Here is a 64,682-nt window from a genome sequence, read left to right as displayed (position 1 = left end):
GATATCTCCAGATAGCAGGAGAATAACGTGCAATTAGGGGGCAGGGCTGGAATGCCAGATGCATGGAGTGCTCAGGAGGAGGGGTTGCCTCAGTGTTTGGTCCAGCAGACCCACCTCCTTGACTACAGCTTAAAGGACACCTGTCATCAGGTCTGTGTCACTAGTCCTGTCACCTCTACCTGTTGGAGCAGCTCACAAGGATCCCATCCCAGCCTTTATCTAGTTATTTCATACATTATTCATTGTAAAATCATCTATTTTTTATCATGTAAATGAGGCTGGTCACATGGTCAGAGGCAGTGATGTCACCCCTATTACCCCTCCCCTCTCCTCCCAATGCTCATGTCTGTGTGTAATGTATAGTAAAGCATTGCTAGTGTGTGTGCTGCATCTGCTGACATGCTGCATCCTCCTAATACACAGAGACACAGACATCAGCTACACATGAATCTGACATGTTCTGCTATAACATGGCTGCAGCCTGGAGCTGTTGTATCTCTTCCATACACACACACAGGCAGCAGGGGGCGTGGCCACCAGCACCAGAAAGCACATCATTATACAGCCTCACATCATTACACAGGCTGTCAGTCATGTTTTGGGGGTGTGGATGTGCCTCCCACTCATGAATAGAGTGGACAGCTTGAATATGCTATTGCTTCATTGGACATTTCACAGGTCATTTGCATACAGCTTTAGGACCTCATTGCTTAGGTTTACAGGCATGTAGAGGGACAATGAAGGGATAGAGGCAATGCTCTCTAATGGCAGTTTATGAAAATATATTTCGTTTAGGGGGGTTATTTTGCATGACAGGTTCTCTTTAATCATAAAGATGATTTTTCATTGATGCTGCAACCTAGAAATATGCTAAAAAGATCTTCAGGAGACATACAAATTACAGAAGAAGGAACTGTTTGTAGGCTTGGAGGGGTTAGTGTGGTGACAAGTTCCCTTTAGTGTAATCATTACATAATTCATACATACACTGAATGAAAATAAAATCATGAAGCTGGCATGGATAGTAAGAGCACTTTGTAAGGTATTAGCCCGCAAAAATGTATTGCCCAATTTCTTGACTCTTATGCATTTAGTTCAACTGCAAAAGCACCACCAAGTATCACAGGTATGAAAACCACTGTGTAGTACTTCATTATCAATTCATTATCACTACACCATACATACATATACTGTATGACCCCAAATTGTCTTATGACATGAACCTACAAGGTATCTAAGCAACTTTCTGCATGCTAAAGCTAATTCAACTACATCACAAAAATATTTTTTCTAAATGCTATTTATGCCTATCGCTCTGGCTAATATCACCTGGCTATACTCGTCATCGACAGCCTCCTCCAAAGTTGTTGCCATTGTCTTTAGCTCCATTGACATCCCCAGTGTATCAAGCTGTACGTATTATGTGAATGTGCAGTGCAGAGATAAAGCAAGGCACAGTAACACATTTCTGGACAGTGGGGAGATTCATCACAAAACTCATTTAGCCAGTGGTCCATTGCCCCTATACATAAAGAGGCTTTGGCCTCTTAGTTAATATATGGGTGCAAACTCCGCCAGTTCAGATCTTTAGACCAGGTCAGAACTGGCGGAGTTTGTTGCTATAGTCGTTTTTCCGGCGGAGACTATAGCCCCACCCTGCTCCCTGTCCATTCTCCACCCCTAAACGCCCATAGCGGCGGACATGAAGGAGAAACTTTGAAATCGCAGGGGAGAGGGAGATTCATATGGTTTCTCCGCCAGTTCTCTGCCATAATGTACCTCCCCCTGTGTGTTTAAACTGAGATGACCTAGTTTCTTTTTACAATGGCTAAGGATTAAATGGAAGCAGATTGGTTGCTGGGGACTATCAGTCTATATTCCCACATAGGGTATACTTTATCCATGCAAGGTTGTAACCCATGGGTGCCTAGAAGACTGATATTTTTTCCGCTTGGTGATCAGGGATGTATTCCTCTGTGCTTCGACTCCCCTTTTGGTCTGAGGGTGCGGTAACATGTCGCACTAGTGTTGCGTTTCCCATCACAAAACTAGCAAACGTGGAAGGCCTTTGGCTGATCGCATATGCATTTCCAACGCATGTGATGGGTAACCAGCACCTGCTGTTTTGTATTTTTTTAAATGCAACACATCGGGTGCTGGTTACTGAACGCATGTGTTTCACTGAAAATGGATGTGTGATTGAGCCAAGCCATGGTTACTGAACGCATGTGTTTCACTGAAAACGCATGTGTGATTGGGCCAAGTCCACGCCAAGGCCATGCTAGCACCATATGTGAACACATCATTAGAGGCTACAGGTAAACATGCTTTTGGTGTTATATTAAATGAAATATACCATTGGGAATCTCCTTCCTGAAGTAGTTCCCGTGATAGATTCCCCCTCCCTGCACAATTAGTTAGATCTTTTATTCTGCCTTTTTACATAAAAACTTTATTTTATCTTTATGCAAATAAATTGCAGGGGCTACTTGGAGCGTAGAACAGCCTCCGTGAGCTCCAGAGACGAAGGCTACTCCATGCCCCCTGAGACCCGCCTGCTGTGCTAACGCCAGGTACCAGTAATTACTCCTGGGTTTGGGTCACAGCACACCAGATCAACCCGAGAAATAAACTTTTCGTTTACAGACATTTGGGAAAACACATCAGTGTCTGGGTGCTGAGGTACCCCATTTAATTCGACCACATTTTCCAAGGCCCAGAGTGGGGTCCTATAGTTTTGCCTTGCTGAAGTTGTCACAAGATAATTCTAAATTCGGCCCAGTCACTATTTCCTAAGCTTCTCTTGCCATGATGTTGAGGGGAAATGGCAAACTACCATCTTCATCTATGGTGGTCACCCCTACGGCAGAAACCTGACAGTCTGGGTAATTGAGCTCAGGTTCAAGGAACCAGCCAGGTGACACAAGAATTACTTATGGAGAATGGATGCCCAACCCTTGCTTTCCTCCCAATAGAGTCCAAAACATAGGGGAATGCCAACCCATCATAATGTCATGGGGAAAGTTCATGACAACCCTTCTGCAAAAGGTCTGGAGGTTAATAATCGTGGTAAGGTAGTCCTTTATGGCCACATAGATGCCCAGGACTCCAATTGTGCACCCAGTCAATTAGACCCATTAAAGGGGTTATCCGGGTTTAAAAAATTTCTTATGGCCGGGCTGGGGAGGGCTATTTAAACACAATAAACTTGTACTTACCTCCTCCGGTGCTGCCGATGTCCCGTGCCGCGGCCCGTCTTCTCCGTGCGCCGGTTTCAGTACAAGGGCGCACAGGGAGCTTCCGGCCAGCCGGAATTTTCACACTGGCCCTTTAGAGCCAAGATAACAGCATGAGTGTGCATGTCTAAGGACCAAGAGGCACAGATGCAGCAGAGGGTGCCACACACCTAGAAGAGACAGCAGGATGTCAGCAACCGTTCCACCTGAGTAATTGCACTGGGGCCAGGCACAGACCACAACTGCAAGAGCTACAAGCTAAAGTTTAGATAACAGTGTTATTCCTCACGTACCCACTGAACTACATTCCGGCATAGTATGTTGAAAGGTGCTTTAAAGGGGTTGTCTGGGATCAACTTTTCTTTTTTTCTTTTAACTATGGTCCCCAGGGGGTATAACAAAAGTTGTATACCCTTACTGTGCTCCAATGCAGTGCAGCGTCACCAATCTCTGCCTGTCCCTGTTTGTATATAAAGACTCGCTGTACACACTTTTTGTTATGTTCATACCGTCTGGGACCCATAGTAAAAAAAAACCTAAACAACCCCTTTAAATACCTATCATTGCATCTTAGGAACCCAGTAAAACCTGCCATTTTGGTGATATTCTCACCCAGCCTTCTTGCCATTACAGTTGAGTCCTTATCAAATTTGCTCAGAAAGGTAAGAAGAACAATTTTTTTCTTGCCGCAGTTGCTTCACCTACTGAGTCTTTGATATACCAAAGCAAGGATGCTCTGTATGTTATGTTTATGTGTCCCATACATTGCACAAAGGGTAAGGGATGGAAAAACCTAAACCCCTGTAAGTACAGGTGGTCCCCTACTTAAGAACACCCGACTTAAAGATGGACCCCTTTGCCCACTGTGACCTCTAGTGAAGCTCTCTGGATGTTACTATAGTCCCCGGCTGTAATGATCAGCTGTAAGGTGTCTGTAATTAAGCTTTATTGATAATCCTTGGTCCAATTACAGATAAAATTTTAATTTGTCATTGGGGCAAAAAAAAAATAATTTGTCTGGATCTACAACTATGCAATACATAGCTTCGACTTTTATATATAAATTCAACTTAAGAACAAACCTATGAAACCTATCTTATAAGTAACTCGGGGACTGCCTGTACTTTCCTCAAATGACACTCAAATGCACTGACACTGAGGGAAACATTTAATAAACAAATAAAGGAATATCTAATATATAAAGCTGAGTGTATGGGTGTGTATATATGTCTGCTATATGAATCTGTACTGTTGCGTTTACAATCACAAAATTTTGCATAGCCACTCTCTGTGAATCAGGGAACGTCATCGAATAGGTTTTGAGCCGCAAATTTAACCCTACACTTTTCAAAATACACTTATTAACCACCATATTGAGGAGCCATTGTCTTCAGCTGCTGCTGTGGCAGTTGGAAGCTGAGCCGTGATTGGTTGCTATTCTGCCACAGGTCATTGATATGAGCTCTGAGCTTTGATTGGTTACTATAGGCAATGAGTAAAAGAAAACTTATGTGTGACGTAAGATAATAGAGGCAAGGAGAGAAAGAGAGACAGTCAGTGACAGAGACTGACAGCCAGTGACAGAGGCTGACAGTCAGCAAGTGAAAAGACTGACAGCCAGTGACAGAGACTGACAAGACAGTCAGTGAAAGAGACTGACAGAGAAAGTCGTTGACACATAAGAGCAGTTATTTACTATCCCGGGCAACGCCGGGAGCTACAGCTAGTTCTAAATAAAATAAAAAAATATAAAGCATGGAGAACCCCTTTTATCCTGCAATACTTGCGGGTGGTATGCAGACCTCAGGCTGTTTTAGCTTCCCATGTGATTTCAAATGCAAAATACACGGTTTGCAACTGGAAAAGAAAGAAGCCAAACAACATAAAGGCTAGTAAAGATCCTCAGAGCTTACCTTTATAGAGCTCTCAGGTCCCTGAAAATTGCTAAGTGACTAGATATATGCTCTGCTGTTCCACACAAAAGCCAGCAGAAAATCAAATGAAGAGGATCAGAGTCAATCAAATAGGTGGAAGGAAAAAGAAAACATTTATTATGTAAATTGTAACACACTTGCTCAACAGAAACACCTAAATATCCAGAATGGGATAAGTGTCTTCTCCTCCCTCACATTGTTTTTGCTACCTATTATAATCTCACAATATCCGCTCTCCTCCCTTCTTTTAGCCTTTCCACCTATTATATAACACAAGTTCCATTTGGAAATCGCTTATGTACATAGGAGTTCCCACTTGACGTAATCAAAGAGGTCTAACATTATGACTGGTAATAAACATCAACCTTAAACCTCTCCCGGACAGTAATGTAGAAACACCAATAACACAATTCAAAGACTACAAAACAAGTCATTACAGGCCACAACTGGGCACCTCCTGCTTATTATACAGCTCACAATCGATTTCCTGTGCTATGGAAGGTTCTATGGATATATCCACTTTATAAATCAGATGCTGTATAACTTATATGTAATGTATTCTCCCTTATCTGAGGAAACAATGTATTCATTCATTAAATGTTGTGCTGTTTCTTTCCGCCCCCTTTATTGCTCTCCTAAAAAGCGGGGGAGAACAATGTGCGGCCCGTGCTCTGAGTTATTCATGTTAGTAGCTTTTTCTAATATGCAAAAGCAGAATAAAAGGCCCAGCGAGCACCTTCTGGAGGATCAGACTTCATGCAGAGTGAGGAGGTTGTACAGATTTGCACAATGTTGTCTGCTTTAGATAGAAGCAGTAATCATAAGCAGTCTGATCTTGGTATGGAACCTGTGATTAATCTGCAGAACCAGGAATCTGGCCATGTAAGACCTTGTTCACAAGGAAGGTTTGCAATAGCAGCTTGCAATTTGTCTATGTTGCCATAGTAACCTACACTGAAGCCCTAGTCTAAATGTTGCATAAAAATAACAATAGGACAATGTTAGAATTACATTGCATCAAAATAATCTTAAAGGGCAAATTGCACTACCAAAATTGATCCCTATGAGATAGGAAAAGCTAGCCGAGTAAAGAGTTCCCTCAGTCTGATTAAGCTGTGGTCATTCATGCTCACTATGGGGTGAAGTTGCCAAGCGTCCGATTATCGTGCACCAGCACTTGATTTCCCCCTTCCCCCTCATGACCACTGGTCCAACTGGATATGTTCAGGTTGTATAACCAATGCAAGACCTGATCAATTTTACTCCTGGTACTGCCTGGCTTAGAATTGCACTATTACATGTCCTTTTGCAGGCTATAGCACAGAATGGGGTGCCCGGCCTTGCCTACTCTCCGCCCACTTGGTGTGGAGGTCATGTTAAGGGGAGAAAAGTCACAATTCCTGACGCAAGACTTCTTCAAATCTTGGACACCAGTAAAAGCCTTGATAAATACCTGCTATGATCCCTATGATCATGGAGGGTCTAAGCAGTAAACTCTCCAGCAAGTTAGTAACTATCTAGTAGATAGGGGATACATTGGAAAACCCCTTTGGTAACACTGAAGTGTAACTAAACTTTCCAAAAAAATACATAAATCTGCAAAACAGATAATAGTAAACATTGTAATATAGTTAATTTAAAATCTGTTTTTCTTTTTCCTCTGCTTTTCTTCCTTATTACAGAATTTGTATAAATCAGCTTTCTGTCTGGTAATCTACTAACAGCTGAAAGATATGTAATGGCTCGCAGGACAGAGCATTACAAACCAAACTTGCTCCAGTTGACTCCCTGTGCAGCTCTGTACGCTAATTCGGGTAATTTTATGTATTTACACTCATTCCTTATCCTATACTGCCATCTAAGATAGAAAGGAAGAAATCCAGTACTTTGCAAGATAGCAGATAATCTTCATATTATATGTTATCTTGCAAAGTGCTCAATTTCTTCCTTTCTATCTTGATTTCTCATTACCTCTGAACTGTCCAAGCACCACAAGTAGTAGGAACAATTGGAATGGTGAGCATTCATATTTTAATTTTGGACTACATACTACATAGTGTAGTGGCATAAAGTGGTATTACATCTGCCGTATGCTGTGCCTGAGTTGAGGTTAATGTTCTGACTATTTACATTAAAATGTTTCATTTGTAATTCTTCCTGCAGAATCCTTAGGCTCTCATTGGTTGGTAAACCCAGATTACCTTGCAGTGAGCTTCAGCTAAAGTTTATAAGTGAAAGCTCCTTGCAAGGCTCCAGGTTTGGTTAGTGCTTTCCACTTCAGTTTGTATCAGAGGGTCTGCAGAAAGAGTCAGTCTGCAACTGCTGTCTCCCATCAAAGGGAAACCCCTCTGCCAGGCCAGAGGCCCTGTGTGCCTGATCTGGTGCTTGCACCAGATTGCTGCCTAACCAGCACTACTAGCTACTATCCAGCTGAGACAAGCCTGCTTCCCGACTAGGCGCATCTGCTGAGGCCGCGCGCTCCCGCTCCTAGGGCGCATGTGCGCTCTCTCTCCCATCCTTAAAAGGCCAGTGTCCTCCTGATTGGCGCTGACTAATCTGGCTCAGCCTTTATAATCCGGCACCTCCCTTCCTTCCTGGACGGATCTTCAGCATTCTATGGAACTTCCAAGGTTTCCACACCTCGCTTCCCACAGCGGTTCCTGTTGAAGTGATTGCCCATCAGTGTTTCCAGACACTCCTGTCTTCCAGCGTTTCCAGGTGCCTCCTTGTTCCTCCAGCGTTTCCAGACGCCTCCGTGTCTCCTGCCTCCAGCGTTCCCATACGCTCCCTGCATTCCAGCGGCCTCATACCATCTCCCGGGTTGGTCCAGAGGGTTCACTGGTCCACAGACTCCTCCCTCTGGACTCTTCCCATAGAGACTTTTAGTTCTGTTGTCTGTGTGACCCATTACACTTGTTATTCACTGCTGTGTTGGATTGTCTGATGACACAAGCCACTACCTGGGACCGGAGTCTAAGTGGTACCTGGTCTTCACCAGAGCCCGCCGCAAGGCGGGTTAGACAAGCTGCGACGTGGTACCAGCAGGTCGTTCCTCAGGCGTGACTTGTCTGCAGTGGCGGCCAAGGTAGAAATACAGAGATGGCAGACAATCTCGTGGTCGAAGTCCAGGCACAAGGTCAGGGCAGGCGGCAGGGGTGCAACGTCGGAGTCCGGTCCAGATTCAGCAACAGGAGGTCCAAGCAGAAGGGTACGGGAACACAGCACACAGGACAACAACACGGAGGAACACTGGTACACGGGAACACGAAGGAGCTCAGGTAACAAAGGAACACGGAGGAGGTCAGGTAACACCGGAACACAGAGGAGGTCAGGTACGCAAGAAACACAGGAACGCAGGAGACACAGGAACGCAGGAAAATCGCAGAATAGCTTTCTCTCAGGCTGTGAGGCACAAAGATCTGGCAAGGGCTTGCAGAAAGAGGCAGGCTTATATAGAATTGGTGAAATGGCCAGCGGCAATTAATGGCGCACTGGCCCTTTAAATCCTAGCGAGCCAGCGTGCGCGCGTCACCGCCTCCTAGGGCGCGTGCGCCTAGCCGCAAGAGCTGCGGAGGAAGCTGCTGGAGCCGGGGAAGGTAAGTGGAGCCGGACCCAGGAGAGGCACGGGTGCACCCGCGATCCGAGACAGGGATCGCGGGAGCACCCGTGACATTAGGTAATTTTATGTATTTCCATTTGACACCCTCCTCATTCCTTATACTGCCATCTAAGACAGAAAAAAAGAAATCCAGCACTTCACAAAATAGCAGATAATCTTTGTATGCTTTATTCCATAAAATCACAGTACAAATCCATATACAAAGTTGAAAAACACCTTTATAGTAACCCCCTCAGTGCCACCCCCATTTCCCCCTCACATTGTGGCTCACATTTTCAGGCCCCTTTTATACTATAGCTCCCCCAGCAGCTCCCCATTATAGTGTTCCTCCCTCCAGCAACTCCCCATCATAATGTGACCCCCAGAACCTCCCCTTCATAGTGTGACCCTCCAGCAGCTGCCCATCATAGTGTGCCCCCCTCCAACAGCTCCCCATCATAGTGTGCCTCCACAGTAGCTCCCCATCATAGTGTTCCCCATCCCGAGCAGCTCTCCATCATAATGTGTCCCCCTCCAGCAGGTCTTCATCATAGTGTCCCCCCAACAGCTCCCGATGAATGGGTGCCCTCCAGCAGCTTCCCATCATAGTGGGACCCCCCAGGAACCTCCCTATCATATTGTGACCAACCAGTAGTGCCCCATCATAGTGTTTCCCCTTCTAGCATCTCCCCATCATAGTAAGCCTCCCAGAAGCTCCCCATCATAGTATTTCCCCCTTTAGCAGTTCCCCATCATACTGTGCCCCCAGCAGCTACCCTTCATAGTATGTCCCCAGCAGCTCCCAATGATAGTGTTCCCCCTCCCAAGCAGCTCCCTACCATAATGTGCCCCCCTCCATCTGTTCCCCATTATAGTGTCCCCCCCAACTGCTCCCTATCATAATGTGCCCCCCAGCAGGTTCCCATCAGTGTTCCCCCTTCCCAGCAGCTCCCCATCATAATGTACCCCCCTCCAGCAGCTCTTCATCATAGTGCCTCCCCCCAACAGCTCACCATGATAGTGTGCCCCTAGAAGCTTCCCATCATATAGTGACCCTCCCAGCACCTCCCTATCATAGCGTGACCCTCCCAGCAGCTCCCAATCATAGTGTTCCCCCTTCCAGCATCTCTCCATCATAGCAAGCCCCCCATAAGCTCTCCATCATAGTATTTCCCCCTCCAGCAGTTCCCCATCATACTGTGCCCCCAGCAGCTCTCTTTCATAGTATGCCCCCGGCAGCTCCCAATGCTAGTGTGCCCCCTCCCAAGCAGCTCCCTACCATAATGTGCCCCCCTCCATCAGTTCCCCATTATAGTGTTCCCCCCAATCGCTCCCCATCATAATGTGCCCCCCAGCAGGTTCCCATCATAGTGTTCCCCCTTCCCAGAAGCTCCCCATCATAATGTACCCCCTCCAGCAGCTCTTCATCATAGTGCCTCCCCCCAACAGCTCACCATTATAGTGTGCCCCTAGAAGCTTCCCATCATAGAGTGACCCTCCCAGCACCTCCCCATCATAGTGTGCCCCCCAGAAGCTCCCCATCATAGTGTCCCCCAATAGCTCCCCATCATAATGTGCCAACCAGCAGTTTTCCATCATAGTGTGACACCCCAGCAGCTCCCCATCATAGTGTCCCTCCTCCCCAGCAGCTCCCCATCATAGTAAGCCCCCCAGAAGCTCTCCATTATAGTGTGCCCCAGCAGCTCCCAATCATAGTTTCCCCCCTCCCCAGCAGCTCCCCATTATAGTGTGCCCCAGCAGCTCCCAATCATAGTGTTCCTCTTCCCAAGCAGCTAGTGTGCCCCCCAGCAGCTCTCCATCATAGTGTCCCCCAAATAAATCCCCTTAATGTGCCCCCCAGCAGCTCCCCATCATAGTGTCCCCCCTTCCAGCATCTCCCCATCATAGTAAGCCCTCCAGATGCTCTGCAGTCCCTTATCATAGTGTGCCCCCCAGCAGCTTCCAAGTATAGTGTTCCCCCTCCAATTCAGCTCCCAATCATAATGTGCCCTCCTCCAGCAGCTCTCCATCATAGTGTCCCCGCCAATAGCTCCCCATAATAATGTGTCCCCCAGCAGCTTCCCATAAGTGTGACCTCCAGCATCTCCCCATCATAGTGTTCCTCCTCCAGCAGCTCCCCATCATAGTTACCCCCCCAGAAGCTTTCCCTTATAGTCTGCCTCCCTCTCCCAGTAGCTCCTCTTCTTACTGTGTCCCGTCCAGCAGCCGGAGTGTGTCTCGGGAGGATGAGGGGTGGGTGTACATGTGAAGCGGAGCAGGAGGAGCACAAGGAGGCAGGTAACAGGTGTCTCCCACATGTCTCTCCTGTGTTCCACCTCCAGGTCTCAACAAATGATTATTTTTGGGACCAGGAGACGGGACACAGCAGGGCGAACCGGTAAAAACTCTCAACCACCTGGGACAGCCCCGAAAAAAACGGACTGTCCCATCGAATCCAGTACTGGTGGGAGCTGTACAGGACTGTACAGTGTCAATCCACCAGAGGATGCATCTTCTTTTGAAAAGTGTTGGACATGGCGTAGTTTTGTCCTCATCAGAGGTATAAATACGCTGGGTAGTATACAGCCAGCCCAGCCTGCCCCTAGTAGTATACAGCCAGCCCAGCCCGCCCCCAGTAGTATACAGCCAGCCCAGCCTGCCCCAGTAGTATACAGCCAGCCCAACCTGCCCCCTGTAGTATACAGCCAGCCCAGCCTGACCCCTGTAGTATACAGCCAGCCCAGCCTGCCCCAGTAGTATACAGCCAGCCCAGCCTGCCCCCTGTAGTATACAGCTAGCCCAGCCTGTAGTATACAGCCAGCCCAGCCTGCCCCCTGTAGTATACAGCCAGCCCAGCCTGCCCCCAGTAGTATACAGCCAGCCCAGCCTGCCCCCTGTAGTATACAGCTAGCCCAGCCTGTAGTATACAGCCAACCCAGTCTGCCCCCTGTAGTATACAGCCAGCCCAGCCTGCCCCCTGTAGTATACAGCTAGCCCAGCCTGCCCCCAGTAGTATACAGCCCAGCCCAACCCCCAGTAGTATACAGCCTAGCCAGCACTTAAAAAAATAATTAACTTATATACTCACCCTCCGGCAGCCCCGATGCACAGAGCGGCTCCTCGATGTCAGTGCGGCTCCTCTTCGCTCTTCTGTAAAAACCTGCATGGCACGGTCATGTTATCTGCCAGCAGGTGTAACTATGACGTGGCCACTGCTCACGTCATAGTATGCGCCGGGAGATAACATGGGCGCGCCCTGCAGGCTGTTACAGAAGACGGAAGAAAGAAGAGGAGCCGCGGAGAAGCCAGAAGAGGATCCGCGCCGACATCGGGTAGCAGCGCTGCGCATCGGGGCCGACGGAGGGTGAGTACATAAGTTTATTATTTATATTGACTCCTGCATAAGCTGGAGCACATTTTTTGTGCTGAAAAACTCGGCTTATACACGGGTATATACGGTACATGAAAATATAAGCCCCTAAAATGTCACTTTCCCATAAAAACACTTACCGTAATAAAGTATAAAAAACACAAATACAACCCCCCCCCACACACACACACACACATATTTGTTATTGCCGCGTCCGTAACAATTTGTATAATAAAACAGAATCGTTACTGGACCAGCACGGTAAACACCGAAAAAAAAAAACGAAAAAAATGTTCAAAAAAATTGATGATTTTCATTTCCTCCACCAACAAAGTTAATAAAATCTCACCAATTAGCGATAGATGCCCCAAAATTAGAAAACTGCATCTCATGTGGCAAAAAAATAAGCCCCTATAGGGGGCTTATCCTTCGAGAAGGCTTAAAAAAAAATGATAGCAATGTGACACTGCAAATCTGTTCTGGATGGCGCCTCCTTTCGTTCTATGCCGGGCCGTATGCCAATACAGCAGGTTACCACCACATATATAGGGTATCAGTGTACTCGGAAGAAATTGGGTATCAAACTTTGTGGAGTCTTTTTTCATTTAATACATTTAAAATGTTTAATTTTCCATCCAAAATGAATGTATTGTCAAAAAATATTACAATTTGTAGACCACACCTCCTTTTTGTTTTAACCCCTAAAAAAACCTAAAGGGTTGACAAACTTCTTGAAAGTGTTTTTTATCCGTTGAGGGGTGTAGTTTCCATAATGAGGTAATTTACGAGTCTAGCTATTATTTAGGCCTCTCACAGTCAATTAAAAGTTTAGCAGGTCCATCTAAATTCGGGTTTTGCTGATTTTCCAAAAAATGTGAAAAATGGCCCCCAAATTCTGAGCCTCATAACATTCTAGTAAAATATGTGGAATCTTAAAAAACCATGGCAACATAAAGCAGACATTTGGGAAATGTAAGTTATGAATTTATTTGGGAGCTTTGACTATCTGCATCAAAAGTAGAGAATTTAGAACTTTGAAACTAAAGAATTTTTCAAATTTAGATTTTTTTCATAACTAAACACAAAAGATTTCATGCAAATTTTTTAACTAATTTGAAGTACAATGTGTCATGAGAAAACAATCTCAAAATCCCCTGGATAACTTATAGCGTTCCAAAGCTATAAGCACCGTAGGGGTTAAAAAAACATGTACTTACCTCCCGGCACCCTCCGGGTGTCACGCACTACTGTCGCTCTGGAGTTTGCCCCATGTAAACAAACATGTCCGTGGACACAGTGCTGCATTCAGCTCCTGGCCGGACCCGACACCCATCCGTCCCGCATATACAATGCTGTGAATAGAGATCGGTGGGCGCGGCCGACCACCACAGCCGGCCGGAGGCTGAATGATGCTCAGCTTCTGCGGCCATGTTCCTTTACATGGGGCACGGACCAGAGCGACGGGGGACACCCGTCGGGTGCCGGGAGGTACGTACATGTCTATTTTTTAAGCAGCTTCCACAAGGCCACCCTTGTTTTTTTGGAAAGTCTTGGACAATCCCTTTAACATTATTGTTTACTGAACATTCCTGAGAAGCTTTACATCAGTAAGTCTAATTCACAAATTGTCAATAAAAGGTAGATCTCCAGTATGACTATTACAAAGGTGCGTGTAGGAGTCTGAGGTGTGGCAGGTTTGAATGTTTAGGGTGTTGCTTCATATTCAAGCATTGTTACATATTACTATCATCTCTAGCAGACATATAGGGGCACATTTACTTACATGGTCACCAGAGTTCACTAAAAGTGCTATTTTCGTGTATAATGCTGCGTGTAGCGATTCACTAAGATTGTGCATCAGAAATCATTAATCTGTCGATTCCCTGCACTGGTCCGACAGAGTTCACCAACTTTTCATGGTGCACCTTTAACGTTTGGTGCACGCGACACAATTTGCAAGTTAAATACGGAGCTAGGTCCGAATCAGTTGGACCTTCTGATGGCTTGCCCCCTAATCTGTGTCGCATTGAGGCCAGCGCGGCTGTGCCAAGAAAGGGTCGTGTGCGACACAATCGCAGCACACACTCTTCTTAAATACCTGTGCAAGCCATTTTAGCTTGCACTAAAAAGTGTGGCGCAAAGCCCTCATGCGTGAATGTAGCCTTAATAATCAGCTTCTTATTCCCTGGAAAAGGGATAACTTGCTTAGTTGGTACAACTCCTTAAGGAGGTACTTATGGACCGGTGGTTTAGTGTCCCAAATCGTCCTGCGCCCCATGCCTGCACAGTAATTCAATTAAAGAGGACCTGTCACCCCATTTATCGGCGCTGTGGGTATGGCACTTGCGCAATGAAGGTGGGGTGTACTGCTCTGACTTAAAGAGGACCTGTCACCCCATTTATCGGCACTAGGAGCTGCTTACTAAAGTAAGCAGCTCCTAGTGCTTGAATAAACGCTGCAGTGTTAGAGTGATAGCGTTACCTGAAACCTCCGGTAACGCTATCTAACACTGCGGCAGGGTGTAGTGTAATTGTCGGACAGCTCGCAAAGCTGTCCGACGTATTCATGAGGGGGCGGGGTTGGGGCGTGACTGGGGGCGGTGACTGCCGATGATTACACTATACCCCGCCGCAGTGTTTGATAGTGTTAACGGAGGTTTCCGGTAACGCTATCACTCTAACACTGCGGCGTTTGATCAAGCACTAGGAGCTGCTTACTTTAGTAAGCAGCTCCTTGTGCCGATAAATGGGGTGACAGGTCCTCTTTAAGTCAGAGCAGTACACCCCACCTTTATTGCGCAAGTGCCATACCCACAGCGCATGCACAGTTAATCGAGGGGTGTAGTACGCCGGTTTCATTGTATGACTGGGCAGGCGCCAGGAGCTCCGGACCAAGGTAAATAAATATGTTTATTATCTTCTAGTGACACTAAGGGCACGGTCACGTTCCGCTAGGCGTCCGTTCATAAGGCGACGCTAGTGCACAGGGGGCGGTCCTCGGTCCGAACGCACATGCGATCGGCTTATCAATCGTTATGAACATGCGATCGCGGCCTAAACCAATGGACAAAATGGACCTATGGGTGGTTTAGTGTCCCAAATCGCCCTGACAGGTTGTGTTTAAAGAACAGCATAGCTACATCCAAGAGCACCTACCACAAGATGTGGCCATAGCCTTTGGCTCCCAGAATATCATAAGGCCGGGGTCACACATTCCGCTAGCGAGCCTAGGGGTGAAGACACACATGGCGTTTTTAGGCCGTTTTTGGTTAGTGCGTTTTCACATCGTTAAAAACGCATGCATTTTTGGAAAACGCATGCGTTTTTGACAGGTTTGACCAATTATCTTAATTCAAACTGGTCAAAAACGCATGCGTTTTCAAAAAAATGCGATGTGAAAACGCACTAACTAAAAACGCCATGTGTGTCTTCACCCTAGGGGGGGCGGGACTCGACCCGATTTCATGTGTGTTTCCCAGGAGAGCAACACTAGCGGAACATGTGACGGCAGCCTAACAAGTCCAAGCAATAATTGACGGCTAAAATATTTCTGCTTCCTAATGCCACACGTTATAACCTCAGCCCATAAATTGAGCTTATGTTTTGCTCAGTTTTAACCTTTTTAATGTTTCATAATTTGTTAAAATAAGAGTGGCTGGCGGTGATGTATAAATAGACACTGGTGTAACAGTACTCTGCAGACTGAATCTTTAAATTACTTGTTACTACTATAGCGTCTACCACGGTTGTCGAGGCTCGTACAGTGTTGCCGGTACGTGGTTGTCACCTCGCGCTGCACGTTACACCCGGAGCACCGTCAGGAGCGATCACAGCGACACTCGGTGTGTGCACGTGTCACCTAGGAGACGCCGCCTGAGGCACAGTCCCGCTAGTTGCCGCATGGGTCTCTATAGAGACGGACGCTAATCCGCGGTGCATTTTGGGATGAAACAGAGTGCTGAGAAAAGAAGCGGGAGCTGATTTACTGGGTAACCAATAAGAATACGTGTGGGTGAGATTCTGGCCAATCAGCTGCAGCGTGGGAATGTAAGGCGGTAAGTAATAGAGGCTGCAGTGCGGTGAGGACCAGTGTGGAAGAAGAACGAGCGTTGGTAACTGAGCTCCTGAGGGCTGCGGGGAGGAAGATAACGCTGTTACATCAGAAGGCGGGAGACCACCACACAGAGTAAGTGAAATGCTGGGAGCTGTACTTCTATATGTACATCTAGTGTCTCGTGAGGACTGGAAGTAATGCCATGTACTTATAGGACATCATGTCTGAGAGAAAAGCAGTCATCAAGAATGCTGACATGTCTGAAGAGATGCAGCAAGATGCTGTGGAGGTTGCCACCCTAGCCCTGGAGAAATTCAACATCGAGAAAGACATAGCTGCTTGTATCAAGAAGGTGAGTGCCTCCCCTATACGTGTAGTACTTGTGCACTACCTGACCCCCGTGTGATCAGCCTTGGCTCTGAGCTTTCATCATGTCTATGGGTGTTGTACTTGTGTGGAGGCTATACTACCTGACCCCCAGTGTGATCGGATCTTGTATACAGCCCTGGCTCTGAGCTTTCATCATGTCTATGGGTGGAGTATTTGTGGAGGCTATACTACCTGACCCCCAGTGTGATCAGATCTTGTATACAGCCCTGGCTCTGAGCTTTCATCATGTCTATGGGTGTTGTACTTGTGTGGAGGCTATACTACCTGACCCCCAGTGTGATCAGCCTTGGCTCTGAGCTTTCATCATGTCTATGGGTGGAGTATTTGTGGAGGCTATACTACCTGACCCCCAGTGTGATCAGATCTTGTATACAGCCCTGGCTCTGAGCTTTCATCATGTCTATGGGTGTGTCCTACTTGTGTGGAGGCTATACTACCTGAACCCCCAGTGAGACCCAAGGCAGTGTATAAGATTTGGTATGAATGTTCGTTATGTCTGTGGGTGTAGTACTTGTGTGAAAGCTACTCTGCCATAATAATAATAATAATATTCTTTACGGTGAAACTTCGAATGGCTCATTTAATCAGTTATCAGTTTATTATTATTATTATTTCTTTTATTTATATAGCACACGCAGATTAAGCAGCGCTACACAGAGCTTGTCAAATCAGTCCTTGTCCCCAATGGGGCTCACAATCTAATCAACCTACCAGTATGTTTTTTGGAGTGTGGGAGGAAACCCATGAAAACATGCAGAACATACAAACTCTTAGCAGATGTTGACCCTGGGACTTAAATCCAGGTCCGCAGGGCTGTAATGTCAAACACTAAGGATGATGACACACGTGGCGTTTTGAATGTGTTTTTGGCCCGTTTTTATGCAGTCCATCAAAAACTGCATGGGTTTTCGACCAGTGTGAATTAAGATAATTGGTCAAACCTGTCAACAACTGATGCATTTTCAAAAACTGCATGCGTTTTTCAATAGACTGCTTGAAAAAGGGCCAAAAAAAACACATTCAAACCTCCACGTGTGCCATCACCCTTAGCCATCTTGCTACCCCAGATCTTGTATACAGCCCTGGGTCTGCGTGTTCCTCATGTCTGTGGGTGTAAGACTTGTGTTGAGGCTACATTTCTTGCCTCCCAATGCGACCAGATCTTGTATGGAGTCAGTTTACAGTAAAAAAGATCCCAGCCTTACCATTTCCAGCTCCTGCCACAACAACCCTCATTATGGCTGAAGACTAATATGATGCACATAAAATATGATTCTCTTTATTCTTTCTTCAGGAGTTTGACAAGAAGTACAACCCCACATGGCACTGCATCGTGGGCAGGAATTTTGGAAGCTACGTCACACATGAGACCAAACACTTCATTTACTTCTATTTGGGCCAAGTTGCGATTCTTCTGTTTAAGTCTGGTTAGACGAATGATTAATTATGGACTGCTTATAAAGTCAGGTTTGAGGGAACAATTCCTGTCCACCCAATGTACCTTGTCTAACTGGGACTCCACTGTTACATGTACTGATGTGTTTTCATACTGGTGATAAAGATCTTGTAAAGAGAAATGGAACTGTATTTATTTTGTAAGTTTTCTTTTTCTAAAAATTAAACCTTTTTTTCTTTTATGTCTGGTCTGTGGCTGAGATGATGCACGCAATGTATGTTAATGTCCATCTATTGTTACCACAAAGGTCAGCAGCATATGACCACATGATTCTCATGTAACCAGACATGGTGCTGGTCTACGTTTATTGTAATATTCAATATTATATAAACTTCTCTACAGATCATAGGACCTTTGTTAAAGATGAAGTGTATGCCCATTGTGCATTCATTTATGGCTTGGAACTGATACAGTATGGTGTGTATGTCTCTTGCACTCATTCCCTCCCCCAGGTGTTGTACTTTAACCCCTTATCACCGACACTAGTTTTCAGCTCAATGACCAGACTCGATTTTTCAAATCTGACATGTCTCACGATAATTGGTTATAACTTCGGAACGCTTTAACATATCCTGGTGATTTTGAGAATGTTTTCTCGTGACACATTGTACTTCATGTTAGTTATAAAATTTAAGTGATAAGTTTTGCGTTTCGTTCTGAAAAAAAGTGAAAATTTGGCAAAAGTTTGTAAAAATTCTTCATTTTCCAAGTTTGAAATGTTCTGGTTTCCAGACAGGAAGTAAAACTACCCAAAAAGTTTGATAATTAACATTTACAGAATATCTGCTTTATGTTGGGATGATATTTTATGCTTCCGGTCATTTTTCTAGGATGTTATGAGGTGCAGAACTTTAGGTGCGATTTTTCTTATTTTCATGAAAATTGCCATAACTCACATTTTGAGGGACAACTCAGCTTTCAAGTGACTTTGTAAGGCCTAAATAATAGTAAAACCTCATAAATTACCCCACTATAGAAACTTCACCCCTCAACATATGTAAAACAACTTCTATTAAGTTCATTAACCCTTTAAGTGTTTCACATGGGTTAAAAAATATGGACCTGCGATTTAGAAACTATGGAATTTTTTTGGAAATACATTCATTTAGGCCAAAACTGACATTTTCAGAATAAATTAAATGATGAAACGCACTGCAACGCTTGATGCCCAATTCCTCCCGAGTTTACTGATACCCCATATGTGGTGGTAAACTGCTGTACGGGCGCACGGCCGAGCATAGAATGAATGGAGGCGCCGTCCACAGCAGATTTGTATTGTCACATTGTACGACCTATAAATTTTTATTTTTTTTGATAATGCGATCATATGAGGGCTTATTTTTTATGGGATGAGATACAATGTATAAATTTATTTTGGGAGTCTAAAGCTTATTCATGAGATTTTATTAACTATTTCAAGGGGGACACAAACAAAATCATCAATTTTTATTTTGGATTGTGAGCATCCCCCCCCCCCCCCCGCTCACCGTAACGTAAAAATAATATTTTATCTTTATTCTCTGGTTCACTACGATTGCGGTGATACCTTATTTATATAGTTTTTCTTATTTTGCTCAATTTTCCTGAGCAAAACCAATATTGGAGAAAATCGCATTGTTTTTACTATTGACAAGTTTTCAGGGCGATAACTTCTGTATTTTTCTGTTGTCAGATCTGGTTGAGGGCTTATTTTTTGCGAAAACAGTCGTTCTTTTCAGTCGTATCATATTAGGTACCGTAACTTTTTTTGATCACTTTTTAGAACATTTTTTGTGATGGTGTTTGATGAAAAATTGTATATTATGGGAAGTTTTTCGAGTTTTTTTTTTACGTAGTTCACCGAGCGGGTTCAATATTGATTTAGATTTATTGTACAGATTAATACGGACGCGGTGATACCAAATATGTACGTGTTTTGTGTTTTATATACTTTATTTGCATTTTATGTGTTACAGGGGAGATTATGGGACTTTTATTTTATTTATTTATTTAATTATATTATAAAAAGATTTAATTTTTTTTTTTTTACTTTTTTACATTTTCTACTTCTTGGCTTGAATAAGCGATCATCTGATCGCTTATTCAAGCCTTTACACTGCAATACACTTGTATTGCAGTGTATAGTGTAAGTAACTGAGCATGCCGCGCATGCTCAGTTACTTACAGCCGGGTCCTGCCAGGAAGGCAGGACCCGGTGAGAAGAGGAGCCGACAGCCCCGGGTCACTCGTCGGAACCCGGGGCAGCGGCAGGAGGGATCGGATCCCCCGGTAAGCACACCGGGGGGGTCCGATCCACGGGGGACACACTTGCACGCCGCGGTCATGCTTGACCGCGGCGTGCAAGGGGTTAAACACCCGGGATCGGAGTTTTTCCGATCCCGGGTGTTAGTGCCGGGTCTGGGCTGTAATATCACAGCCCGACACCGGCACTATAATAACCCGATGTCCCGAAATCTTCTTCTGATGCGCCGCCGTAGAAAGGCGTCGCATCAGAAGAAGTACCCTTAATGACCGCCGTAGAATCCCGATAGGGCGGTCATTAAGGGGTTAATCATACAGAAATGATGCAAGGACTCCCTGTCTGCTGCTAGAACTGTATCAGTGGGGGTCTGACTGCTAAAATACACAATAATGACCAAAAATGGGTCCGATCCTTACTGGTTGAGTGTGTGTTGTTCCTATTCCATTCAATATTAAAGTATTGTTGCAGAAGAGAACTCAGCTATCTGCTGAATCCTAAGATTGTGAATACTAGTGCCGGAGATGGCTGAGCTCTCTCCTTTTGCCATATCTACATCTAGATATCTATCTACATATAACACCGTAGGTACAGATGGTAGAGTGACCATGTGATTCTCAATGAATTATGGGTAATATAGAAGCCATTTTTGGAGCTTGATAACTCAACTGTGTCTGCCTGTGGAAGCATAGCTGTGTGTTGGTCAGATCGTAATTGGACTGCAGACTGGCAAAAATTATGCAGGGAGTCCCTGTCTGCTGACTAAACTACAGTGCCAGTACTGTAATTGTAAGGCTAGGTTCACACTTTAACCCCTTAAGGATGCAGGTTTTTTTTTTTTTGCTCATTTCTTGCTCTCCACCTTCAAAAATCCATGACTTCTTCATTTTTCCATGTAAAGAGCTGTGGGAGGGCTTATTTTGTGTGTGTAAAAAAAAAAAAAAAAAAAATTACTTTCCTGTGATGTTGATTATTCTGTGTACTGGGAAGCGGTGAAAAAAATAGCATATGCGTCAAGTTCTCAGTTTTTACAACTTTCACTGCGCTCCAAATAACTGCTTTATTCTTTGGTTTGGTACGATCAGGGTGATACCAAATTTTTTTTCTAATATAGGCTTTATTGCATTAATTTATTTTCAAAAATTAAATGTGTACGAAAAAAAGTTGCCATCTCCTGACGGTAATAACTTTTTCATACGAAGATGCACAGATTTTTTTTTTTTTTTTTTTGAGAAATGAGCTGATGTCTTCATTGCTACCATTTTGAGGTCTGCGCAACATTAGTCACTACTTAAATTTTTTTTTTTTTGTCACTATTTGAACTTTAAAACCCTAGATGGTCTGATTATTCCTACCATATACTGTAATAGTACTATAGTGCAGTATATGGTGTTTTTGCATAGGATTCATTACAACCATGCAGCCTTGAGTCTGACAAAGACCCGAGGCTGTCATGGCAACACCATTTAAAGGAAACCTACCACTGCTGATGGTAGTTATTAGATGTAAACACTGGGCGCGTGACGCCTCTGGCACTTCCTATGGAGGCACGGCGCCGAAGCTACCTCGGGGTTGTTCATCAAAATGTGTTTAAACCGCGATATAGCGGCTTAAATCACTAGCAAAGGTAAGCTCCGGCACCAGCTCACCCTGAGCTGGTACCCGGTGTTTACATCTAATACCATCAGCAGTGGTAGGTTTCCTTTAAATGGTGTTGCTTTAAAGCCCATTACCCAGTAATGAATTTGGTCTGACAAACCCACCTTAGTGCACTTGCAGGTTTTAAGCTGAACCTACACCTGCTGATGTGGTGTACAGTTCAGCAGTTGCAGGGAGAACACGGAGCAAGTTTGGCCCTTTTTGGGGCAATGGGTTTAGAGGGGTATTATTGTTTGGGCATCACCTTTAATCTGCCATGTATAAAGGGGTGGGGGAACCATATCTGTGTGAAAATTTCCCTTATATCAAGTCCTGCTGTCCTTGGATACAACCACCCAACAAAGACCTGAGGCTGTCATGGCAACTGACGAGGTTTGGGGAAGAGACTATCAGAACCAAGAGGGCAGCACCCTGTTTTGAATACCACCGCGGCAACAGCAGGGTTGATACCTGTGATTGGTGCCAACCCTGCCCACGGGTAGTAGCGGTGGGTGTTCTGCAATATTCAGCAAACCCCAGCTCTGCATGAATAGGGCTCAGCATGGGAAAAACTGAACATGTGTATACAGCTTAAGGTTGTGTTCAGATGTTCAGTTTTTCAGATATAGTTTGCCATCCAAAGCAGGAGTGGAGTGAAAAAAAACTGCTGGTTGCAGCAAAACGGGTAGTTGCTAAACAATTGCATGCGTTTCAGTGGAAACGCTAATGAAACGGGCAGTGGCACGACCCCCTGCGCTCTGAAATGAAGTGCTAAAGCTACCCATGGGGTGGCTTCACACATATGGGGTCACCCTGTGACAATGGACCCTTACGTTAGTATGATCCCACAAACAGGATGTAATGCAATATGATGCAAGGACAGCCTATGGCTATAACATGCGCCCCAGAGCACTGCTTTGACCCCCTCTTGTTTGGCTACAGTTATTTTTCTGTTCTCCTGAGAACACACAAGTTAGAGATTTTTAAACAAATGTTATATTTATCAATATAACAAACCTTGTCACTTTTACAACTTGAAAACCTGGTATTTTAATTAAAATGTAACAAATATGTTAAAAGCAAATATCCTTTAATAAAAAAAAATAATTTACACATTTTTTGGCAGCTGCTTGATAATTCCACATCATGGATTTCCTCTGTAGATAATATTTTCTTAGTGTCTAACTTGAATTATAATTTAAATCCTGAGTGGACGGACACAACACCAGATGTCAAGTTGTGATAGGTGACCTTGAAAAAGCCAGCATCTTCAATCATCTCTTTAAACTCCTCCTACAACAAAAACAAAGATGAAGGACTGTGCAAGGACTGACACAATGGATAACAAGTAAAGTAGGATACTACTCAACAATGAAGTTATGCCCCCCTTTCCCATACACCAGAAGAAACAGAAAACATATTTGTTCATGCACCCTTCACTTCAACACATGTAAATCATCCTATCCTGTCTACAAAGCCTCATATACATAACTCAATTCCTGCACCGGTGGCCTCCATCCTCTTCTCATCCCCTCACATGTTGGGCTTGTTCAACCACACCGTACTGACCCTAAACTAGTTGAAAGCTTCCTGTAGAGCAATCAAACCCAGGAAATTAACTGGTTTCCCGAGCAGTTTCTTTGCAAAACAACCCAGATATAGTGGCATCAGGTAAGCATACAACCATCTCCTGGATTGCCATAAGCTGTATACCTTGACAGTTGTGAAACATGTAGCACGACTGGTCAATGCTTATAGATGATATAACATAGCCACAAGCCCAGCATGTTAACAATCCTAATGGGCCTTCCATAGGTGCTGCTCCACAAATTCTGGACAAGTAGGAATTTACTCAATACCTTTCCTGAGCAAAACAATGTCATTATTTTTGGATCTTTACCGTCAGTTGTCTAGTGCCAGTCTACCTCACCCAGCCAATAACACCCAAAATTAGCATATTAGGTACTGACACTATTAGGTATGAATCTATAGTAATGAGGCCCTTTATGGTCACATTGGAGGTCTTGGGCTGGAGCAGACAGCCTAGCACTGCCAATCTGACAGTACGGAGAAAAGAGTTGGGGGTTGGTGAAAGTGAAGAAAATAGATTTCACTTGTTACCTGAGGAGGAAAGCGTCGGATACTTTCCACTAGATATTGGTAAGATTTCCAGTCTCCAGCAATGACTTGTCCAAGTACTGGAATAACCTGGAAACTATACAAGTCGTAAAGGCTGCAAAGAAAAAAAAATAAAGAGGATAAATTTAGTTGACGTTCATGTACATGTAGGAATAATATAAAACAACAAACAATCGGGGGATCAGACTGTCAAGTCAGTTTAAAGAGAACTTGGTACAAGATAACCTATAGAAAAAAAAAAAAATCGTGCCGTCAGCGGCGGTAAGTCTGAAAAGGAACAGCAATGTGTCTGTAGAGCCTTGGCAGTACTTATATTTGCTGCCAATCCGTGGGTGTTGGCAAGAAAATTCTCCTTGGCGACATGTGTTCCGACCTGCAGCGAGCCGTATCTGAGTGTGCCTTCAGAATATGTTTACATGATAGGATTTCTCCAATAAACACAGTCTTCTCCGAGATCGCAACCAACCTAAATGTGCATGTTTATGAGCAAGGGACCGATCAGCTATTTCTTCTGACACATTTCTGTGCAGTCTATGGGAAAAGGGAACTAAACCACTGCCAGACACATCTAGTGATGTATTTCTCCTGAGAATAGAATAAAAAAAATGACAAACACCCGTCTCTGGCGCTCCGGTTCAGTGCAGCAGCGCACATCTCTGCCGGCTTTTGTTTGTATATAGGCTCACAGGTCATAACGTCACTGCCGGCCATCTGTATACAGAGTCCAGCAGTGACACCATGAACTGGAGTGCCCGAATCTCATGTGCAGGGAAGACAAAGTATCCTTTAGTGATCTACTGTGCAGTACACAGGAGTAACAGAGAGCAGTCTCATTTTTATGACTTTTGTAACAGAAGAGAAACCAAATATGAAAGGTGAAAGGAAAGTCTTTTGTTCACCTTGTATTCCACATAGATGGGCAGAAGGCACCCATTCATCATGTTACCGTTAGTTATAACGGCGACAATAATACAGAAATCTGCACTCCTTTTATTAACTATACAACCTAATTGTTAATAATAATTACCGGGCTAGTAGTGGATTGGTAACTTGGCTGAATTCTAGACATAAAAATCTTCCACCTGGTTTCAAGACACGGTGGGCTTCTTCAAGGGCCTTGAATAATAAAGCATATAAATAAGAAGTTTGATATGAGATGTTTTACAGTGAAACTCCTTGTAAATTCTACATTTCATCTTAAAGGAAATCTACCAGCAAATATCAAGCACGATAAACCGGGGGAACTTACTCATAGATCCAGGCACTGTTACTGTGGTAATCATCTTATATGTGTTACCAATGGCAGCCTTCTTTCTAAAATAAACTTTTAAAATTATACCAAATGTGCCAGAAGGGACTTGGGGAGGTGTTACCAGAGCCACTGAGTGACACAGATTCACAAACCATTTCAATGTGCAGGAGCACTTCCCTCCTCCCACTGTGTGCTCAAACTTCCTCTGCTCTCTCTGCACTTCCCCCTCTCTGTCTGATATAATCTCACTGCAGCATAGGTGGAGAAAGTGTAACAGCCTGTGAAGCCAGATCACAGAAGGGCTCTGGTAACGTCCCCAGGAGCCCTTCTGACAATATCATAATTTAAAGGGAACCTACCACCACGATTCTACCTATAAAGGTAGAACGGGTGGTAGGTGGATTTAAGGGAACTGGAGGTGGATAAAAGATAGCTCTTTTTAGAGCTAATCCTCACGTCCCCGGTAACTTTTGGTAAACTTTATTGAACTAGTATGTAAATTTAGTTATGCGGCTACTGGGGCGTGGAGTAGCCGGGCACGAGGCTACACGGTGCGGCTACTCCACGGCCCAGTAGCCAGGCCGCAGAACGCAGGCCCGCGGCTGAGCAGCCCCAGCTCTGAGGGGGTAGGAGGAGTAATGTGGCTACTGGGGCGTGGAGTAGCCGTGCCGTGTAGCCTCGTGCCCGGCTACTCCACGCCCCAGTAGCCGCATAACTAAATTTACATATTAGTTCAATAAAGTTTACCAAAAGTTACCGGGGACGTGAGGATTAGCTCTAAAAAGAGCTATCCTCACGTCCCTTACATCCACCTACCACCCGTTTTACCTTTATAGGTAGAATCGTGGTGGTAGGTTCCCTTTAAAAAGACAGATTCCATGGATAAAAAAATATAAGACAATTACCGTATATACTCGAGTATAAGCCGAGACCCCTAATTTTACCACAGAAAAATGGGAAAACCTATTGGCCCGAGTATAAACCGAGGGTGCAGCATGCAGCCTGCCCCCCGTGCAGCCAAAAAAAAATAAACTTAATACTCTCCCTCCGGTGTCCCCGATGTTCGTTGCGGCTCCCGATGCTGTCGCCGCTGATGACGTCATAGTGTGCGACGGCTAAAGAAGATAGAAGAGGAGACACGGGGAGCCGCGAGGAACATCGGGGACACCAGAGGGTGAGTATTAAGTTTTTTTTTTTTTTATCATTGACTCGTGTCAATGTCGAGGTGAGGTTTTTCAGCACATTTTTTGTGCTGAAAAACTCGGCTTATACACGAGTATATAAGGTACCAGTCTCACAGTGCCTGGTTCTATGAGTAAGTGTCCCTGGTTTAAGTTTGATGGTAGATTTCCTTTAATTCAAACATGTCTTCTACATTTGACCAATAGTCTGAAAACTAGGTATCAATCTTCAATTTTACACTGCATAGGAATCAAGATCTACTGGAGAAGAGTCATGATTTTCTCCCACAAAATATAAAATATTATTTTATTTTTATACTGTTATTGTATGGATTGTTGCAGAATTTTTTCCATTTTTTGTAAAGTATTTTAGAAGGGAGGCCCATCTGTGATTTTGTCAACACTACAAAAAATAGTGAAAACATAGGCTTCATGTAAAATCTCATACTTAAGCAATTCATTATATGACTACTTACCTTATCTATATGAGTTACATTTCGAATCCCAAAGGCAATGGTGTAGACATCAAATTTTTCATCAGCAAAGGGTAGTTCCTCAGCATCACCAGCCACCCAAGAAAGCCCTCCGTAAAATAAAATATTACATTTTCACCAATATAGATTAGAGACAAAAGTCTGAAGCTTCTCCTTTGTTCAAAAGTTCCTTCAGCAACTTTACTAAAAGTAGTTTTAAAAAAACCCAACTCATTGTTTTTTTTAATTTTATTTTCATTGATGCATTACATTTGACCTCACGTTCTTTGAGATTACCACCAAATGTTACACTGATAAGTGGCCTTAGTGACATCACATGGCTTGTTTGCAGCTCATTCCTATTCAAGAGAATGTGACAAGGCTGCAATTCCAAGCACAGTCACTGTACAATATATGGCAAAAGGGTGCACAAAACCTGAAGAGACATGAAGTGTTTGGACTGGAGGATCAGGAGCAGTGAAATTATGGAACTCTTTACTGGAGGAGGTTGTTATGATTGCTACTTCAAAGATGCCTTTCTTGAGAATAAAAAGATCACAAGTTATGGGAAGAAAACAAATGTTAAAAGTGCAACTCCATAATTACCTGACTAAAAATAGTTTTAGCAGTGATGGTTCCTGGATTCTCCCTATCCCGAGTTCCAGCCTCATATATCCATCAGCCCCATCTGTGAAATTCTCTCTGACTTTTGCCGAAGTGGGTAGGGACTTCCGGGATGTGATATAAGCTAAAGGCAATGGGACCAGAGCAGCTTCCCTCACTTTCCATAATGCGGAGCTCTCCTTTCATGCACAACTAATCAGGACACATAATCTACTCCTAAAGCCTCTCAGGATTGCTGCTGTATAGACATCTACTGCAGAGCAAAGCAGTAGAAAAACAAACAGCACATCATTGGAGCCGACAAACAGCTGCAAATAGCTTATTCAAATAAATTAAAGAATTGCTTATTTTAGCTCAGTGCAGTACTAAGCAAAGGTTTTTATATTTTACAGTTGTACTTCACTCTTATTGGTAGGTTGGACTTCAATGGACCTGCATCTTTTTCCAACCTGATCTACTATAATTAAAAAAGGTTAGAAAAAAAATTAAAATGTGTTGCACAGAGTAAGCCAACCAATAAAGTAGTGTAAAGTGAGATGAAAGAGTCTGAATATGGAAAAGTTCAGATTGATGGTTCCGTGCTTAAAGGACACCTGTCATCAGATCTGTGTTACTTGTCCTGTCACCTATACCTGTTGGAGCAGCTCACAAGGATCCCATCCCAGCCTTTATCTAGTTATTTCATACATTATTCATTGTAAAATCATCTATTTTTTATCATGTAAATGAGGCTGGTCACATGGTCAGAGGCAGTGATGTCACCCCTGTTCCCCCTCCCCTCCCCTCTCCTCCCCCTGCTCATGTCTGTGTGTAATGTATAGTAAAGCATGGCTAGTGTGTGTATGTCATCTGCTGACATGCTGCATCCTCCTAATATACAGGTGACAGACATCAGCTACACATGAATCTGACATGTTCTGCTGTAACATGGCTGCCTGGAGCTGCTGTATCTCTCCTAAACACACACACACATGCACACACAGGCTGCAGGGGACGCCAGCACCAGGAAGCATATCATTATACAGCCTCACATCATTACACAGGCTGTCAGTCAAGCACTGGGGGGTGTGGCTGTGCCTCCCACTCATGAATAGAGTGGACAGCTTGAATATGCTAATGCTTCATTGGACATTTCACAGTTCATTTGCATACAGCTTTAGGACCTCATTGCTTAGGTTTATAGGCATGTAGAGGGACAATGAAGGGATAGAGGCAATGCTCTCTAATGGCAGTTTATGAAAATATATTTAGTTTAGGGGGGTTATTTTGCATGACGGGTTCTCTTTAAACCATATTCTTTACAACAGTTTGCTGGATATTATGTCAGGGGGTATAAATGCCTGATACATACAAGACAGGAGGCTCCTTAGACATTAGACAATTAGACATTTATTGGGGCCCACTACTATCCAAGTACAAATACCTTTCTTGGGCATTGGTGCACAATATACAGTATGAGCTACCAAAGAAGTGACTTGAAGCTAAATGGCTGTTTTGATTCTCTATACATCCGTCTACATAGCCTCATTTATTTATCACCTAAGCACATTATCTTATTTTGCTTGCACAACCTATAGTAAAATGACTATTTTTGAGGCGTAGGCGTCCTGATGTATCCACTGGGTTTTCAGGTATAGAAGCCCTGATAAATGTCCCCCAATGAATCAAAAGATTCTCTAGATTTATCACCTGGAGTCACTTTGATAATTTTGGAGCATGTGAAGACTAAGATTACACAGTTAAAGTCTCACTAGGAGTAGTATTTCCAATACCTTCAGAATAACCGAGCTGCAATGACTTCTCCTTCCCGACCTTCAGCATTTCCTTGTTTATATCACAGATCACAGCGTGAGAACCCATCAATGAGCCCTGGTCTTTGTTGCTATAAGACTTGGAAATGTCGGACCATGATAGAGTTTCCTGACTATCCAGTTTATCACGATATAATTTTTCCCTCTGCGCCCGTATATAGTTAATAAAACGGAACGCAACATCTCCTGTGAAAAAGAAAAAAATATGTTAATAAAAGAATAAAGAAATAGATGATGTAAATAGATGTTGATGGGTTTTTTGTGGATTTCCCTCGAGGGATAAAATACAATAATGTAAATTTATATAAATAAAATAAATATATAGGTACAGGTTTATGCACTTTTTTCCCCCAAACCTTTGCAGATAAAGCTGTGTATTGTGTATGTACTAGTATATACATACGAGATAGAGTCCATTCTTCTGAGTGAGCTATAATGTGAGCCTGCGCTTTTATTTGACGCTTAACTGTAAGTACAACATTCAGTTAAATAAGTGCTTTTTTGCATCTCGGCTGCCAACTATCTGGATTCTAGTGACCACAAAAGGAGAAATTTTTCTTCGTCTCTCTCCCCATTTTGTGTCTCTTTTTTTTTTTAGGATTCAAAGCTTTTTTCACATGCTGTATTGATTTCTGGCTGTAAAAAAATGCTTAATTGCCACAGTTATGATGCCCTATTATCATGGATTATCATAGATTATATGTAGTAGTTTATGTAGTCTATGTGTAGGGATGAGCTGATCCAAACCTTAGGTTTGGTGTGCTCCGTTTGCTAGCTCCGCCTAAGGCTACATTCACACGAACGTAAGGGGGGCGTATATACGGCTGCATAGACATGTCCTATCTTTCTACGGAATGCGGGGCCGTGCGCTGTGTATTCCTATGGAGAGGGGTGTGGGTGAGCAGCGCTCATCCCCTGCGCCGATGTATGCCCGCCGCACTACGGTACAGCGGGCATACATCGTGTGAATGTAGTTGATGGGATATAGAGTAGCCACTCAGTCAACTTTACATCCCTAGCAACCTAGGCGCAAGTGGATCCCAAACCTAAAGTTCAAGTCTGCTCATCCCTATCTATGTGCGATCCGTCAAAACAGTCTAAACCAACACATGAGGTTGTTTTTAATAGCAAGACAAAAAGAAAAAAAATCTTTTTGCATATTACATTGACTCTCTTAGTAAAGGTTACTACATTGTATTGCATATTAATAACCATGCGGGAAAAACCCATTAGGACAAGCTGACTACATGGACCGATTACCTGTTCCTCCTGCTACATCTAGTAACTGAGTGCCTGGAGTAGGTTTCATATGACGTACCAACCAGTCCTTCCACAAGCGATGGATTCCCAGGCTCATCGAATCATTCATGACATCATAGTTTTTGGCAACACTTTCAAATACGTGATACACTAAAATGGTAATAAACAGTTAACGCAGATCAGATTATGAGCAGCAATTGTCATTTCCTAAAATACAACATTAAAGATGAATCATCAACACCAGTGCACAGGAAAATGAAAAATGCCCCCAGGTTTTCAAAAGGCTTCAGAAAAAACTAATCTATGAAAGGATAAGAAAGAAGAACGACTGAGCTGGAGTGACATTAGAATAAAAATATTGTAATACAAAAGGCTTCAGGAATCTGACTGGTTGCCATACGCCAGAGGTCGCACTAACAATATTTGCAGAAGAGTAATAAAACTCCTACCAGCATTTTTGAGTATGAATATGAAGTTTTTAGTAATACAAATAAATAACTCCTAGGCATATATAATGTTAATAGGCGTCTATTTATGAAAGAGTATTGTTCTTCTGTCTGACACTGCACTAAGCTGAGCTCCTCTGCCTCCAGCCCTCACCCTTGCATTCCAGAATGAGCGCACACAGACACGTACTGACTTCCTGCCAGCGTGTAAGGAGAGTAAAGCTACAAGCTACAGGCAGATAAGATCTTTGGGAGACATAGTAGAGTTGACAGTATGTAATGGTTGTGATAGCAGAGGGGAGAATGTCATGTGTAATATGCATCTCATGGATCTCATCTCTGATCGGTCTCATCTCTCTTTGCAGTGTCAGATACTAGTAGAATATTGAGAAGATAAATTAAAGTGTATATAACCTGTAACCCGATAATCTAACCACATTGTCACCACACAGAACTATAGGGATCATGAAGTCTCTGGGTAGTCCCCGTCCGACATTTTACACTGAGCAGCCTAGGGAGTAATAGCAGCTAAAACAGCAATAAAACAGAGTTAAATTGTGAAATAAGGAGTTAAAAATTATCTTTATTGTGTAAACATCACTAGGGGATTGAAATTTCAGAATTTTCTTTCATGGGCAAACCTCTTTAAATAAAGGTTGCAAAACTTTTTTTAAGTTATCTCAGAAACTTCAACCTTCAGACCAGACTATGACTGATGCCACCGACCCCCTAATACCAGACTATGTTGGCACTAACAAATATTCCCTAAATATCCATAGGGTGTAAAGTGTTAATTATACTGGATTAATAGAACAACAGTACTTGGCACTCAGGCAGGTTATCTGAGAGTTGGTAATTTTATTATTAGTGACATAGTAAAAGTGAAAATAAAATGGTATAACAACTGCAAATACGTTTTTAATCGTTTTTCAGTTCATCTGCCATTATTTTCACTTTTGTGTATATTTATAATTTGCCTTTTATTATATGTCACGAATAATAAAATCACCAAATCATAGACACTGTGCCTGTGTGCCAAGTACTGTAACTCCAATATGTACATATCTACTATGTGGGTAGAACCACATAGATCTTCCTCCTCCATTCCTCTTAGATTTCCATTGAGAAGTGAAATATCTGCCTGAAAGCGGCCAAAGCAGACCCCAGTATTAGTCAATGGGTCCCACCATGTCCGAGAGAAGTTGTACAGCGCTGCGGTAGACGCTGGCGCTATTCATGCACCGAGCATGCGCAGTGTATACATCCCGCAGACATCTCTCTTTACCTCTTCCCCCCTTCTCTTCCTCGGGCACAGTCTGGAAGCCGAAGTGCGTCTCCCTCCCGGAGGCCTGTGTCTGGTGGAGGCGCTGACAGCCGAGCCTCACACTCCTCCATGAGGCCAGGCACCAGCGGCCGGCGCTATGTACAGGAGCCGTCATGTGTGCAGCCCTGGTGACCTCTGCGCTATGAGCTACTCGGCTCCTGTACAGACTGCACAGGCCTCAAACTACAAGTCCCACAAGTCCCGCGCAGGAGCCACGCCCCCCACTATATAAGCGCCTCATCCGGGCACTTGACACCGTCAGGCGGGCTGTCGCCATTACAGACGAGGTTTTGGTTGTCTGCCCCTTGACGGGAGCAGAGGGGAATCGTGCACCGCGCACACACGTGAGTCCTATCCGGGCTCGCAGCACCGGGGTCCAGCCCGCTTCCTGGGGCCCTCCGCTTCTGGACTCTGTTCGTCCTGTGGGGCATCAGCCGCCGCCGAGGCCTTCTCGTCACTGTCTGCCTGATACGTCTCTGCTTAGGCCTTTGGTTCCGGAGTTGTGTGATCTGTACGGGGCCCGCAGCTCCCTCATCCCGTGCTCGTCCAGCGGGGCCCGCGCTCCCCCTCAGCCGCCAGCCCTCCTCTTCTCCTCCGTTATTTTCCTTCTTTTCTTTCCTGGTTGGAGATCAAGATGTCGCCATGAATCCCGCTCTCCGTTACCCGCAGCTTGTGAACGCCATGCCCCTGGCTTCAAGCCGGCCACTGCACGGTGCTACCCCCGCCCTCCCCGCGGTCTATGCCGCTGAGCTCTACCACAGACATGGAGCCCGGAGCCAGCAACAACAGCAAAGGCCAGAACCGCTCCGGCTCTACCGGGCCTTCCGGGGACTCTAAGCCCAAGAATGGTAATGACTACTTCCAGCGCTCATATTACAGCCCATGCCAAGTCATCTGTACACTTTCAGGACATGTTAAAGGGGTGTTCCAATTTCAGCAAATAAGTGCTCCTATTTGGTGAAAGGCTGTACAATTTCCCAATATTCTTTCAAGGTTTTTAGATCTCTGCTTGCTGTCCTGCTATAGAATGCTACTATGTTTGGATAGAAATCGGCTCCTGGTCATGTGATGTTACACAGGTGCACCCCTTGATTACTCTGATATGCTGAACCATGCACCTGTGTGAAAAATACATACAAAGTGATCTTTTTAAAACTTAGCTTTTACTGATAAGTCTCATAAAATATACAAACATTAAGTGGTACAAATTAGCTGCTGCTATGTAGAATCCTTAGTGCATGAACCCCATCTAGAAAAGAATAGACAAATGCAAAACGTGAGCTGGGTGGCCTAAATGGATAAGGTTTCACATGAAAAAATATATTAGACACCAGGCTCACCTTGAATGCTCCGCAGCATAAGTCATCAATGTACACTATCCAACTTCCTTGAGCGTGTCAATTTGTTCATTGGTTTTGTCTCAAGATAGAAGCGTCGGAGTGCTCGTCCGAAAAGTAGACACAACGTGTGGGTCCTGCAAGGCTGTGCACGGGGACGCTGTAACTGGGCCCCCACAGCCCCCACCTGACCACCAGTCCGTACCAACAATTTAGACTAAGGGACGGATTACCCCTGTGTTTCCCTTACCCACAGTAAAGGGACACCTTTTGGCGCACCGCAATTTTCCCCTGATGAGCCCTGGAAGGGTGAAACAGGTCCTGTCAGGATTCGGCCGCTCTGATCCCTACGTTGTGTATTGAATTTCCATAGCACTATATACTGTCCATAACTGTATACCAGACTCTTTTCAATCTTTTTACGGGAACCACTCCGGTGGTATAGGCTTGTTTAATAGGGCCATCCAGCCAGGGACAGGTTCCTGTCGGGGTTGTGGCCAAATAGGACCACGACTCTGAGGTTAGGTTCTCAGGGTATCAGAGAAGCTGGACTCGGGGTGTACCAGGGAGAGTGACATTGTCATCTTGACCCCATTCTTGACATCCGTAAGTCCCATCTTACCCTGTTTATACTCGCCTATCCTCTTCACACCTTTTAAGACACGTTGTGTCTACTTTTCGGACGAGCACTCCAACGCTTCTATCTTGAGACAAAACCAATGAACAAATTGACACGCTCAAGGAAGTTGGATAGTGTACATTGATGACTTATGCTGCTGAGCATTCAGGGCGCGTTCACACGTTGCGTTTTGGTCGCGTTTTCATTGCGTTTGAAACGCATATACAACAGCTGATGAGAGGTGATTTGCCTAATTACATTACCGTTTACGTTTGTAAACACAATGTTAACGCATGCGTTAACGAAACGCATGCGTTAACGCGACGTTAACGCATGCGTTAACATTGCGTTTATTATGCGTTTTGTAAACGTTAACAGTGATGTAATTAGGCAAATCACCTCTCCTCAGCTGTTGTATATGCGTTTCAAACGCAATGAAAATGCAGGTCAAAACGCAACGTGTGAACGCGCCCTCAAGGTGAGCCTGGTGTCTAATATATTTTTTCATGTGAAACCTTATCCATTTAGGCCACCCAGCTCACGTTTTGCATTTGTCTATTCTTTTCTAGATGGGGTTCATGCACTAAGGATTCTACATAGCAGCAGCTAATTTGTACCACTTAATGTTTGTATATTTTATGAGACTTATCAGTAAAAGCTAAGTTTTAAAAAGATCACTTCTTTGTATGTATTTTTCTGCCTTAAGAATATAAATGATCACGGGTCATTAACTGTTATTGACCACGTTCTTTGGATTATTCTTTTCATGCACTTGTGTGACATCACATGACCAGGAGCTGATTTCTGTCTACTGGAAATGAACAGTGAAGGTCAGCAAGCAGAGATCTAGAAAACTGAGGAATTGCTATAGAAAGTATATTGAAAAATTGTATTCAGTACAGTGCAGACAATATTTGGCCTTACTAGAATCCTTAAAGTGAACATATATGAAATGGGTTGCCATGCCAGATTTCTTGAAAAGCTGGATGACACCCTTTGTGGGTACTAGAGACCATATTATTAACCAGCATATTGTCAGAACTCAGTGTAATACATATAATGGGTTAATACCTGCCATATGGCAACATATGTAAACAGTGACACTGCTGACAGAGGTTCCCAGGATATAATGGGAATGACGAGAACTCCATTAATGTGTTCATTCAGGTTTGGATACAAAATGTTGGGTCAGGGCAATGTTTGCTGCGCTCTGGATGGACGTATTACCTGACTTCACATCACAATCTGTTCTTGTGTCACAGCACATTCTGTCTGCCTTGGATCGCTCCTCCCAGCTGTGCTGACTGAGATAATGTCTCCACCCTGTCTAATCTGTCTGGTGCCTTGTCTACATTTAGGGTATTTTGAGGATAAAAAAAAAGAAGCAAATGCTTCACAACTCAGTTTTTCTTTCCATTGCCATCAATGATATTATATGTAGGCTATGTTGGGCTATGTGTTTATATTGTTGCCACTCTGTTGCTAAAAAGTTTTTCTTATAGGGGTTGTCTAGTCACATAAGGTTTTCCCCTATCCACAGGATATTGAATAAATTGATTACTGGTATAGGTCCCAACGGAGGGACAACCATTGACCACAACAGGGGACTGCTAAACCCCTAAATGAACAGAGCAGCAAATTGCACATGTGCCTTGTGTTCTTGTAATCTGTGGGGGTCACACTGCTCGGACCTCAGATTAGAAAAATTGTATGAAGCTGGCAATGGTGCCTTTGAAAAGTAATCATCCCACAATAAATAAAAGTCCCCCCTAGTATTATACAAGTCCTCTTTTGGATCAGAAGATAAGAAACTGGACAATATGCTTGCTTAGGGGTTAAATAACTACATTATATATGAATCATTATGATTCCACTTGTTTCAGATATCTGTAATTTTGCAAATTTTTTTTTTTTCTTGTCTTAAAGTATGTGAACCCCTTACTGATTGTCATGTTTGATGTCAAGGGAGCTGCCTTACAAGGTAGCTAAAAGAGTTGTGGTTTTCCTTTTCCCATCCTGGAAAACTTAGCATATTTTCCCAGAATCTCCTAGTGGAGCATTAGTGGCTATAAGACTCCATAAACCTACATGGCTGCTTTAATTGGCAGTCTCCTTAAGGAGAACCTATACTTCCGGACCTAAAGGGATTTGAGGCAGATGTTATGATTGAGATGTCTTCATGGGTTTAGATATAATCCAAAATTACCCTTCAGAGAGAAGGGAGAGAAGACACTAATACAATACACAGGTAGTTAGTCTTAAAATGTTAAAACCTTTATTATTACTACAATGCATATTACAATTTTTTTTAAAACCATGGAGACAAAGATGTGGCTTCAACATTGAGGATGTCGACAGGATACAACACAACGATGTAGAGCTGATACATATATATACATACTGATATGTGTGTATATATGTATAATATGCATTGTAGGAATAATAAAGGTTTTAACATTTTAAGACTAACTACCTGTGTATTGTATTAGTGTCTTCTCTCCCTTCTCTCTGAAGGGTAATTTTGGATTATATTTGAGTATTTTGTCTGGCACTAGATTCGTGTTTATTAAGCAGGGGACTGTGTCATGTTAGCTGACAGGACACGTATGCTATGTGATTTGACCTTGTAGGCCTCCTTTGTACCTGAGCCCACTCATTAGATTCATGGGTTTAGAGTAGATTGATGGAATTTTGACCCATTTTGGAGTCCCTTATAAATATTCTCTATATATAACTGCTGGGGATGAAGAAATGCAGTGCTTGGTGATCTCTGCTCGTAGCGAAGGCTTGTGATTCTACATGCATGCTACTTGGTAAACTGATGACATTTCACCTATAAGTGAATACTAGAAAGAATATTTCATACCCTACCTGAGGGGGGGGGGCTAGTAGTTTAAATCTGCTTATGGTTTTCTTGTAAGTACTAGCAGGCCCAGCTCCCTGTCTTTCAAATATCACATTATCCCGTTAGCTTATAATTGGAATATGTAGTATATTGTGTACTTCTGGCTAGTACTCCAAAGTTCTTGATTTAACCTTTAATATTTATATGTAGATCTGTTTCTGCTGAATTTCAGATGGAAAAAGTAGCAGCAGCTCAAAGCAGCGATATAGCCGCAAACGTGAAAATACTTACCCCAAAAATGAAAACTTTGCCGGTCAGACCCGCCGCCCCGGTCCACAGAAAGGCAAGACTTTTAACAAGGTTCCTCCCCAAAGAGGAACATCTAAACAATACACATATGGAAGAAGAGAAGAGGTGAGATGTAAAACCTAGATGTTATGTGTATTCTCTGTATGGTTAATGAGGATCCTTTATTCGTGTGGTGCACTTCCCTAGTTGAATCTTCCCATTTCTTGTTTGCAGGTAGCAGAAAGTCAACGGGCAGAGTTCAGCCCAGCCCAGTATTCAGGACCTAAGAAAATCAGCTTGAACCACTTGTTGAATTTTACATATGAACCACGTGGTCATCCTGGTGCTCATAGAGATGGGCATGGCAACTGGGGCAAGAGAAACAAGTGGGGCAACAAACCATTTAACAAGGAATTGTTCTTGCAGGCCAAGTAAGTTTACCAGTCTTATTGTTACTTCTAACTAGGTATTCAGCAACCCACTCTACATTCTCAATGGGAAACTGATTAATGGGGTTGTCCTCTTCTTTTGATGGCTAAAACGGTGAAGTTCCATCTCTTGGCACCCCTGTCAGTTGACAACTTAAAGGAACTGTAGTGCTGTAAAGAGATTTCTATAATTCCATGCACCACTTCTAAATTGGTCGATGGGGATTAAGAATCAAACCACCAGCAATGTTGTTATTGATGGGGTCTGAGGTACGACCAAATATCTTTCAGCTATTTATTTAGGAACAGAAGGCCACCAGGTTTAACAGAGCCCAAAATATACATTTTAGGTGGCAAATTGCAGCATTCTTTTTGTCTCTTACCCATTTTTGATATGTTGCTTTCCTCTCAATGTAAATATGGATATGATTCTTCTGTGGGACTGCCACAGGAAATTTCACTATATGTTTGTCACTTGTAAATGGCTGTACCCATGAGACTTCTGGTCTTTATTGTTAGTCCTGAAAGCATGTCGTCTGGGGGCCTAATAATGGCATCCTATTTCACTTCCTCATTCCTAAATTGTCACACGTGCTGATTCTGTGTATGCACACTTTTGTCATTCTAGCTGCCAGTTTGTTGTATCTGAGGATCATGATTACAGCGTACATTTCTCTGATCCAGACACGCTTGTCAGCTGGGATCTGGTGGAGCAAGTGGTAAGTAACATCACACTGTATGCTGAGCTCCTCATATTTGCTTTAAGTGTGTTGAAAGGTTTTCAAGACTTGAATTCTAAGAGTGACTAAACATCCAAGACAAATGTCCTGTGCAATTTATCTGTTTTAGCGCATCTCCAGTCATGAAGTGCCATCCTGTCCTATATGTTTGTATCCTCCTGTTGCCGCCAAGATCACTCGTTGTGGGCATATTTACTGCTGGGCTTGCATATTGCATTACCTGTCACTAAGTGAAAAGGATTGGAGCAGATGTCCAATATGCTACAGCTCTGTTTTAAAGAAAGACCTGAAAAGGTACAATTTAAATTTTAGTTAAATTTGTCCTACCTTGAAAATTGTCTTGTATTAGAAACTTCGATTACTATAGGATTTCTAAAATAGAATTTTTAAAGTAACTTTGCATTTTAGCAGAAAGCAGTAAACATAACTTGTAACTTCAATCATTCTGTAGTTTCAAGAAATTCATAAAATTTTAGTTTGATGCAATTCTAGCGTAAAAACTCAGTTGTGGTCTGGTTTCTCATGAACTTGATCTGTCTGCAGTGTTATTGCCACAGAGAGACCACTTTATGCTGTTGGTGCCACCATTACAATGCAGCTGATGAGAAGAGAGAAGGGTGTGCTAGTGGCAATGCCCAAGTCAAAGTGGATGAAACTGGAGGAACCTATTCACCTGGGAGGTGAGAGTTCCACATCTTCCTATTTGTAACTTTGTACAGTTTAACAAACCTATGGTTATATTGTTTGCAAACCAAGTATTATGAATGTCATTTTAAGGGATTATCTCTGTTCTAGATGAGGAACATTCCCTGTTTTCCAAACTTCTTCTGGCATCGAAAGAACAGATCCTCAACAAAGTGATTTCAGAGGAGAAGGCTGCACTGCTTGTCCAGCACAGTATTGAGGGAGAAACTCCAGAAGCATGTTTTATTGAAGCTGCTATACAGGAGTTAAAGGTGAATGATGAGATTAATTATGCAGACCAACTTTTTGGGTGCTGTAGCGGTTTGCGATATGTACTTTAAGGAGGAATTGTGCTACTAACACCTATCCTTATGATCTGAAGAACCGAGATCTACATTTCTCAAAAATTACCTCAATTGCCTGAAGTGCTTTCTTCACTTCTTTAGGGGCTGTATCAGATGTCAGAATCCCAGTATTCAGATGGGGATAGGTGGCATTTGCATAATGATCCCTATTTCTGGTTTGTGACTCCTAGAATATTAAGAGGCTGTTTTTCGATCTTGTATCGCAGGTCTTTTTTTTATTTTATTGCACTATGCTGCAAAACTAGACATTACCTTTCAGGTGTGGCACTGCTGACCCTGCTAAAGAATTGACTCTTAATAGATATCCATAAAAGTTTCTGAAATCTTATGCTTCCTAGTCGTATTTCTTTACACCACCTAGCTCCTGATATGATTTTGTGCTTTGGTTTGTAATTCTATAGATTAAAGGGGGGGGGGGGAATCCTTTAACTTCTTCATTACTGGCATATGGCTGTATGTTGTATTGGCACTTACTCTGTGCAGATTGCAAGTGTATGGATGTCATGACTGTGGTCCACTTCAAACGAACAATCTTCAGACTCATGGTACCTAGATACAGTTCTGGTGTCATATTAAAAAGGATGAGTGCTATCTATGCAGAGCTGGCTGCTCCGGAGCTGCTGCGCAAGCGCAAAACTCCAGCTTCAGACGATGTGCACAGCTACAAGGAGCTGCACACTGAAGATTTCTTGGTAGGAGGATCAAGAGGTTACTGGGGTGTAGAGTAGCCGTGCCATGTAGCGTCAGCTACGGCACGACCCAGTAGCCTCTTAAGGAAACTTGCATATTAGGGTAGTTGAAGATTAAAAATGTTACAGGGGAATGAAGGATTAGCCTAAAAAGCATTAGATAAACCTGCCACCGGATCTACCTTAATAGGTAGATCCGTGAAGGTAGGTTTCCTTAAAATAAAAGGCATATATACATATGTTTGTTTAATCTGCCTCTTTAGCCATTTGCCTGCTTATTTCATTAAGAGGGGGGGGGGGAAACATGTAATAACCTTTATCAGGTTTAAAGTCTTGCTTATCAAGAAATAAAGATTAAAAAATGTGTGTAAAGCTGTTCTAAAGATATCATTTAACCCGTTCCTGACATTCTGCATAATTAAGCGCGGCGGGAAGGTACTTGTTATGGTGCCACCTCACAAGCGGAGCCGACACTTTAAAGTGCTGGTGTCAACTGCATATAGCAGCTGGCATCCTGCTGCAAAACATGCTACCACAGGGATTGGGTGTTTAGATCCTCTGATGGCAGCCCCTGGATCTGACGAGTGCCCTTGAGCATTGTGGTCATGTGACTCTAACACACGGAGTACAAATACGGATAAGAGTTCTCCCACATTTGTTATTGCAAATACAATATGCAAATATGTAAAAATAAAAAATAGAATAAGAAAATTTTTGGATCCTCTCGGTGAATGCCGTAAAAAAAAAAAAATGTAAAAGTTGCCAGTAGTGTGTGGTGTAGTTTGCATATGCGGAGGGGTGTAATTTATGGGGTTTTACTATTCCTCTCAAAACTGGAAACCTGAGCAGGTACCTCCAAAAGTATGATTTTGCGTTTTGAATGCCAGAAAAGTGGAAAATTTTGCATTTTTCCAGATTTTCACCAAATATGTTGTAAGTTTATGGGAAAAAAAGATACTGCCCAATTACTTTTTTCAACTAACCACACATTTCCAATTTGAAAAAATGTATTGGGAAGGTGCTAAATATCTGGCTATTCAGGCAGCAATTACCCAATGGTCACAAAAGGGTTAAAGGAAATCTACCATCAAAATGAAGCCTGATAAACCAGACACACTTGCTATAGATAGACAGGTGACTCTGAAAATCTTCGTTTGTTATCAATTGCCTCCTTCCTTCTAGAATAAGCTTTAAACATCATTCTAATGAACCCGAGGGGCTCTGGTGGGTGTTTTAAGAGCCCCTCAGTGCTACAGCGTCACAGGCTGTTAAAATGAGCAGAAGATGGGTCCCCCCCCCCCTTCCTTTGCCTGTGTAATCTAACTGTAGCAGGATGTGCAAGGGGAGGGGAGACCCACACTGCTCACTGTCTTTTCAATGGATGGATAACCATTACCTCAGTCACTGTGCCTCTATGAGTTGGTGTCCCTGGTGTATCATGCTTCAGTTTTGGTAGTACAAACCACATATCTATATTTTGGTTTTTGTATGGATTATGTAATTTAAATGTCAAATTGCTACATCTAAACTTTTTGGTGGCTGTTAAACTTATGACAGGATCGCCAGGATAGTCTTCAAGCTCCCAAACATAAGGTTGAAGCCGTTGAAGTTTCTATGGAGGCTTTAAAGCTGGAGACAAAGATTGAAGAGCGAAGTTCTGGCTTGGATAGTAAGGTAGGTGTCGGAATGCTGTAATAGGTCTTTGTCCTGTTTTTGTATTTGAATATTGCTGATTTCTGTATTAAGGTTGTCCCTGCTGAGCAGTTTGATTGTGGGTGAGGGAGGCGGGGAAAATAAATTCACTAAGTAGCAGCACCAACAATGTAAGAAAAATATTTAGCTACACTAAATATTTACCCAAACTATTACACATATAAATGTACATCAATCTGCTCATGACGTCCTGCCCAGAGAGTGGAGTACAATTTCATGACATGTTTACTTTTAAGGTCTGTTATGTTTTACATTTGTCTATGCAATATAAAACAAGTTTGTACTTTATTATCTTTAGGTGGTGCAGTACCTCTCTGCATTTGATGAGGAAATTGATCCACAGGAAGAGGAACCGTGTGCAGTCCCAGTTGAAACCCACCTGGAAGCTGTGTCTCTGGAGTGCTGTGATATTTCTCGTGCAGATAGCTCTAGCCCTACTTCAGACAGTCATCAGGAAGCAGTTCCCTTGGCATCTGAACAGATTTTGAACCCACATTACTACTATTTCTATCAAGGTGTTTGCTTGAACATATTTTTTTTTTTTTTTCCCCTCCTCCTTGGCAAAAATCTAATGGCCTGTCATCTTTACAGCTATAGATGGGCAGCATGTGTATCTCCACCCTGTTAATGTACGATGTCTGGTCCATGAATATGGCAGTCTTGAACAATGTCCAGAAACTATTACAGCTACCGTGGTAGAAATTGATGGCTTCACAGTGACTGAGGTTTGTTGGAATTATATGCACAGGGAAGTATGACGTGATTTACAGTTGTGCAGTTGACTGTGAAATGTGATCTTTTGCAGGAGGTACGTAGGCGTCACCGTTACCTATGTCATCTTCCACTTACCTGTGAGTTCAGTATTTGTGAGATGTCACTCGGGCCCCCAGCTGTTTCACAAGAAACTCTTGCATATTTTGCTGGTGAGATATAAAAAGTTTCATGGATATATATATTTTTCCAATCGAAAGTCGTATTGGAAATAAAAAAAATGCCTGTTAAGTATCTAGCAGAATGTGGTGGCTAATTCACTCTATATCTTACTGCATGTTAAAATTCTTTAGATGAAGTGGAGAAGAGAAAAAGGCAACGCCAGCGCAAAGCTCGAGATGAGCGACGCAGAGAGAAAAGAATTGAGATTGAGGAGAACAAAAAACAAGGAAAATGTAAGTTAATTTTGAAACTTTTACAAGGAAAAAAAACACAGTAATGCATTGCGTAAATCCTTTATCCAGTAATTGTGTAAACATCAAATACATTACAAATCTCCTTTCAGGAAAGTATATCTCTATCTTTTGTGCAGGACTTTATTATTAAGTGAGCATTTAAACTTTATTGCAGATCCGGAGGTGCAGATTGCGCTTGAAAATTTGTACCAGTTCCCTGCAGTCAGTTCTGCAACAGAAGCCACAGTGCCTGGTTCACTTTCTCTGCTGCCTTCTGCAGATCCCCTCAATACTTTAACACCCTCACCATTAAGCTGTAGCCCGGGCTCTCAAAGCAGTAAGAACAGTTCACAGCATCTGTATGTACATATGTGATTATATTATATATTTTTTTAACCTTATATTGTCCTTTTATGTTCTTGCTTTATGGAGGCTTTACTTGTGGTCAAGGGGCAGAATGTCCTATGGATTTCCATGGAAACTTTGAGGATGATGTCAGGTCTCCTTCATTTGCTCAGGTGTGTGACCACCATATGGATTGTGTGGGAATCTGAAAAACCCTTCTTTACCAAGGAGTGGTTCTGTAAAATGAACTCCTTCAAAAATTGTGTAATTTCTGTTTCTTGTTTCTCCATATTGGATTATAAATTGGCAAATATGAATTATTGTTTTTTTTTGTTTTTTTTTAGATGTTAAGGGTTGGCAAGGCAAAGCCTGAGTTATGGCCTAAGGTTGCTGTAAAGAAAGGTAAGTGTTGATATTGGTAGCAAAGCACTGATTTGAGCTCTGTACTCAAATCACTCAAGTGTATATATTTTATAATTGTAGCTCCAGACAATGTTTGTTTTGTTTTTTTGTTTGTTTTTTGGTCCCGGTGACAATTGGATTTTCAGAATCTTGTGCTGTCATGGGAACAATAAAGCTTCATTAAACTCCTTAAAGCTGATGATTGCAGCCTGGGGCTAAAGTAAATACACCAGAGGTCACAGTGGGCAGAGAGTTCTGTTTATAACTAGGGAACATCTGTAAATCAGGTGCCCTTAAGTCGGGACCACCTGTAGTCTAAAAATCTGCCGACATGCACAACAAATAAACTCTAGACACTCCACAATCTTCATATGATGTGCTCACTGTTATTTGTAAATCACCTTAGAAAGCTTAAAAGGGTTGTCACCATGGCAAATGGCTGACATTGGGTCCAATGCATTGTGACAAGTACTTTCACCATTTACACTTATTACAAAATATGCAGCCTTACTGAGAACTCCTCTTGTTATGGTTGCTGGCGCCCCCTGCTGGTAGCTGTGTCCCGTCCTTGGCTACAGCTGATCTGGCCGAGTCTGCGCACAAGGATTCCCCCAGCTGCTCTGCACTACAGATCACTCCATGGGCTCACAGCTCCTCTCCACACTGAGAGATCAGCTGACACTGCAGCCAATAGGAGGTGAGAGAGGAGGAGGGGCCGAGATTGTGCTGTGATGGCCACTGCTTACCAGCTCCACAGGAGCCTACAGCAGCAGATCCAAGGTAACTGCAGACATACATGACTATCTGCTGCACAGGGGAGTCCTCCCCTAACATGGATCATAGCAATATAGCAGCCCTCTCCTCCCTCCACCATTAGTCAGGTCACACAGGAGGCTGCAGAGATAACACAAGTAACAGGCTGAGCTCTGACCTCTCCTGATGCAGTCCTCCTCCTGTACTCTCCACCATGCACTGTCCCTCCATGCTCTGTCCCTCCATGCTACCCTGCTCTCCTGCAAAGGGGCCCCTGTCCCTGACTAGCAGGGAAGTAGCTAAAGATCAGTAACATGTGAGAAGCTGTCACCTATTTATCTATCCAAGTCCTATTATCTATCACCTATCATTTATCTATCTATATATCTATCTATCACCTGTCATCTATCTCGTGTATCTATCTATCTAGTGAATTTGTTGCGATTCCTTACAAAATACACAAAAAGATGCAATTAACGGCCCCAAAGTAACATACAAAAATACAAAGTTCATCAGTAAAAGTCATAAAAACAACTAAAAAGGTCCATGTTAATTTTGTTCAATCAATGCATAGAAGTAGAGCAAAACAATGTATTGTCACAGCATCATGGTCGGTCAGACGGACAGTAAAGTGTAAATATGTCTGCCGTCCCTGCATTTTTCTAGACCTCAAACTCCATGCGTATCCTCACTTTGAAGTCACTTTGGAGTGACGATACGCGTGGGGTTTGCCTCCCCTGTGCCCACCTAGACTTCGGCCATGCATGTCAGCCTGACCGACCATGAAGCTGTGAGAATACATAGATGCACATTTACTAAAAACAGTGCAGTGTGTACCATGTGCAGTGACCTGTGTAGTGTGCAGGGGCGCCAAATTCAGGATTTTTGGCGCACATTCTTCATGAATTTGGTTCCCCTTGCACTGCCCCGACAGAGTGCACCAACTTTTTTTGCACTTATAACATGGGGCGTGTGACATATTTCTATTGGACTTGGCATGTTAAATCTGGTGCATGGTCAGACTGAGCACCAGCATGCCCACTAATTTGTCATGTATTTTCTTATTCAAGTATATATTGACAATGATTAAAAGGAGAGGAAGCAGTGTCAGGGCTTTGGTAGGTGACACACAGCACCGATAGCTGATTCCTGCTGTGCTGGGGATCAGTAATGCAGGGACTATTTGAGCACAGCAGGTGGAAGGAGACACTGAAGGCTGAGCGCTCTGTAGCACTGAGTTGTGCAATAACTGCCGCTGTCAGTGCTGTGCATGTGCCTGGCCTGGCCCCTCCCACATCTGCTTCTGTATGGAGCAGAATAGAGGCTGAACACGCATCATAATAACAAATAGAAAGGAATCTTTACTTCCAGGTAACCTTTACAAATAGATTTTTGAAATATTTTAACCTCTGACAGCTTTTTGTAGTAAATAGTTTCATGGCATAACCCCTTTAATAATTGAAAGGGTAGATCTTGCCAAATATCCAATAAGAGACTCTGGTATCACCAGTAGATGAAGTTGGGTTGTCCATCCATTAGGGAAGAGCTTGGTGTATATGTCATGGTTACTTTAAATGAAACTGGCATAATACAATTATAGGTTGAGACAACTGGAGCCTGAGGTGACTATGTTGGGCGACTAGAGTATTGTGTGGCTTTTCAATTTCCCCCAGGTGATCTCCCCCACCCAACAATTTTCTGTATAGTTTTCCCAATATATGTTTTCATTGGTTGTGTGTGTCAGTTTTTTTTAGACTACAGGCGGTCTCCTACTTGGTGACAGAGACCTGATGACAGGTGTCCTTTATGTCACCTCTACCTGTTGGAGCAGCTCACAATGATCCCATCCCAGCCTTTATCTAGTCAATTCATACATTAATCATTGTAAAATCATCTTTTCTTATGTTAATGAGGCTGGTCGCATGGCCAGAGGCAATGATGTCACCCTGTTCCCCCTCTCATCTCCTCCCCCTGCTCATGTATGTGTAATATATAGTAAAGCATTGCTAGTGTCTGTGCTTTATCTGCTGACATGTTCTCTTCTCCCATACACATGTGAGACACAGGAAGCACATGGAAGAGCCATCACACCATTATACCTCACACCATTATACAGACTCAGTCAAGCACTGGGGGCGTGGCTGTACCTCCCTCATGAATAAGCCGGCCAGCTTGAATATAATGACTCATTGGACATTTCACAGGTCATTTGCATACAGCTTTAGGACCTCATTGCTTAAGTTTATAGGCATGTAGAGGGATAATTAAGGGATAGAAGCAAAGCTTTCTAATGGCAGTTTATGAAAATTATATTTAGGGGGTTAATTTGCCTGACAGGTTCTCTTTAAGAACACCTGACTTACAGACCACCCCTATAACAAATGGCCCTTTGGCTGTTGGTAATTTAATAAATTAATGTACTTTAATAACTCTCACAGCTGATCATTGTAGCCTGGGTCTAAAGGTATCTGTTATGAAGCTGTTATGAAGCTTCTTTGACAGGCCAACATTTTTTAATATCCAATTTTCAGAGACCAAAAATTTTTTTGGCTGTGGTTACAATTATAAAATATACAGTTCTGACTTGCATGCAAATTCACCTTAAGAACAAACCTACAGAACCTATTTTGTACGTAAAGCGGGCCTGTCTGTATTGACAATAAGTTTTACTGCACTTGTCTGTGGGGTGGTAAAGTGCACAGAACCTCTACAGAACTGACACACAATATGGTTAGGGGATTGAATGTAATTGGCATCCTCAATATGGCCCCATGCAGAAAGACTTTGTATTACTTTGGACCAGGCTTATAATTTGCTTTTGTTAGTCACAGAAGCTCCAGTTAAGGGCACAGCCCCTGCAGACAGTGATGGCGAGAGCGACTGTTCTGAGCGAGCTCCGGTTCCAAGCTTTCAGAACTCTTTCAGTGAAGCCATGGAGGCAGCCTTTCTGAAGCTAGACACTGGACTTCCAACTCCTCCAGCCTCTGGTGAGATGATCTCAGGACTGTATCAGTTAGATTTGGTTTGTTGTCTTACTTTCTGTAACTGTTGTTTACCTTTTTTACAGTCGAAAAAGGAGGCAAGAGAAAGAAGAAGCCACAAAAACTTCTCTTCAGTACTTCTATGGTTCACACAAAATGAGCCGACCACTTGTGAACTCATTCTAACTTCACTTCATCTTTGCGCACATTGCTTGGTATAACATTTTTAAATTGTTTGCAGTATTTATGGTTGAAGACTTTATTTTCTTATGGGACTCTATGGTAATAGAAAAACATGGCTGCTTTCTTCTGAAAACTGCACCACAGTAGTCTACAGGTTATGTGGTATGCAGCAAGGCTCTTTCTAGAAAATGGGGGCTGGGATGCAGTAAGACCACCTATAGATGGGTGTAGTATTTTAATGATGTAAATAGTCATGTTTTTCCAGAGCTAGACCCACTCCTCTTTAATTTGGTCCTTGGATGGTATTTAATGTTTGCCATCTACCAGTAGTTAATCTAGTCTGATTATGCCTACACAGTGCTGTGTTCAGACTCCAGAACATTAGAGGAGCAAGTATTAAATGATTTATATGACTGTAACATAATGATGAGGCACATGCTTGTTAATGAAATTGATGGGGCCTTTTGCCATGTTGAAAATACCTGAGCTGCTTATCTGGTATTAAAATGTGGACCAGGAAATTCATGATCACATTCTTGACTTTTTTTTTTTTTTTTGTCCCAACCTCTGAAATCGGCCTAACTCTGATTGTGGCTTTTATGTGAAGGGAGAGTTTTACTTCCTTCTGACTGTAGTATAAACAATAAATGACTTGTAAGTTATTGTGCGCCATTTATTACAATACACCCAGTGAAACCTCAGTAGGTAGTGTGCTTATGTGTAACTGGTATTGTAAGTGAAATCCAAGATCTATAACTTCTGCATAGAATGTTTTTTTAAATTCAAAAAGCTTCTACTCGCATGTTGCAGGCGCTTGAATCTGTGCATGATGGAGAAATACACTCCTATCTGAATGGGGTTCTACATTCACAAACAGCTTTTCAGTCTTAAAGGGAACTTATCGCCACACTTTTTCACAAATGGCTAATGATAGGTTCCCATAGAGCAGTGATGGCGAACCTTTTAGCAGCCGAGTGCTCAAAAAGCAACCCAAAACCCCCCTTATTTATTGCGAGGTGCCAACCAAAATTAAAGCAGTAACTTATTGCTCCCTGTTCTTCAACAACTTTCAATCATATTGGCCTCCTGAAAATGAAAAATTTGCATAAAAAAGTTCTGCAAAAAGTCCTCCAAAGATAATTCGGCCCTGTCTATTCATTCTCACTCTTTCTACAGTCCCAAGTAGCAAAGTAAGTATGAAAATATGACCGAAAACAGCATCTCTTAAGTTGCTTGGAACTGCTGAAACATTCTTTGAGTCCTGTCTGGTGTGCTAGGGCAATGGCCTGGGTGCCCACAGAAAGAGCTGAGTGCTGCCTCTGGCACCAGTGCCATAGGTTCGCCACCACTGCCATAGAGCCCTACTATACACTAAATGCCACCTTTATTTTAGCCAAAAAATTCTCACATTTCCATGAAATCCATTTTGTCTTGTACCTGGCATACAGCTGCAAGTCAGGGGGGGTGGCTTTCTTGGCCCAGTTGCCATGTATAGGGGACGAATATACATCTCCCATACGTTCGTGTGAATGTAGCCTTAGATGCTTGTCTTGTGATTTTGTGCCAAGGTGGCTGCCCCAACATGACTTGGGGGATTTTATTGAGGAAAAAAGCTTGTTGCTGACAGTAAAAATCAATCCTTTAGAAATAAAGCATGTTCTAGTCTGCAAACATTTGCACAGATGCATATACAGAAGAAAATGCTCATTTTGACTGCACACTAGCTAAATCTATGCATATAGCCTACCCTAAACCTTGGAACAAAAGGCTTTTGGGTTCCTAAAAGTGTTGGGATTATACTTTCACTCCAAGGTAGTGTCACTGAGCACCTAGCTTTCTCAACCCTTTTACAAATTTATCAAAGAAGGTGCTAAGGAACTGGTAAAATAAACTGCTTATAACTATAGTATCAAATTGTGTAATACACTTATTAGACATTAGCAGCATAACTGCTCCAGTAACATTCTATATTAAGTACATATCTGCCCCCATTGTGTGCTGCTGCAATGAGATTACATCTGGCGAAGCTAGGTAACAACAATAATCCTGTGAATCTGCACATGTAAAGACTCTGGTAACAGCCCTGGAGCCATTCTGGCTATTTCTTTGTACAATTTTAATAGTTGATTTATAAGAGGTAGATCATGCATAACAAATCTAAGATGCCCACATTCACTAGATCTTGAGTGTCCCTTGTTTTATCATACTTGACATTGATTTCCTTCAAAATGCTTCCACTATCAAAGTAAATGTTACTCAAATGGTACAAAATCTCTGATAAAGTGATCCATTTTTACTTTATTAGCTCTTAACCTCTTCTTAGTGATCCTCCTCTGCTATATTGGTCACAAGCTCTTCTTGTGTTTGGGGACACCCGCCTGCTAAAACGAAGGACCAATTTGATTGGCCAATTTTGGTGATAAACATGGCAGAACTGGTCAATAGACTGGCCAGTTACAGTGATGTGGCATATCTGATCTGTCATGACTGATCTCTGTAATGACAGATCATGTCATATGTAAAAGTCAGGACTGATCGGCCACTTTCTATTGTAGAGCTATGTGTGATCTGTTCCACAATCACTATTTCCCCCTTACCCACCATAGTCTGTTAATCCTTTCATTATTCCCACCAGTCTATTTGTGCGTTTTAATAGTAGTGCACGCAATTTGAGATCTTGCTGCCAAATACAAATAGTAAGTTTTCTACAAAAAAAAACTGATTTGACTCAATAGAACATTTGAAAGTTAGAAAATTGTAATTTTTTTCACTTCCTAAGATATTGATATTGTTGTTAACATTAGTATAATTTTGCTAATAGGAGGGTAAAAATTCAACCAGTTTGATAAGTAAAAAAAAAAGTTAGACAGACACTGGTCACATTTTAAAAAAACAGCTGCAGCCTTTAGGGGTGAAAGAGAATTTAATGAACACACTTTCTATACAAAGGCGAGTGCAACATTTAATGTAATCAAACAATTTAAATTTGATATGGGCTCCCTAGTTCATGTAGTCATCAACTGAGAACTCTGATTCTTCCACCTCTAGAGAACAACTTGCTATAGACTTCTGGATGGCATCTTTGTTCTCTATAAGGGAGAACAGAATTAGTGGCATATAGTGACACTTTCACAAGCTTTGGAGAAAGAGGCTACTCACCGGGATCTGAGCAATTCTTCAATAACACTGCTAATTGTTTTCTGTTGTACTCAATGAGGAATTTCTGACATGTGCGTATTGTGCCTGTAAGAGAATACAATGTGACCAGGTGATAAATACCTGATCATTGAACCCTAAGGCTCCTTGCACACAACCTTATATGGTGGCCATATGATAGCAGTTTGTTCAGCTGCCACAGGAGTGCATTGTGCAAGTCGGGGGAAAAAAAAAAAAGCTTGCTCTGACAAGGGCATGGCTGCACGGGTCCAGGCCCAAGTGTAGCACACTTGTCCAAAAAGCCTAAAATAGGGATAACCATAAGTTGCAGATACTTTTTTTTTTTTTAAATAAACAAGTGCCAAAGTTACTTACCTCCAATATGTAATGTGTTAAAAAAGCATGAATACCGCTGACCTCTGTTCTCAAGACTGGTAATAAAGGGAAGAGATGAACCCAGAAGCTGGTGAAATGCTTTCCGACAGCGCAAGAATATGATGCCAGTGTAAGCATTTAGATATTTGACTGTTAAGATAAATACAGATTTACATTAGTTATTCAGAACACAACTCTATACTTTGAAGTATTTATTTTTGTGAGCAGAAAAAATTCTTGAGTAATACACATGTTTAAGACTAAATATTTCTTAAAGAGGACCTTTCACCACCTCACACATGTAGAGATTATAATACCATCCTGTAGGGACACTTGGAATGATATCTCCGCAACCGTGGGGGTTAGAAGGAAAATTCCGAGGTTCTGACCATGGGCCTGGAGCGGGAGGCGTGTGTTAGCTTCTCTGACATTGCCTGCCACTGATTGGACGGTATGAGAGATTAGCATATTATGAATATTGAGCTGTGAGTTTTTTTCTATGTTCATCTAAAGGCTGTGTTCACACACATTCTGCTAATATTCTCTTGACATTGTGTTAACATAATCACAATGTTTTGTCAGTTTTGCTTGCGGTTGCATTTATGCGGCGCTTGCGTCGTGCTTACACTGCGTTTGCACCACGGTTACGCTTATGCTGCATTTGTGATTTTTACGTGGTGTTTGAATTACATTTACATGGGTCACATTTACAAGCCGTTCGCATCACGTTTACAAGGCGTTTGCGTCACGTTTACGCTTACACGCCGCTTGCATCATGTTTGCGCTTATACGGCGTTTGTGTCACATTTGCGCTTATGTGGCGTTTGCATAATGGATACGCTAACATCATGGTGACATTTACGCAGCATTTGTGTCACGGTTATGCTTATGCAGTGCTTGCAGCACGGTTACACTTACACAGCCCTTGCGGCATGGTTACGCGCCGTTTGTATCCCGGTTACACTTACGCGGCGATTGTGGCACGCCTACACTTATTGCGCATTTACATCACGTTTACACTTACTCGCCGTTTGTGTCTCGTTTACTCTGATGTGGCGTTTCAATTACATTTACACGTTTGTGTCATGTTTGCGCTTATGCAGCGTTTGCGTCATGTTTAGGCTTACGCAGCATTTGCATCATCTTTACGCTCACGCAGCGTTTTCATCACATTTATGAGGCCTTTAGATACACATAGAGAAATTACATCTCACCACTAACAGTATGAGGGAAGATTAGCATAAGACATGCCCCCAGCTCCTCCTCTCTGACCAAACACTCATTATAATGGTCACATCTCGGGACTAATAACTCTGAATTTTCCTTCTAGCCCCCACGGTTGCAAAGTGCCCGTGAATCTATGTAGCAGTCCCTACAGAATGGCATGGTAATCTCCATTTAAGTGAGGTGGTGAAAGGTCCTCTTTAAAGTGATTAAAGGAGCTTTCCCATAATTTACTGCAATTGTGGTCCACTATTCTGCTGGTTGAGGATGAACTAAAAATCTTGTGTACCCACACCTGAAAATGGGGGTTCCATTCTTACGAACTGAATAAAACAGCATGTTGAGAATGCTTCCTGCTGCCCTGCGGAGGAGGTAACCAAACTCAACCAGAATTCAGGTTGTTGTCCGAACTCTGATTCTATCCACAGGATAGTGGATAACCTGAATGCATCTACAATATTCTAGGAGGGATTAACGTAACCTGTACTTTACAGCACACCAGAATGCAGCAATATTTTAACAATTATATATTAGAATCAATGGTGAGAAGACCTGTGCTGATCTGGGACGTGTAACCATAAAACAATTTACTGGTGATCCTTCTACTCATGATCTATAGTTCTCATGTCCTAGGAGTCAGAACGCAACTAATGTAATGTTTATCACATATACAAACAGTAAATGGGCGACACCTGCTGCAAACCAGAGTATTCATTTAAATTTCATTTAAAATCTAGCAATATATTTGATGTGTTGGTACAGGTCTCCAGTATCGTAAATCATGAATCCCCCTTCCGGGATCTGCTGGAGTGCGGATACAATTCCCTGCACTTGCAGTAGTGGTGGGTACTCATCCTGCACAACATGAGCTGAGTGACCACTACAGGTCCGTGTAAGCAGCCTGTAGCATCATGTGCAGTACATGGTTAGTGACCACTACAGATCCCTGTAAGCAGCTTGTAGCATCATGTGTAGTGCATGGTTAGTGACCACTTCAGATGCCTGTAAGCAGCCTGTAGCATCATGTGCAGTGCATGGCTAGTGACCACTACAGATCCCTGTAAGCAGCCTGTGTGCAGTGCATGGTTAGTGACTGCTAAAGATCCCTGTAAGCAGCCTGTAGCATCATGTGCAGTGCATGGCTAGTGGCCAGTACAGATCCCTGTAAGCAGCCTGTAGAATCATGTGCAGTGCATGGCTAGTGACCACTACAGATGCCTGTAAGCAGCCTGTAGCATCATGTGCAGTGCATGGTTAGTGACCACTACAGATCCCTGTAAGCAGCCTGTAGCATCATGTATAGTGCATGGTTAGTGACCACTACAGATCCCCACTTCAGCCTGTAGCATCATGTGCAGTGCATGGTAAGTGACCACTACAGATCCCTGTAAGCAGCTGTAGCATCACGTGTAGTGTGTAGTATGTAGTGCATGGTTAGTGAGCTGGGGTATCACACAGATATGACCGCCGGAGGTGCAGACCTCTCCCGTACTTACTGGACAGCCCCAGATTGCAGGCTGCATCCCCGAATGACCCGTGCAGCTTGCTCACCGCATCCCTCACGGCGTGCAACACACTGGAGTGCGAGATACTATGCCTCCAGCGCGGATCCTCCAGCACCAACTCACACAGGAAGTATCTGAGGGAAACGTCGTGTTACTGTCATTCACCTAAAACTTACCAGAACACCTATAAAGGTAAGTTCTCTACTTACCTACACTTCAGCCGCATGGTGACGTCAAATTCACGCGCCGTGCGGCTGGAGAGAACGTTGGTAAATCTAATTGCCACGTCACTTCCGGCAGAAGCGCACACGCTGCAGCCGCCATATTGCTTGTGGTATCAGCCAGGTTATGTAAAGTAGCTGTTTTCATTGCCCCCAACCTGTAAATCTTAAAAATGCAATTGACCATATTTTACATTCCTTTTATTGACTTTCTTTGTGTTTTGGAAACTAGCGGCCACCTCTAGTGCTGTGTCCTGTGCTTATTTTTGACATGGCACTCTGTCCCAGTGTATGCAATGGGCTTTGTCAGGTTTTTTTTTCAGCCCGCTTGAAACTCTCAGCATGTTCTACTTTTGCGAGTCAAAAAACACCCTATAGAAACGGATCACAAACACTCAGACACATGCAAGTGCAATGCGTTTTTCAATGAACAATTGCCATAGAAAAGATAATCAAGGTATGTCTTTTTTACTCTCCTTTTATGCGTATGAAAAACATTGAAATCCCCCAAAAATTGTGTTAAAAAAGAAAAAAGCTAATGAATCAGACAAAAAACTTTTGAAAATTGAAGGCAAAAAAGTCTGTTTTTCATGCGTTGTACTTTTGACGTGATCTGCAACGCAACTGTAAAAGGGGCCTGCAGCTTCCCTTGTCAGGGCGCTTTCACGCGATGCGTTGCGCCCCTTTTTTTGATGCGTTTTTCACGCATTTCATAGGCTTCAGCCTTGCGCACATGCTAACTTTACATTTTTTAGTAAGATCTTTTTATGGCTTTTTCTGTGCACTCCGGGTGACAACTCCCCTTTATTCTTTGGGTTGATACGATCACACGTATACGAAATTTAAATCGGTTTTATTATGTTTTAATAGATTTGGTTGTTTTCCCATATTCTGACACCAATAATGTTCCTATACCTTTCTCTGCAGTGCTGTATAAAGTTTCATTTTTTGGGGGATGATCTCACTGATACCATTTTGCGAACTGTTTGTCGTCGAAGTACAGGCTCCAGCTCTCCAAACCACCATAATTATGCTTCAAAATCATGGGTTTCTGGGAAACTACGAAAAAATCTCAGCTAACACCAACTCAAAACTTTTTAAGGGTTTATAATTCAGAATTTCAGATTCCCAGTCTCTTCAGGAGAGATTGGGGGACATTTATAAGAAGTGTCTGAGTAAAACTGTTCTAGTTGTCCATGGTAACCAATCAGAGTTCACCTTTAATTTTATAAACAGCTGTGGGGTGATGAAAGCTGAGCTCTGATTAGTTGCCATGGGCAAATAGAATAGTTCTGCTCTCAGACACTTCTGGTAATTGTCTACAGAAAGAACTTCCTCGATGCAGAAACACATCACTCATTTTATGACTCGAAACCCGAAAGTTTCCATCAGGACAGCTATGAAAACCCTTGGATCACTTACCTGTTCCATAGATGCAGTGCCCTGGGACAAGGCTCACAAGAGGAACCTGCAGCGTGATCTCCTAATAGCCTGAGATTGCAATCCCCAGACTCTTATTATACTATTCAAGATTTCATCTCTCACTGTTCAAGAACTTGGCTGGTACCTCTGCCCCTAAAGATCCTCACTACAGATATGTCCTCATGGAGCAGGGATGCTGATGTAGAACACAGGTGGTTGTAAGGCCCCTTTCACACTTGTGTTGCAGATCGCATCAGAGTCTGATCAGGGTACGATCAGGGTTTGGTCAGTGGAAAACTGACATTTTTCATCAGAGTTCAATCAGTTTTCACTCAGAGTTTGTTAAGTGTCTCATTTATTTTTTTGTGTGTTTCAATTTTCAATGCGTGTCTCAGAGCGCATTCCGTTTTTGATGCATCTCCATGGTGCGTTTTTCACGCACGTGACTTGCGAAAGTAGAACTTGCTGAGATTTAAAAGTGTGTTTAAAAAAAAAATTAAAGTCTGAAAAAAACCCATTGATTACAATGGGTCAGAGTGCAATGAAAGTTCTGCACATCAAAAGTACCCAACATGAAAAATGCTAACGTGAAAGTGGCCAAAGGCTGGTGGAGATTTTCAGTCATGTCTCCAGTGTTGCAAGATTCATGTTTAATCCGACCACCTAGTGAACAAAAAGGGTGGAAGCAAGGCCATGTCAGCAGAATGCAGTCATTTGATGAACTGGGCCTCTCAGCCTAAATCTGGCAGCAGATGTTCTCAGCGAAACAATCTTTATCCAGGGTGTTCGCAATGATAACATTGAGATGGGGAGTTCCAGAATTAGATTTCATGGCAACAAAAGAGTAAACCAAGGGGCTCACTTATGCTCACTCTACTGTTCCAGCAAGTCTCTGGCAGATGACAGTCTATCCATCGGCTGGAGATACATTTCTTTCCCGCTATTCCATTTAAACCAAGAATTTTGAAGAAGATTCAAGAGGAAGCAGTGAAGCAATTTTGCCGTTTTGGCTCCACTAGGTTTGGTTTACACATGCATTCTATCTTTTGAGCAGCAGATTTTGGAGTCTCTCTATTTTTCTGGATCTTCGCCTCCAGAACGGACAGTTTCATCCCAACCTGAAGATGGTAAACTTCACGGCCTGGAGGTTGACAGGCAGAACTTCAAAGGAATAGAATAATCTCAAGAAGTCATTAATACTCTGCTGGCAGCAGAGTATCAACAACAGTTAGTTTATAAAATAATATGGTCTATATTAGTCTACATTATCTCAAACCTTCAAATAGCGAATTAGTTGTATTTAAGTCTATGAGAATAACTGGGTCTGAATACCCAGAGGTGAGATGAAGGGTTTGTGGTTTTCCCTTTGCTTCTTTTACCGCACTGAGAACAACTGGGTATAGATACCCATTGAGGCATTATTATGATATAACTGTCTATCATACCCCTTTTAAGGATTTAGGAAGAGTAGTGATGAGCTGATCCATCAAAGTTGGGGTCCGTGAAGTTCAGATGAACTTCTGGGAAAAGTTTGGTTTTTGTAACCATACTTGAAATGAACTTGGCCCCAAACCCCCACTGAGATCAATGGGGACCTGAAATTTAACACCAAAAAATGACTGTAATGAAATGTGTAACCGAACCTGTCAAATGCATGTGTGAAGTTAGCAGTACAGATACATAGATTTGTGATGGCATGGTGGCTGAGTGAGTAGCGCTTCTGCCTTGCAGCACTAGGGTCCTGGGTTCAAATCCCACCCCGGTCAACACCTGCAAAGAGTTTGTATGTTCTCTCCGTGTTTGCGTGGGTTTCCTCCGAGTACTCCGGTTTCCTCCCACACTCCAGAACATACTGTTAGGTTGTTTAGATTGTGAGCCCCATGGGGACAGGGACCAATTTGACATGCTTTTTGCAGCACTGCATAATCTGTGTGCGCTATATAAATAAAGAATTATTATTATTGTGATAAAATCCACTATGGTAGATCCACAGCAGACAATTTGTATGTTTGGTTTTACAAATAAGGGAACAGCAAAAAGTGCTTTCACTTGGTCTGAACATGCTATAAATAAGAATGAGCCTGGTTATTGGAAATGTTTTGTTACTGTAGGTTATATTACTGTCGAATACAGAAGCAATGTACTTATTAGTCTGAACAGTACTGTACTCGGCCACCAGATGTCACTGCTACATGCATCTGATAGCAATATGTAAAAATATAATAAATAATGAATCTTTATTTATACAGCGCCATCATAATCCACAGTGCTTTACAGATCATGGGGTACATAAACAAAAAATATGAGTAATAATACAGAGTAATAATAAGATTGCATGAAACAATAGGAATGATGGAAAGTCCTTAGACCAGTGATGGCAAACCTTTTAGACACCGAGTGCCCAAACTACAACAAAGACCTGCATATTTTTAATTGATACCAGCACTCTGAGGACACCAATAAAGCAGAAAATAATCCCAGGTACAGCTGTCACTTTAAAATAGCTCTGTGCACAGCAAGTCCTGGGCTGTCTGGGACTGCAGGAAGATACCTGGAGTCATCTCTGGTGATGGCCTGGGTGCCCACAGAAAGGTCTCTGAGTGCCACCTCTGGCACCAGTGCCATAGGTTAGCCATCACTGCCTTAGACCCTTAGTGTGATTAAGCTCTTAACCCCTCAGTGACGCGGTCTGAAAAAGGCTCTAGTGACCGGGCATGTTTAGCGAATATTCGTAATCGGTGGTGTAACAGCCATAACTTTTTTTTTGCATGCCACCTCAAAATTTTTTGCAGTGTTTTTTCGGGACACAGAGCTAGTTAAAAACTAATACGAGTTTAAAAAAAATGTTTTATTTATATTCTTATTTGGGGTTAAAAGTGGAAAAAAGTCTTTTTTTTTGTAATTAAAAGTACATATATTTTTTTAATTTTCAAATTAACTCATAATTAACATTATTAATGAATCCCATATTTTGTTTCGGTCATTTTGATATATATAATGTGTATAGTCTCGGGCAAACGGGGTGACTGTGGGAGTGTTTTTTGTAGTGTAGCAGGGGATTTTATTTTATTATATGGGGAAATGTCATTGTATTTTTATGCATATTTATGAATATTTTTTGTGTATGTGTGTTCTTAGTTTATATGTCCCCCATGGGGGACATTTTCACTTTTTTAAAATAATTTTACTGTAACTGAGGCATCTATAAGATCCTCAGTTACAATGGAAAACCACTAGCTGTCACTGATGGGGCTGATCAGAGCGGTACTGGGTCTGATTAACCCCTTTAGACCCAGAGGTCACGTCATCACCGAGTCTATGGAGTGGCGGCAGCGCTGGCTCTGCTATTTCGTGCAATGCTTTCCTTCAGCGCAATGCTGTGAGGAGCGGAGAAGCAGTAACGAACCGCATCTACTTTCTCCCTAGTGTCTCCGGTTGTCTGCTATCTGGAGACCGGGTCCTGCTCCCGCTCACTGTACTGAGGAGACTAAACCAGGTCGAAACAGTGCTGTCTACAGTTGGGAGTCTGTTCCTTCTGGAATGGATATACTGGTTTGGCTTAATCCCACATCATGTTTTTAGACTTCTTGTAGGTCATACTTGGTGTTAAGTGGGCTGCCTTTCAAGGTAGCAAAAGGAGGTATTATTTTCCATTTAACACCTTGGAAAATGTATTTGTATACTTCCCAGGAGTGGTGTTGGAACCCATTGGGACTTAATTAGATTTCCCAGGCCAGATGTGTAGAGGGTGACAGAACCTTGAGGGAAGCCAGTAGAAAGGAGGTAAGGTGAAGGGGTGGTGTGACACTGAAAGGAAAGGTTAGAGAGGTATGAGGAGATATTGTAGAGCAGTGATTTTCAACGAGTGTGCCGCGACACATGGTCGGGTGTGCCGCAGGGAAAGTTCCCCAAACTATGGTGCCCCCTGTGTTTTGTTTCCCGACAATGTGCAACGATGCGCAGTCACGGCTTCTTACAATGTAGGAGACGTGTGCAATAACACATGCGTCAGCTTTGAACCTCGCGCGCCAAAATGACGTCACCGAGGCCGGCGCATCATCCTGAGAGCGGAGAGACTCTCGCATTTGCCCACCAATAATGCTGACTATATGAGCTTTTGCCTGAGTATATGAACTGTTGGCAGAATACTCAGCATATGAGCTGGTACTTTTAGTACTCCAGCAGTATACTGCATATAACAATGAGAAATGTAAAATGAGAAATACTATAGTCATGAGGCTGGAGTACTACAAGTACCAGCCCATATGCTGAGTATATGAGCTGGCACTTATACTCTGGCCTCATGGCCATAGTACTTATCATTGTACCCCTTTATTTTGCAGTATATGAGCCACATAATAATCAGCACCACATTCTAAAAACAGGGAGAAACTGAGAACTGTTGAGGAAGAGCTTCGTGTGTGTCTTTCCACCATTCCTGCCAGGATATCCCTTTTGTGTTTATCGAAACAGGCCCAGGTTTTCACAGTGAGTGAGTAAAATAAATTTAGAATCTATATTATTAACTATATGTATAATATGACTGTTTTAGTGTCATTTTGTGCTATTTTGGTTGGTGGTGTGCCCCAGGATTTTCTAAGTATAAAAAGTGTGCTGCGGCTCAAAAAAGGTTGAAAATCACTGCTGTAGAGGGCCAGGTCAGTGGTACCAAGAGAACAAAGCATCTGGAGCAGGAGAGAATGGTCAACAGTGTCAAAGGCATAGGACAGATCAAGAAGGAGGCGAACAGAGTAGTTATGTTTTCCTTGGCTGACAGTAGGTCATTAGAGATTTTGGTTAGGGCAGTCTCAGTGGAGTGATTTGGTCAAAAAACTGATTGTAGTTTGTCAAGGTGCAAGTTGGATGAGACGTAGGAAGATAGTTGTAGATGGACATGTTGTTCCAGGAGTTTTGAAGCAAATGGAAGTAGTGAAATTGGGTGACATTTAAGCAGACTCCAAAGATGGCTTTTTTAGAATGGGTGTGACAGTTGCATGTTTAAAGGAAGATGGAACAATAACTGTGGATACTGAAAGGTTAAAGAAATGAGTTAGGGCTGGGATGAGCACAGTGGTGAGGTTTGAGATAAGATGTGACGAAACAAGCGCACAAGTAGTGAGATGGGAGCTTCACAGCATGGAGGAAACTTTGTCGTCAGTAAGAGAAGAGAAATTAGTTATTACCCTTGGTGGGTTGCAGGGGATGATGGATGATGGTTGAAACTTTCCCTGATGCTGTCTATTTTGTTTTTAAAGTGTGAGGCATATTCCTCAGCTAAAATGAGAGGGGGGGCAGGTGTCCAATGACACACGAGGGAATTAAAAGTATAAAATAATTGGGGTTGTAAGATAGAGAAGGTATGAGATTGATGAAATAACCCAGTTTGGCAGATGCAAGTGTGGATTTGTAGGTAAAGACCACCTGCTTGTATGACAGAATGTTTTTCTTTGAGAGTGATTTCTTCCAACGCTGTTCAGCACTCCTGTCACTTTGCCTCAGATGTTTTGTGAGGTTGGTGTGCGAGGGTTGCCAGTTGGGTTGTCCAGTTGTAGTGAGAGTGGGGGGGGGGGGGAGCTACAGAGTCCAGGCCCGAAGAAACTATGGTGTTGTAGAAGGAAGCAGCAGTTTCTACCTTCTTCCATGAGGATGTGAAAGAGAGGTAGGAGAGTCTCAGAGTATGCTGCAGTCCAGTTGTTTGAGATTCTTACGTGGGTGGACTGAACGTGTGGTTGAAGCCAGAGTGGTAGAGAAAGTGAGTGAATTGTAGTCGGATAGGAATAGAGAAGTGTTAGGGTGCGGTCGCACGTTGCAGTTAAAACTGCATCGCAATTAGTTTTGGTTTGGTCTTAGGTGGTATTACTTATTTTAACAAGTGAAAGACATCAAATCAGCAGGTGAATGACATTTGTGGAACTGCTTGAGGGTGCGGTCACACGTTGCAGTTAAAACTGCATCACAGTTAGTTTTGGGTTGGTTTTAGGTGGTATTACTTATTTTAACAAGTGAAAGACATCAAATCAACAGGTGAATGATATTTGTGGAACAGCTTTCTTCTTCAAAATCAAATTCACTTGTTCAGTTCATGTCTTTCACCTGTGAAATTGACAAAACTGCACCTAAAACCACCTCAAAACTGATTGCGATGCAGTTTTAACTGCAACGTGTGACCGCACCCTGAGACAAATTGGATAGGGAACAAAGGCGGGTGAAAAATTAAGTCACGAATGTGGTCCTCTTTGTGAGTAGGAGAACAGACAGAGAAGGGAGATGGTTATTTATGAGGGGGTTTCTCCACTTCATAAAAGGTGGGTATATGTGGTTAAATAGACTATAGCAGTGATGGCAAACCTTTTAGAGACCGAGTGCCCAAACTACAACAAAGACCCACTAATTTATCGCAAAGTGCCAGCACAGAAATTTAATTTATGATTTAGGCCTCTTGCACACTAGCGTTGCGTTTCACGTCAGGGTGCAATGCGTGAAAAACTGACGTTTTTGCTGCGTTTTTGTTTCATTTTTGTTCGCGTTTTTTTGCGTTTTCGGTGCGTTTTTCACGCGCGTTTTTTTAAGTCAATGGGACTTTTTCAAAGGGACCAAGGTTCGGGAATAAAATGTTTTATTTAATTGAAAAATAATGTCTTCTGATAAGTTGCAAACATCTGCGATCTATTCTTCACTGTTCCGCGCGCGTATATTATCTCCCGACAAGTTAGCAGATGTGAAGAACAGTGAAGCATAGAATAAAAACAGTGAACACAGTGAACACAGGATCATTTAAGATAAAAACACAGTGCAGAACACAGTGCAGAATAGATTACAGATGTTCGGCACATCTGCTTACTTGTCGGGAGATACGCGCGGAGCGGTGCGAACAAAATAGCATGTGAAGAACAATATATATGTGTGTAAAGAACACATTGCAGATGTTTCCATACATCTGCAATGTCTTCTTCACACATATATATTGTTCTTCACATGCTATTTTGTTCGCACCGCTCCGCGCGTATCTCCCGACAAGTAAGCAGATGTGCCGAACATCTGTAATCTATTCTGCACTGTGTTCTGCACTGTGTTTTTATCTTAAATGATCCTGTGTTCACTGTGTTCACTGTTTTTATTCTATTCTTCACTGTTCTTCATTGTGTTTTTTTAATTAAATGATCGTTTGCGAGCAGGGGAAATACTGTTATACTGGTCACCTAGCAACCCTTACGTTTAAAACGCATTGCACTCGCATTGCACTTGCAATGTTTGCGAGTGCAATGCGTTTTTGATACGTCCCCATAGACTTGAATGGGGCGTGAAAAATGCGCGTGAATCGCAAAAATAGAGCATGCTGCGATTTTGACGCGCGTGCAAACGAACGCAAGCACGCGCGTGCAAAACAACGCAAATGAAGAAAGACCCATTGAATACAATGGGACAGAGTGCAATGCAAGTTCTGCGCGTCAAATGCACGCGCAGAACTCGCTCGTGAAAAACGCCAGTGTAGAAGGGGCCTTATACTCTCTTCTCTGTCACAGTTTTCATTAATAAAAAGAAATCTTTTTCCAGCTCACCTCCAGCCTCTATGTACTTCGGAAATGGCACGGGCTTCACCTCGTTTGCTGAGGTCCCAATTGCATACAGAAAAAACTCTCGACAGTCCAGCCAAATTCCGGAAAAAACTTTAAGACTTTATTTGGTCAGAATTCAAACATCCACAGCATTGTTTTTCGATATTCCCTTTCTCAATCCAACGCGTTTCAAACGGATTAACCGTTCTTAATCATGGTGTATCTGTTAATCAGTTAATCAGTTTTCATTAATACCAGCACTCTGAGGACACCAATAAAGCAGAAAATAGTCCCAGGTAGCGCTGTCACTTTAAAATAGATCTGTGCACAGCAAGTCCTGGGCTGTCTGGGACTGCAGGAAGATACCTGGAGTCATCTCTGGTGATGGCCTGAGTGCCCGCAGAAAGGGCTCTGAGTGCCACCTCTGGCACCAGTGCCATAGGTTAGCCATCACTGGACTATAGAATGCTATTTGTGATTTTGACAACATATGGTGCTTGCTCAAAAGGCACAGCATTTTGTAGATTTATCTTCAGGGTCAGGAAGAGGCAAGTTCAAATTTAGTGATACTCTCCATCTCTTTACTCAACAATAATCTTGTAATACATACACATGTAAATGGCAGTCATGCAGTCAATTGCAGCCTTTCTTTTAGATGCCACATATAACAAACAGTTGCTTCATCTTTGAGACATGATTTTTTAGTCAGAAATGGTGTTGTTGTCTAACCCCAGCGGTAGTGGTCACATTAGAACATGTACAAGTGTACTGTACAAATGCTTGCACAGGGAATTTTTACTCTTTGAATAAAGGTCTCATAACTCATACAACATGTCCCATTTTTTTCAAATCTCACATGTGTCACTATAAGTACTTACAGGCAGTCCCCTACTTAAAGGAAACCTACCACTTAAAAGTGGTAGTTGTAACCCATAAATACATGGCATATTTTCAATAATGCAAGAAACCCCCGATTGCTGTTTTCTACCTTATATTACAACCAATTTTGGCGTACCAGATTACAGCACGGCGCACCATGCGCGCGAGCGTCCGTGCGGCTGATTCAGAAGTCCCGGAGAGCCGGTGACATCACCGAGCTCTTGGGCACACTCACGCCTGCGCAACTTCGCACGGGGAAATAGGCCGTGCAAAGTTGCGCAGTCGCGATTGTGCCCGAGAGCTCGGTGACTCACCGGCTCTCCGGCACTCACCCTGAGCCGGTGCCATGTATTTGTGGGTTAGAACTACCACTTTTAAGTG

At 42.9% G+C, this 64,682-nt stretch overlaps 4 protein-coding genes across 5 annotated transcripts; 2 read left to right on the top strand and 2 right to left on the bottom strand.

The window, feature by feature from the left end:
- The first annotated feature begins 16,099 nt into the window (after nt 1–16,099).
- Nucleotides 16,100–18,213, top strand: DYNLL1 (dynein light chain LC8-type 1). The gene is made up of 3 exons (XM_072146161.1): nt 16,100–16,324; nt 16,407–16,544; nt 17,877–18,213. Exons 2-3 carry the CDS (start codon nt 16,413–16,415, stop codon nt 18,012–18,014), a joined length of 270 nt encoding a protein of 89 aa, XP_072002262.1. The 5' UTR covers nt 16,100–16,324; nt 16,407–16,412; the 3' UTR covers nt 18,015–18,213.
- Nucleotides 18,214–22,988: 4,775 nt separating this feature from the next.
- Nucleotides 22,989–32,624, bottom strand: COQ5 (coenzyme Q5, methyltransferase). Its single transcript, XM_072146149.1, has 7 exons — nt 32,387–32,624; nt 30,656–30,805; nt 29,357–29,581; nt 26,964–27,070; nt 25,082–25,170; nt 24,037–24,148; nt 22,989–23,208 (listed from the first exon to the last, which is right to left on the bottom strand). Exons 1-7 carry the CDS (start codon nt 32,538–32,540, stop codon nt 23,107–23,109), a joined length of 939 nt encoding a protein of 312 aa, XP_072002250.1. The 5' UTR covers nt 32,541–32,624; the 3' UTR covers nt 22,989–23,106.
- A 39-nt stretch (nt 32,625–32,663) lies between these two features.
- On the top strand, nt 32,664–48,625 carry RNF10 (ring finger protein 10). 2 transcript variants are annotated; one of them, XM_072146136.1, is made up of 17 exons: nt 32,664–33,273; nt 37,459–37,640; nt 37,749–37,945; nt 38,571–38,661; nt 38,792–38,976; nt 39,226–39,362; nt 39,478–39,638; nt 41,978–42,094; nt 42,432–42,648; nt 42,725–42,858; nt 42,939–43,056; nt 43,198–43,299; nt 43,475–43,636; nt 43,732–43,817; nt 43,989–44,046; nt 47,631–47,786; nt 47,867–48,625. In XM_072146136.1, the coding sequence occupies exons 1-17, from the start codon at nt 33,165–33,167 to the stop codon at nt 47,938–47,940; spliced, it is 2,286 nt and encodes a 761-aa protein (XP_072002237.1). In that variant the 5' UTR covers nt 32,664–33,164; the 3' UTR covers nt 47,941–48,625. The 2 variants fall into 2 exon arrangements, with proteins under 2 accessions (XP_072002237.1, XP_072002229.1); XM_072146128.1 differs by having other exon boundaries at nt 47,625–47,786.
- A 2,242-nt stretch (nt 48,626–50,867) lies between these two features.
- POP5 (POP5 homolog, ribonuclease P/MRP subunit) lies at nt 50,868–54,540 on the bottom strand. The gene is made up of 5 exons (XM_072124072.1): nt 54,433–54,540; nt 54,215–54,357; nt 51,495–51,644; nt 51,123–51,206; nt 50,868–51,052 (listed from the first exon to the last, which is right to left on the bottom strand). The coding sequence occupies exons 1-5, from the start codon at nt 54,447–54,449 to the stop codon at nt 50,964–50,966; spliced, it is 483 nt and encodes a 160-aa protein (XP_071980173.1). The 5' UTR covers nt 54,450–54,540; the 3' UTR covers nt 50,868–50,963.
- Nucleotides 54,541–64,682: the final 10,142 nt, after the last annotated feature.

The sequence above is a fragment of the Engystomops pustulosus genome, chromosome 1, assembly GCF_040894005.1.
Source record: "Engystomops pustulosus chromosome 1, aEngPut4.maternal, whole genome shotgun sequence".
NCBI lineage: Eukaryota > Metazoa > Chordata > Amphibia > Anura > Leptodactylidae > Engystomops > Engystomops pustulosus.
This window is presented reverse-complemented; position numbering and strand designations above follow the sequence as displayed.

Bases quoted from the DNA above. Each gene is read 5' to 3' on its own strand.
- RNF10 (XM_072146128.1), top strand. From the start codon at position 33,165: ATGCCGCTGAGCTCTACCACAGACATGGAGCCCGGAGCCAGCAACAAC. The intron at 37,946-38,570 runs GTAAGTTTACCA...TTGTCATTCTAG, and splicing joins GAATTGTTCTTGCAGGCCAA to CTGCCAGTTTGTTGTATCTG. The intron at 42,859-42,938 runs GTTTGTTGGAAT...GATCTTTTGCAG, and splicing joins ATGGCTTCACAGTGACTGAG to GAGGTACGTAGGCGTCACCG.
- DYNLL1 (XM_072146161.1), top strand. From the start codon at position 16,413: ATGTCTGAGAGAAAAGCAGTCATCAAGAATGCTGACATGTCTGAAGAG. The intron at 16,545-17,876 runs GTGAGTGCCTCC...TTCTTTCTTCAG, and splicing joins TAGCTGCTTGTATCAAGAAG to GAGTTTGACAAGAAGTACAA.
- COQ5 (XM_072146149.1), bottom strand. From the start codon at position 32,540: ATGACGGCTCCTGTACATAGCGCCGGCCGCTGGTGCCTGGCCTCATGG. The intron at 29,582-30,655 runs GTAATCGGTCCA...TCTTTTTCACAG, and splicing joins AGATGTAGCAGGAGGAACAG to GAGATGTTGCGTTCCGTTTT. The intron at 24,149-25,081 runs GTAATTATTATT...TTTTCTTTGCAG, and splicing joins ACCAATCCACTACTAGCCCG to CCTTTACGACTTGTATAGTT.
- POP5 (XM_072124072.1), bottom strand. The intron at 51,645-54,214 runs GTAAGTACGGGA...TTATCTTAACAG, and splicing joins CTGCAATCTGGGGCTGTCCA to TCAAATATCTAAATGCTTAC. The intron at 51,053-51,122 runs GTGAGTAGCCTC...TCTCCCTTATAG, and splicing joins GAAGAATTGCTCAGATCCCG to AGAACAAAGATGCCATCCAG.